At 33.7% G+C, this 72,089-nt stretch overlaps 4 protein-coding genes and 2 long non-coding RNA genes across 14 annotated transcripts; 2 read left to right on the top strand and 4 right to left on the bottom strand.

The window, feature by feature from the left end:
- Positions 1–16,122: 16,122 nt before the first annotated feature.
- LOC105636370 (pre-mRNA-splicing factor of RES complex protein) lies at positions 16,123–25,320 on the top strand. Of its 5 annotated transcripts, none has more exons than XM_089716489.1 (9): positions 16,123–16,517; positions 19,319–19,604; positions 19,702–20,530; positions 21,808–21,872; positions 22,312–22,373; positions 23,584–23,687; positions 24,451–24,523; positions 24,687–24,867; positions 25,102–25,320. In XM_089716489.1, exons 2-9 carry the CDS (start codon positions 19,409–19,411, stop codon positions 25,185–25,187), a joined length of 1,596 nt encoding a protein of 531 aa, XP_089572615.1. In that variant the 5' UTR covers positions 16,123–16,517; positions 19,319–19,408; the 3' UTR covers positions 25,188–25,320. The 5 variants fall into 5 exon arrangements, with proteins under 5 accessions (XP_089572615.1, XP_012075020.1, XP_020536016.1 ...); XM_012219630.3 differs by having other exon boundaries at positions 19,239–19,604; XM_012219635.4 differs by lacking the exon at positions 16,123–16,517 and adding an exon at positions 18,523–18,681 and having other exon boundaries at positions 19,239–19,604.
- Positions 25,321–36,366: 11,046 nt separating this feature from the next.
- Positions 36,367–46,456, top strand: LOC105636379 (pentatricopeptide repeat-containing protein At4g18840). Of its 5 annotated transcripts, XR_016318849.1 has the most exons (5): positions 40,043–40,168; positions 40,615–40,696; positions 41,634–41,819; positions 42,865–45,185; positions 46,319–46,456. XR_016318849.1 is itself a non-coding variant. In XM_089716413.1 (4 exons), exon 1 carries the CDS (start codon positions 36,629–36,631, stop codon positions 38,540–38,542), a length of 1,914 nt encoding a protein of 637 aa, XP_089572539.1. In that variant the 5' UTR covers positions 36,367–36,628; the 3' UTR covers positions 38,543–38,724; positions 40,615–40,696; positions 41,634–41,819; positions 42,906–43,562. The 5 variants fall into 5 exon arrangements, 3 of the variants coding, with proteins under 3 accessions (XP_089572539.1, XP_012075032.1, XP_037493236.1); XM_089716413.1 differs by lacking the exons at positions 40,043–40,168; positions 46,319–46,456 and adding an exon at positions 36,367–38,724 and having other exon boundaries at positions 42,906–43,562; XM_012219642.4 differs by lacking the exons at positions 40,043–40,168; positions 46,319–46,456 and adding an exon at positions 36,367–38,724 and having other exon boundaries at positions 42,865–43,562.
- On the bottom strand, positions 39,893–41,754 carry LOC105636385 (expansin-like B1). The gene is made up of 5 exons (XM_012219647.4): positions 41,613–41,754; positions 41,411–41,517; positions 41,126–41,307; positions 40,729–40,861; positions 39,893–40,146 (listed from the first exon to the last, which is right to left on the bottom strand). Exons 1-5 carry the CDS (start codon positions 41,752–41,754, stop codon positions 39,943–39,945), a joined length of 768 nt encoding a protein of 255 aa, XP_012075037.1. The 3' UTR covers positions 39,893–39,942.
- LOC105636393 (expansin-like B1) lies at positions 44,584–46,442 on the bottom strand. The gene is made up of 5 exons (XM_012219652.4): positions 46,298–46,442; positions 46,097–46,203; positions 45,807–45,988; positions 45,237–45,369; positions 44,584–44,946 (listed from the first exon to the last, which is right to left on the bottom strand). The coding sequence occupies exons 1-5, from the start codon at positions 46,440–46,442 to the stop codon at positions 44,740–44,742; spliced, it is 774 nt and encodes a 257-aa protein (XP_012075042.1). The 3' UTR covers positions 44,584–44,739.
- Positions 46,457–57,286: 10,830 nt separating the features above from the next.
- Positions 57,287–59,369, bottom strand: LOC149492569 (uncharacterized). Its single transcript, XR_016318692.1, has 3 exons — positions 59,188–59,369; positions 58,973–59,057; positions 57,287–57,566 (listed from the first exon to the last, which is right to left on the bottom strand). It is a non-coding gene; the product is annotated as an uncharacterized LOC149492569 (long non-coding RNA).
- A 5,762-nt stretch (positions 59,370–65,131) lies between these two features.
- LOC149492568 (uncharacterized) lies at positions 65,132–67,115 on the bottom strand. The gene is made up of 3 exons (XR_016318715.1): positions 66,918–67,115; positions 66,703–66,787; positions 65,132–65,296 (listed from the first exon to the last, which is right to left on the bottom strand). It is a non-coding gene; the product is annotated as an uncharacterized LOC149492568 (long non-coding RNA).
- Positions 67,116–72,089: the final 4,974 nt, after the last annotated feature.

Here is a 72,089-nt window from a genome sequence, read left to right as displayed (position 1 = left end):
AAATATTATGCATTTAATACATAAACTCTCCAAAAATATTCATTAAATATTTTCTACCCACCTAAATCATGCAAACATGCTCCAAAAATAGTAAATAAAATATTAACTAAGCATAGTAATTTTTCCGGACTAAAATAATACCAAGTCCCGGACCGATGGTACTATTCACATACCGGTAAATCACTATTACCGACACTAAAAGAAAAATCAGTCTGTTACAGTCAAGCAGTAAATTTCCAAAAATTCGGGATCATGTTTAGTCCAAATGTAAATGTCAATGACAGGAACATGGTAATGAATGGGTTGGGTGTTCATGGCTCTTTAAAAAGGGGGAAATATTTGGGTTTACCTTCTCTAATAAGAGATAGCAAGAAGCAAATTTTTAATTTCCTTCATGATCGTCTTTTGAGTCGGGTGAATCATTGGAACACAACTTATTTCTTGGGGAGGTAAAGAAATTCTTCTAAAATCTGTTGCTCAGGTCTTCCCCTTGTATAGCATGACTGTTTTTCTTCTCCCCTTATCTTCTTGTGATGAGCTTCAAAAATTAATGAATTCTTTTCGGTGGAAGTCTAGTTCGAATAGAGAGGGAAAGGGTATTCATTGGTTTTCTTAGGATAGGGTGTGCCAAAGCAAGAGTGATGGTGGGATTTGTTTTCTAGATTTACATTGTTTTAATGTTGCTATGATAGGCAGGCCGAGGTGGAGATTAATTTTCGAATCCAACACTCTTCTCTATAGAGTTTTCAAAGCTAAATACTTCCTTGAAGGAGACTTTTTATGTGCTATTTCAAGAAGCAATATTAGCTTTATCTAGAGGGGTGTTCTGCGAGCTAAGGATATATTAAAACAGGGATTTCGATGGTGAGTAGGAAATGGTGAAAAAACTATTGCTGGATCTTATCCTTGGATACCAAAGGAGGGGAATTTTTATGCGGAGGATGGTATGACTTTTATTGATCGTGAATTAAGAGTGTGTGATCTTGTTGATAGTGTTAATGGGGGTTGGAAGGCAACTAAGGTGATAGAGCTTTTCAGTACAAGGGATATTCGGGCTATTTTAAATATCCTCTTGGGAATTCAACAAAGGGAAGATTGTATCATCTGGCATTTTGAAAAGAAAGGTATTTACACTGTTTGGTCGAGGTATTATTTCTGCTTGCGGGCTTTAGGTCGAGGAGATGAGAGATTGAAGGGAGATATGTGGAAGAAGATTTGGCAAATGCAAGTGCCTCCAAAGATGAAAGAGTTCATGTAGAGGGTGTTGAGAGGGATTCTACCCACTAGAGTCGAGCTAGTAAAAAGGGGTATGAGTATTCCAAAGCATTGTCGTTTGTGTGTGGAAGATGAAGGCATCAATCATATTTTGTTTAGGTGTCATGGTGCAAGAGATATGGAGACCAAATGGCCTGAATTCTCCATATAATATAGCTTCGTTTAATCATTTTTTCATGCAAGTGATCAGAGAACTCGATGCCATTCAAGTGGCATATGTTGTGTCTATTAGTGGCATATGTTGTGTCTATTACATGGAAAATTTGGCAAGCCCGAAATGGAGTTATATGGCGCTAAGAGGACTAGAACCCACAGTTGATAATAACGCAAGCGAAGCATCTGGTGCAGGACTGAACTGACGCTCAACGAAATCCAACGCATGGAAACAGACCTATGCATGGTGCTTTGCAACAAACTAGAGGAAATCCAACGCATGGAAATAGACCTGTGCATGGTGCTTTGCAACGAACCAAAGGAACTGGACAAAACAGAACCATCCATATTGGCATGCAAAATGGACACGGTGCAGCTATGCACCACATGGGGAGCTCGCAAGCATTCATTGAAGATGCGATTTTTATGGACTTACACTGTGGTGGCTATAGGATCAGTTTTGATAATGGTGAAGGTGAATACTTGAAGCCGCTGTCTGGTTTTTTCGAGCAACACTTGGACCCTCTTATGGTGGAAGTCCTTACAATGAGGCAGTGTTTACTTTGGCTGCAAAATAATATTTTGACCCCTGGTTGCATTTTCATTAATTCACAGTGTTCAATTTCTCTTATTTCACTACAAAAAAAAACGCCATTTTGCGACCGACCAATCGGTCGCAAAATGGCAAAAATCGGTCGCTAATTTCACTTAGCGACCGATCTGAGACCGATAGATATCGATCGCAAAATCGCTCGTCGCAAAGATTTTTGCGACTGATGATTTCGTCGGTCGCAAATTAGCGACCGATAAAATCGGTCGCAAAATTGAATAATCGGTCGCAAATTTTGGTCCTGTTTCATTTGGAAACTTTGTCGCAAATTGGTCGCAGAAAAATCTGTCGTAATTTTAAAAGTCGGTCGCAAATTGTAAATTTAAAATTTTAATTTTTGGTAGCAAATCGGTCGCAAAATTAAAAAAAAATAAAAAAAATTAAATATTATTATGAAACCATAAATTTTTTCGCACCTGTGAAAATTGACATATATACATATATACCTGTTGGATGTGCTGTAGTGCCAGGAGGGGTGACCAAGGTATCGTCTGCAGCATCGGGATCAAGAGCCGGTAGTGGCTGCTGCTGAGACGTCGAAACATTTCGGTCTGTAGCAGGCGCAGGATCAGAGGAAGAAGTACCAGCATCGGGCTCACCGGACAGCCGCATCACATGCGCTCTAAGCTCTGCAATCTGTCTCTGCTGATTAGCAAGTTGAGCCCGTAATTCAATATAGTGCTCATCAGTGTGCTCGGGCTGTGGTCCTGCGCTGGCTGTAGAAGCATGAGCTGCTGAGCCGCAGTAAAACTGTGATGCCTGAGACCCGATGCCGTATACCTTCCTCTTCTTCTTGCCCCCTACAACCTCGAGATAAAGTGCTACCTCGTCAATTCTTGACTCAGCTTCAGATTCATCAGTCTAAGAAGAAACAAGATGCTCCCGAGCTATAGTACAGTTCTCCTGAAAACAAAAAATTAATTAATCAATGCAATTGCAAGCTTTATTATATTGAACTTTGTACATCTTCGCAATGAGTAGAGGGTAAATGTAAATATTATTCATTGTTACTTACATTGATGCTCAGCGCACGTATGTCGACAAACATATTACGATCATGGTCCTTCGTGTGAGTGTATGTAAACACCTCAATCGGGTTTGGCTCACAACCTAATTGTTTAGCCTGTAATGATTTTTATGCATGATATATTAATATATATAGTGTCCTTTCATTAAACATCAGTTTCATATAAAGGGACTAGTTCACTTACTAATAATCGAGTTGTCTCTATAGCAGATATTGATCCGCCTGTGTGTCGAGAAGGTCCTGCTCCATCACCGCCAGTCTCACTGCGCCAGTTCTGTGCAAATATCTCCCGCTTTCTCTTGAATGTGGGATCCTCCCAAGCCTTTTGCCAGCTCTCCCATATCTCTTGAGACACGCACTGCTGCTTCTTACCGCTCCTTCTCATCCTATAGGTGAAGTCAGCATATCGATCAGCGCATATCTTCTCCCAGGCCACTTTCAGCATAGCCGTAATGGCCTCGTCCCATATGAAATGTTTCTGCAAAAAATGAAATATAGCGTTTCAATACTAAGGAGGTTTCTTGATGAATTGTAAACATTGAATGATGATATAACTTAAACCAAAAAGTACCTGAAACTCCTCCCAATAAAAGTCTCTCGCCTCTTGTGGTACGGCATCCCATGTGTATCCTTCTTTATGCAGCTGTAGCTTGATTATCCTCAAAATTTGCCTCGCTGCTTGAGAAGATGGATATATGCTGAAAAAAAAACAGAAGTGAAATATAATTAGACGAAAGCATCACAATCTAAACAAAATATGCCTTTGGAAAAATTGAATGAGTACTTACTGTCCCGCTACCAAACTGAGGCTAATACGTGGATCTGATTAAGCTGCAAAACAAGTGACAAATGCTATAAATGCAGATAATTAATATATAATTCAAATGATAGTAATGACATTTATGATTACCTTGCACAGTAGGTGAATGTGCAGCTGGTGGAGTCTGTACTGGTCCAGAAATGGGGGTAGAAGAGGAAGGAGCAGAAGGATGTGATGGCGGCAGTACTGGTCGCTGAGCAGAGGATGAAGCCCCAGACGTACCTGAAGAAGGATGTGATGGCGGCAGTACTGATCGCTGAGCAGAGGATGAAGCCCCAGACGTACCTGAAGAAGGAGGGATCGACCCTCCTCGTCCACGGGCACTGCGTCCTGGGCCACGACCTCCACGCGAACCACTGCCGGACGCGTCTGAATCAAATGCTCTGCCTCTAGCCATCTGTACTACAGATATCAGAACCTAAATAAAATGAATTTATACAATTATATGAATTGTAGAACATGTGGTAAATATAAGTAAAGAAAGTTAATACCATTGAAATTCTTCATTAATAATATTAATTAGATATACATTTATGAATTTGTAACAGTAAAACTGCTCTAAGTTTTAAGTGTCTTCAATATCATCTGCTTCCTCCTCCTCTTCATCAGCTTCCTCTTCTTCATATTCATCTTCTGAGGTACCCATGATGATTTGATCTTCTTCCTCTTCATCATCCGATGCTCCTATTTCAACATAAGATCGACTTTCATCATCCAATCTATCTATTAAATCTTCAACAACTTGCATCGGTTGCGTATCAACCCTAACTTCTTGAAATGGCTCCGATACTGTGAGTGAAGCAAATTGTTTGGTTTCAAGTGCATGAACAACTGATCTAGCCTTGATTTTACACACTGCCATCCAATTGCAATGATCTCGTTTAAATGATGGATATGGGACATAGTACACCTGTGTAGCTTGCATTGCCAACACAAAAGGTTCATACTTTGTATATCTTCTTCTTTGATTAATATCTACCAGATTATACTTAGGATGAACCTTCGTGCCAATGTTTGGCATAGGATCAAACCATTCACATTTGAATAAGATTGTGCACTTCATTGGTAGGCCTAGATATTCTAACTCCAAAACCTCAACCAATTTCCCATAAAAATCGTTTGACATGTCACTGTAGTTTGATCCCTTTATGCAAACACCGTTGTTCATTGTCTTTCTGCTTCTCCCATAAACCTCAGTGTGAAACTTGTAACCATTTACAAAGTAGCCAGAGTAGGCATTAGCAACCGGTAGAGGTCCCTTTGCTAGATCCGTAATGAATATGTTATCAATATCGATTCCCGAGCTTCGAGCCTATGGGAAATAGTAATGACATGAGTGAGATTTAATAAATGTACATTCCATGTTATGTACATTGAAAGTAACTTACATAATATTTGAACCATTCTGCAAATTCGGAGTCCAGCTTTGCATCAACTGCAGTATCAGTCAAATTAGGATTTTGAAGCCGCAAAAGATTGATATATATCCTATTTATCAACGAACCAAATTAGCATAAATATGATTTAACAACGGCCCACGTCAAGTTTAGACTATCTACATTATGTATACTTACTGTACATATGGTGTAATCTCTTCGCAATTCAATAAAATATAGGTTTGAGCCGCTTGTATCTCTGCATCAGTTAATCGTCTTTTTTTTTTATTTACCAATCGTACGCCCAGGATAGGTGAAAATTTTTAGATTTCCTTCAAACTCAGATTGTACGCGATCTCCTCCGTCATCGTTACGTGGCACTCTCCGGTGCTTGGTGAAAACATGTTGGTCAAAGTAGTGTGAACAGAATATGGAAGCTTCTTCCACCAAATATGCATTGCAAATTGATCCCTCGACCTTTGCCTTATTGCGCATATTCTTTTTAATTTTATGCAGGTGTCTGTCATTGTACAATGCCAATATGTAAGTATGAGTTCAAATAAATGATGTAATCATTAGAATGAGATGTTAGTGAATCACCTCTCAAATAGATACATCCATCGATATTGTACCGGTCCTGCTAAATGACATTCATAGGGCAAATGAATCGGCAGATGTTCCATAGAATCAAAGAAGCCAGGTGGAAAAATTCGCTCCAATTTGCACATTACTACTGGGATTTCTCGCGCTAATTGGTCCATATCATCGCATCGGATAACAGTCATCGTCAATTCCTTGAAAAAGAGACTCAATTCTGTCATTGCTTCCCAATTTTTTTCCTGGTAATAATTCCCGGAATGCCACATGGATCAATCTTTGCATGAAAACATGGCAGTCATGGCTTTTCATGCCAAACAATCTGTACTTCCTCATGTCCACACATCTACCCATATTTGAACAGTAGCCATCTGGAAACCTTAATGATCGTAACCATTCGCACAATAATTGCCTTTGGGGTTTATCTAAACAATAACATGCCTTTGGAAACTTACCAGTAAGTACAAATTGATCGAGTTCTGGTCGACGAAAAATTTCCTTCATGTCTGCTCTCGCTTCTGCATTATCCTTGGTTTTCCCTTCAATGTTCATGACAGTGTTGAACAGATTTTCAAACACATTTTTTTCTATGTGCATCACATCAAGGTTATGACGGATAAGAAGTGAACTCCAGTATGGCAAATCCCAGAAGATGCTTCGCTTTTTCCACCCGCTATTCCTGCCAATTCTTGTATTTGCCTCATCTGCACCTAACTCTGTAACTTTCATAAGCCCCAGATCTTCAATTTCTTGTAATATTTCAGCTCCAGACTTCACAGGCGGAGGGGGTTGAACAATAGTCGTGTTCTTTCTAAAGCATCGTCGATTTCTCCTCCAAGGGTGAGATTCTGGTAAGAATTTGCGATGACAATCAAACCAACATTGTTTACCTCCATTCTTTAGTGTAAATGCATTAGTGTTTTCCATGCAATGAGGACAAGCCAATTTGCCTGCCGTACTCCTCCCAGATAACATTTCAAATGCTGGAAAATCACTGATGGTCCAAAGCAAAGCAGCTCGCATTATGAAATTCTGATTGGTCGAAATATCGAATGTTTCAACCCCATATTCCCATAAATAATTTAGTTCGGCAATCAAAGGCTGCAGAAACACATCAATTTTGTGTTTTGGATTAGTAGGGCCAGGAACAATAACACACAAAAACAAATATTCATCTTTCATACACATTGACGGTGGTAGATTATATGGTGTCACAATGACAAGCCATGATGAATATTGTTGTCCTGATTGGCCAAACGACTGAAACCCATCAGTACAAAGCCCCAATCTCACGTTTCTCATATCAGCAGCAAACACAGGTTGAATGTTATCAAAATGTTTCCATGCTTCAGAGTTTGACGGATGAGTCATTATACCATCCTCATATTCATGCAAAGCATGCCATGTCATGTGTTCAGCTGTTGCCTTAGATGCATATAACCTTTGAAGGCGAGGAACAAGAGGGAAATAATACATCTTCTTGAAAGCCTTCTCTCTTTGTACTCTACTAGTCCCTTGACCCCGCCGTTGATATCTTGGAAGATTACAAAACTTGCATTCTCTGAATTCCGAGTCAACACCCCAGAATATCATATAATTATTACGACAACAATCAATCTTTTCTATCGATAGTCCCAATCCCCGAACTAATTTTTTTGTCCGACAAAAATTATCAACCATTGAATGGCCTTTAGGCAACATTTCCCTTGCTAACTGCACAAAATCATCGTAACACCTTTCTGAAAAATGGTGCTCCGCTTTCATGTGTAGTAATCGTGCCACAACAGATAGAACTAAATGATTCTTGCATCCAGGCCACAGTTCACTGTTAGCTGCACTTAGCATGTCAAACAATTGTTGTGCTGCTACGTTTAGCGATTCCTCCATATTATCCCAATCACATTGTACTCTACTCGCATTGATTACCATATCATTGCATTGATTACCATACAGAAATTGATAAGGCTGAACTTCTAAACTTATCGGAATGGAGTGGCCTGACCCACTGACAACTCGAGGTTCACCATGATGTATCCATTCGTAATAATTTTCCACGAACCCATTTTTGCACAAATGAAGTTTCACTGTATCGATGTCTAAGAAGGCTCGATTTCGACACTTCTTGTGATTACATGGACACCTCAACTTATTACCATCCATAAAACTAGGATTACCAACCGCAAACTGTATAAACGCCTCCAATCCTTGCAGGAACTCTTATCTTAATATCCCATTGACCTCGAACCTCCAGTACATCCAATCTCGATTATTTCGCATTTTTTTTTTACCTAATTAACAATGTGTTTATAAAGGGTAAATTATATGTAATTGCATTAGTCTAAACCATCCTTAAAACATGCCACTAATGTAATGTTCAATTTACACTTATAAATAACTAAGGTTATTTCTATAATAAGGGTAACTATATATAAATGTAAAATCACTAAGTTCATTAATTCAATACAAAGGTTATATATATATATGCCTACTATAATAAAGGTAAGTGTACTATTCCACATATTGAATTTTTTGAAAAAAATTCTGCAGCATTTGGCACAACACAATCAAATCTCAAATACAAAGACACTTCAATAAACACTTCTATATCATACCAACATTCTCCAAAGGCAAAATGGCCACTACTAGGCCTCCAATCCAAACTCATCATTCATTTAATAAAAACATATTTAAGAATAATAACGACAATAATATAAAATAAAGAAAAACACGGCCAAAACTTCTTAAGAAAGAGTTGCCAATAATTAAGAACATGTAATAACCTAATATTGCATTAAGTCTTTAATTATGTTTAAATTGCTCAACCGCCAATACCGACCCTGTACATTATCTTTTGGTACAAAATAAACGAATAAATTGTTCCAACTTTACTCTTTTTTTTTCCTAGTAAATAGTCAGAAAGAACTCATTTCTGAAAAAAAATATATATTATTCATTAATTTGGTTCATAGATAGACTCATAAATTAGGTCTAAATAAGTTGTTATCACGCAGAAATTGAACAATTATTGAAGAAATTCAGTTCTACAAATTGAATTTTTCAGCTTCGTTATTATCCTTCATAGTTTTCATGAAGCTCAAGTTTGTGATTATTATATCTATATATATTTCGAATTATTTATAAGTTGTTAATTTTCAAATAGGTTTAGGTTAATTTAAAATTCCATCAACTCATAAATTCAATTTAAACTTATTTGAAACTGAAAGTTGCCTCCTGTACATCCATCTTTATAAGTTGCATAATGGGGAGCGGTAGCGGTAATCTATTTTCTGCTTCATCAATTCTTTAGTCTCCTACTTAAATGTTTCTTTGCATTGTTTACTTTTTTTTAATGTTTGTTTAATATTTTCTATTAGTTTTTTATTTATAGAATTCGGTTTATTTCTTTTACTGTAGTGTTGAAAGGAAATGATTGTGAATATTATTCAGATTCTGTTGCTTTTTGTAATTATCATTTTTAGATTTTGAGCATGTGTTATCTATTGTTTGTCTTTTCTCTTTTAATTTAATTATATTGGAACTATTTTATAAACTTTGTTTGCACATATTACTCGCTGATTACGCATGTTGTTATCATAATACAGCTCAAATTTTAGATATATTCCACCAACTGTACATAGTTTAAAGATACTTCTGCAGAAATTCTAAATGAAATTAGGTAACAGGTAACTTATTAAATTTATTATTATATTCCTTACCTTATTTGTGCAGGCAGCAATTGTTTATCCTTTGATATGAAACTAAATATCAACATACGTGTTTTTGTTTATAATGATTTTTCTTTTAGCAATTATAATATTTGGCGTTATTATCAATATATTTTTAATTAGTGACAAATCAAGTAATTTGGATATAATTGAAATTTAAAAATTAAAATAATTTATTATTAATTGATAGAATTATTATAGAAATTAAAATGAATTATGAGTATTATGGAAGATTTAGCATAATTATAACATTAACAACAACAACAATAATAATAAAAATAATAATAATAATAATAATAATAACAGAAACAATTTAATAGAATAATAATAATAATAATAATAACAGTAACAATTTTAATAACAATAATAATAATAATAATAATAATACTAATAACAACAACAACAATAACAATATTATTTTTCAAATAATAACAATAACAATATTAATAATAATAATAATAATAATATTATAACAGTAACAATTTACACCAAAAATAATAATAATAATAATAATAACAACAACATTAACAACAACAACAATAATAATAATAATAATAATAATAATAACAGTAACAATAATAATAAATTGCAAAAAACACATAAATCACAAAAAGAAAAAAAATTCGAAAAAAAATAAATTGCAAAACTAATTACCTCAAAACGGTGGCGAACGGCGTTTAGGAGTGACCGGATCTGCAATGGAGCGGCGGTGGCGGCGTCAGGCGGGCTGGAGCGGTGTCAGGAGGGGCTGGAGCGGCGCTGCGAACGGAGGAGAGGAGAGGAGAGGAGAAGGAGAAGAAAGAAAGAAGAAGGAAAAGAAGAAAGAGGGCGTCTGGCGTTTAAAGCCCTAAATTTTGCGACCGACGCATCGGTTGCAAATTTCATTAGTATCGGTCGCAAATTTTAATTCTGCGACGTCGTTTTACTTGATGACAAAATTGCAACCGATTTGCGACTCAAACTGTCGGTCGCAAATAATCGATCGCAATTCTGTCGCCAATTGATCTCAGAACCTATTCCTAATTTTAAAGCGAGCAATTTTACGACGGAAATATATTTAGTCGCAAAATCGGTCGCAAATTTTAATTCTGCGACGTCGTTTTACTTGGTGACAAAATTGCAACCGATTTGCGACTCAAACTGTCGGTCGCAAATAATCGGTCGCAATTCTATCGCCAATTGATCTCAGAACCTATTCCTAATTTTAAAGCGAGCAATTTTACGACGGAAATATATTTAGTCGCAAAGCGGTCGCAAATCCGTAGTGTCAGGGTCACAAATTGAAAATCAAACTCGCGGGAATTTTCAGCGCTAAAATCTACGACTGTTTGTCTATTGGTTGTAAAGAGGTTGTAAAATTGCAACCGATTTTAGTCGGTCACAATTTAGCGTTTTTTTTGGTAGTGTTTAGTCTCAAAATTTAGACTTATCAGAGTTGGAAACTGTAATAAGTGATTGCAGGTTGCTATTAAAGCAAAAGATCTAATATTTCTATTAGTTGGATTAGGCGACAAGCAAATATAGGAGCTCACAGTCTAGCCAGAGCTTCCTATACTTACACTAGGAACCACGTTTGGGATAGTGTATCCATATGCTTAGTCTCTTTTTATCACTCAATTTAATAATAGTATGAGTTTTCTCTCTTCAAAAATAGGGTTATGCTTTATGATTTTTTTTTTATTTATATGAATGCAATGTATCATCTAAATATTTATCTGCTTTATATTTTTGATTTTTATTTAGATATTTATTTATTTAATAAATTATAATTAATATAAAACTACATTACTATGTTATGTTTTTTTTTTTTTTTCTAATTTACTAATTTTGTAGTAGACAACAATATAGAAAACCAACAACTAATGTTGAACATAATGATACCTCTTGCTACACCGCAAAAATAATGGAGTATTAGAGTGTTAGTCTCTAAGGATCTAACTATAAAAAATACTTCAAATTTTGAGTCATATAATAATTACATCTTAAATTCAGCTTAACTCCTCAAGCATCCCAATTGCAATTTTGTTTAGGGGGAGGGAGATGAAGGATGGTGTTGGTATGGTGTTGATTAGGTGAAATACATAGTTTCACTTAACTCATCTCATGTTTAAATGAACTCAAGTCTTTTGTGTAGATCTCACATATATTATATTTTACCATTGATTTTGACTGATTCAAAATTAGAGTGCAATATTGACAAAAAATTACAAAAGGATGTTTGACGGGTTAGGTTTAATTTATGGTGTAATTGTTACAAGACGCAAAGTTGGGGGTATTTTTTATTGTTAGACCGTTTTTAAGTTTAATTTCATTGAACCTTACAAAAGGAAATATACTGGATTTTTAGAAAAATAATATTAGATGATTTTAGGTAAATATATCCAAAAAAAATTGCAAAAATAATTTTCAATATATTCAAAATATTAATCAATAGTATTATAAAAATTAAAAACTAACAATAGCCATTTAAATGTTACAATGAACTTATCTTCTAAATTTCATAAGAAACTTCGAGAGGGACAACGAGACAAATAATGTGTTTATGCATAATAAAATTGTACAATTTATATAAGTTAATATTTATAAATTGAATGAAGAAAATAAAACTATTTATCTTTATGTCAATAACTTATTATTTACTTTGCTGGTTTATGCAAATATAAGCAACACAGATAGATCAAAATAAATAAAATAAATTAAAAAAAGATTAAAAAAAATAATTAAGAACAACAAGTAACATGTGACGAGAAACATGCATATGTAACACATGTAAAAATTTTTAAGACAATCAAATAATATATCAAATGCATTTACTAAAAAATAGAAATATAATAATAAATCATGACAATTAAAATTAGATTTTAAATTTTAATAATAAATAATGATAACTAAAATTAGATTAAAAAATTAATAATTATATTATATAAAAATTATAAATAAAAAATTAATTAACGTGTAAAAACAACGAGTACAAAAATGTTTAATGCATGTTAAAAAAAGACTAGTATAGTAGAACATAATAAATCAAGATCAAATTTCCTTTATCTTTTAGAATAAAATTAAATCCTTTATCTTATTTAGTATATAATATAATTTCTTAGTTTATACAATAGAATTTAGGTTTAAATAGGAAATTAATATGATAAATTACAGTTAAATTATCTTTATTTTTTCAACCAATAAAATTAAAATTCTTAAAAATATTATATTCTTATCATATTGAATATACGTTATATAGTATATAATATAATTTTTTATTTTATATAATAAAATTTAGATGTAAATAGGAAATTAATATGATCAATTAAAATTAAATTATCTTTATTTTTTCAACCAATCAAATTAAAATCTTTAATGATATTTTTATCGATCCATAAATTTAGTAGGGGCATTTTTGAAAATGCTAATATTTCTCCCACCGATTTCCGTTTAGATAGACAGATTATATATATATATATATATATATATATATATATATATATATATATATATATATATATATATATATATATAATATTATAGATTATAAGATATTACAATCAAATATTAAATATTTTTTAAAATTAAAGTTTTTAAATGGCAAGTGGGGGTATTCGACAAGAAGATTCTATTTCTCCATACTTAATTATTTTGTGGATTAAATATTTGGCGCATGTTATTCAGCAAGGTGTGTCTAATGTAGTTTGACAATCCATTCCTTTATCTTGTAGGCCCCTAATTTGTCTCATTTATTTTTTACCGAGGACATGATTCTCTTTGCGGAAGCTTCAAAATCCTAGATGGGTATCATCATGGATATTTTAACCAGATTTTCTATAGCTTCAGATCAGAAAATTTTTCAGAAATCTCGTTTTTATTGTCTTCTTCAGTTGAAAGTCAAATAACTGATGGATTATGTAAGAGTTTTGGTATCCCGTTAACCTAAGATATGGGCAAATATTTAGGTGTCTTGATTCGTCAAAAGAGGGTAAGTAGGATAATTTTTCTTATATTTTAGATCAAATGAAGCAGAAGTTGACAAGGTGGAAAGCTAATTTTTTGTTTATGGCTGACCGGATCATTATGTTACAATCAGTTCTCTCCTCCATCCATGCGTCTACTATGCAAATGTGTTTACTTCCTATTTCTCTTTGTAATGAAATGGAGAGAATTGTAGGAATTTTATTTGGAAAGGTTTAGATAGGTCCAATCGAGTTCACCTTGTGAATTGGCAAACAATTCAGCATCCCCGCGTCAATAGGGGCTTAGGGGTCCATAATATGAGGATTATGAATATGGCTTTACTGGGTAAGCTGGGGTTATTGGGTAAGCTGGGGCGGTGGATTAGTGGGGATGCTAATTCGCTCTAGGTTAAAGTTTTTAGTAACAAATATTTTCATGGTCGTTTCTCTTGGGATTGTCAATCGGTTCGGTTTGGCTCTCATATTTGGTGAGGTATCAGAAGTGGTTTAAAGGGCATTGTTAAGGATGTTAGAAGTGGAATTGCTCCTAATTTTTGGACTGCTTCTTGTTTGCCTTATGGACCTTTGGTCGGTCATGCTACTACTCCTTTTAACGATTTTACCAAGTCTCTAAATGTTCGCCACCATTAGGATGTTTCTAGGGAATGAAGATGGGATCTTTTGGAAGGTAAATTGATATAGTAAGGAACTAAAAGTACAAATATCCAGTAGAGAACAATAGAAAAAATCAATCCAAAGAGAAATTTAGGGAAGAAGAACTTGAACTGTTGTATTTGATTAATGTAAAAAAAATTCCAGAATAGAGTGGAAGAAATTGAAGATCAACTCGGCTGGTTACAGGTACTCTCTCAAGAAAAAGAAATAACATAAGATAGAAAATTCTTGATCCAAAGAGAATCAAGCTAGGAGACATGAAGGTTTCCCTAGCAGAAAATCCTGCTCAGTAATCACAACTTTTCTGAAGATGCTCTCCTATAATCACATCCCTCCTTTTATCAATTAGAGTTGAGTTGGTTGTTACTAGATGGGATATCTGTCTCTATCACAGAGGCTGGTTTTGATTCTAACCATAATTCTAAGGCAGCTTTTCCTATATTGATGCCAGCTCCTCCTTCCTTATGTCTCCTTGAGTAAACCTTGAGGGGCTTTGGGCTGGGTCTATCATAAATTGCCTGATTCTTTGATAATTTAAAATGACAAGTCCTTTGTACTAATGAAGACTAGTAGGATAATATAATTTAGGTTGTGCAACTTCTGGTTCTTTATGGTGAAATCTGCATATAGTTTGCTGGTCAATCATGGTTTATCTCCTATTTCCAATTTATGGAAGCTCATATTGAAAGTCCATATGCCACATAGGATTTGTTTATTTTTATATCAGGTAGCTCGTGAGAAGATTTTACGTAATTTTGAGAGATGTAGAAGAGGAATTACTGCTGATGCTTCTTATAACTGCCATTCTCAAGCGAAATCGTACTATATGTATTGCATGATTATTATCTCACCCAATAAGTATGGATTTTTTTTTCCCTGTTCATGATTTCTGTACTGATTTTGCTACTAGTTCACTTTGACAATGGTTATTATCAAATCTTTCTTCATTAGGGATCACCTCTGTTGGTGTTTCTTGGGGTGTTACTTTAGTCATGTGCTTGTGGTGGATTTGGAAGTCAAGAAATGCTAGAACCTTTGATCCTTTGAATGCAGTTGAGCTTTCTTATAATTTCTTATAGTCGAAAGTGTTGAAGTGTGTCAAGCTTAGGATAAGGACACTGATGTAATGAGATCTCCTCATGGTTCTTCGTTTATGCTGATTTCTTGGAACCCTACTAATAGGGGCATATGGGAGTGCCTCTGGTCACCTGGGTTTAGCTGCTTATGTTGGACTTTTCGTTCTTCGAATGGGAAATGGCAGTTTGGCTTCTCATCGGCATTGGGCATTTATTATGCTATTGATGCTGAACTTTGGGTGATTTATAAAGCCTTGACTATTGTGTGGGAGAAGGGATAGAGGCAAATTCAAGTACAATGTGATTGTCAAGTTGCGGTGTATTTACTGTCATCTTAAGTTGTGACGGTTATTGCAAAAAAATTTAATGGAAACTTATGAGAAATCTCAGCATTGTCCAGTAACAGCTTTTAACTTACCTTTATAAGTTATTAAAACATCTAACAACTACTAAAATAGATAATTTTACCGAAGAATCTATTTATCTACAAAAACGTTTTACTACCATAAATGCAATATGAAAACAAAAACTATATAAATATATTTAATATTAACTAATGACATCACGCATTGTAGCAAATTTGATTTTTTATAGAGGGTTGAAATATCAAATTTATTATGGTTCTTAGAAAAAAAATCTCAAATTTATTATTGAAAAAGTTAATTACCATAAAACTTAAATTATGTAAAAAAAAAAAAAAACCTTAGAAAAAACTAGCCACTAAAAAAATGAAATCTGAATTTTCTTTTTCCTTTAATTTTTAAACTAAGTGGCACGCTTCATGATCTGAATTCAAGTAACTTGATTCAAATCTGCTTCATAGAAGTGACACTAGAAATAATTTGAATCCGACCCGACCGATTATAATATCAGTCATTCACCGATTCCACCGGTTTTCAACACCCACATCGCTGCACCGCCTCCCTCTTCTTCAATTCAAACTTTTCTTATTCCTATTCTTATTTAAAATTAGTACTTCAAATTTCTAATACAATCATGTTGTGTTGAGAGGATTCGTCATATCAGTCTACCCAAACGGACTCACCATGAGAGTTAGAGAGTGAGTTTGAATTTCATTCACAAATCAACTATTTTGTTCAACTGCTCAGTATTTGTGTTTGGCTTGTGTGAAATTTGCCTGGCAATAGTGAGAATTTGAAGGAAAATAAACCTCCTTCGACAATTCTCTTTTTCTCGACTTTCCAGCGAGCTCAAGCATATCCGGCAATTCTCTTTACTAAGGTTGGTCGAAAATCGAACCTATGCTTTCGATTAACTTATTCTTGATTGATTTGGTAATTGAATGAAGATTGAAGGGGGTTTAGAATTTAGGTTTCAACTTGAATAAAATTTTGGGATTTTGGTAAATTAGGCATGGGATGGTGAAATTGATTTGGGAGTTGAGTTCTACATGAACCACGACTAAAATTTGAATCTTGAAGAATTCGGTAACCACCGCCCCTCCGACCACTGTAGACGGCGGCGTCTTTAGTGACCGAAAATTGTTATAGTAGGCAGAATGATCCGTCTGATGTGTAGGTGATGCATAAGTAATTAGTTTTGCAATTAGATGCCATTAGATACTTGAAATATTAATTGATACAATTAGACAAATATGCCTCAAAGTCAAAAATCATAGAAATTGAGAAAACGAGAGTTAAGATAATCCTAGAAAAATGTTGTTAGTTAATTAACTGAAGTAATCATCTTTAATAATAGCTAGAAGTGATCAATGGTTTGAAATAAGCATAAGAGTAAGGTTCTAGCCATTTAATGGAAATTCAAATTGCAAGGTTCTAGTTTGTTGTGTAATAATCGATTTTATTTGATAAAAAGAAAATGTAAAGATGATGTTTTAGATTGACGGAAACTCAAAGGAATTGAATCAATGGAACTGATTTGGTTATCAAATTAGATATCAATAATAATGAATTATGAATTTATTAAACTGTAAGCATTGTAAATGCCTATGAACTTGATTGGACATTGTAAATTGCATAGATCAAGTTCAGATTATTATTACCATTGCTGATAAGAACTTGCTTTTTTTTTTTTTTTTTTTTTTTTCATGTAGTATATAATAGATGTAGATATATACGCATGATGATGTCGAAACTAGGAAGATATAATATTTTGGGTTTTTTATGAACTATTTGTTGGTTTCTTATGAACTATTTGTTTGGTTTCTTATGAGAAGGTATGGTTGGTTTCTTATGAACTATTTGTTTTACTTTTCATATGACCATTGTTTTCGCGTAATTTTGATCTGGATCTGGTTGATAGGTTTCTTTTATACTTTTGTTTGGGTTTTTGTTATTTTATTTAAAGCTTTGGGAATGGTTGGTAAACTGCATTGATTTCACAATATTGCCATTTTGCTTCCTGTGTGGTGAGAATGGTTGTGTGGTGACCTCCATTGATGGAGGATGGAAAATGGAGGTTTATTAGGACTGAAACGGAGAAAAAAAGCCTAACCCTAACCATTGATGTTAATTAGGGGTGGGTTAATTTTAACTCCACCTGCTTAGATGGGATGGGACTGAGTTTGGGGTTCAGTTATACGGACAGAATGAAATTGAAGTATAGGAGGTCAGTTACCCCCGCTATCCCAATCCATTAAGCAAATATATTTCATAGATGTTAGAATAGAACCCATGACCTCCCTACAACAATTAAGCTATGTTGCCACCAAACTACTTAATATCTTTTTTTTTTTTTTTATTTTTTTTTATTTTTTTATTTATATATATATATATATATATATATATATATATATATATATATATATATATGAATATTTGGATAGTAATATAATTTTATTCATAAGAAAAATTTAATAAAATTATATACATTGAATTATAGTATCTTAATAATTTAAATTTAGTTTTTTTACATAAAATATATTACACAAAATTATATATATAGTATTTGTGTGTTAGTAATTTATTTGAACTTTTGTAGTTTGATACTTATTTATTAAAAATTAAAAAAGGTTATAAACCTACTAGACATATTCTCTAATTAAAAGGTATTAAACTTAATACTTTACCTAATATTATTATTATTACAATTACTATAATATTAATTATAGCCTTTTAATTAATAGTTAGTGTAATAATAACAATAACAATAACCTATTTTATTGTCAAACGACGTAGTTTGATGCAGGAGGTTTAAATGAATCCACACACAAAACTACGTCGTTTGAGCTTAAGATTGCATTTTAACGATACAAATAAAACAAAATTCTTCCCAACTAAACATCAGCGCCGCTCCTTCTCTTCTTCTATGGTTCTACCCATTCAGTCTTATTGCTTTTTCTACCCCTCCCCGTTGCTTCTTTGCGTGGCCGTCGCCGTCGCCTGCGCAGCAGTCCTCTGCTCTTCAACCCTAGTACCAGTGCCAGGTCCTCCATTTGTATTCTTGAGTTTTATTTCGTTCTCGATTTATTTATTTTTTCCAGTTCTCCTTCGTCCCTTTTCCTTTTTTTTTTTTTTTTTTTTTTTTTTTTTTTTTATAAATACATATAAACAGACAAAGAGGAGGAATTATTAAATGTCTTGTTGAAGTAATTTGTGGCTTTATCCAGGAGATATATGTTTATTGTTTTATTATTTTCATTTGTGGGTTTTGTGCATGTTTTATTTGTTATTCTCCATCTAAAATGGTTTACTTTTTAGATGAAATTATTATATTTCTATCCTAGATGAAAGAGGAGTTTTGTTTGTTGAATTTATCTTCACTTTCTTTCTCCCAATACTGTAAAAACTTGCTGTAGCTAATTATAATTTTCTCTTTAGTCTTTTATTGTATGTATTATTTATTTCTGTTGAATTTTAATTCTTTTGTTCTATTCTAAGATTACTGGTACTGTTGTTCTAGAACATTTCAGGTTAAATTGTTTTATTATTTCAGGTTGAATTTTAATGTATTATATATGTATATATTTTTTTGCATTTTCAGTTTCTGTTTTTCAGCGGATTCGGTAGTATGCCGTTAATTCTAAACGGATTCGGGGTACTTAAATTGATTGTTGGGTTCAGATTCGGGTAGTTGATTTCTAGCGGGTACCTGCCCTGCTGCCATCCCTAAACATTTATACCAGGAAGCGGTGAGGGCATACATTCTGAACTATGGCAGCTCAAACTTCTGGAACCAAGTCCCTAAAAGAATATTTGAGAAGGTATGAAAGCATCAATGAGGAAGAGAAGAAAAAGAAAAAGAAGAAGAAGAAAGTGAAATCTGATGGGCCTGGTGTTTTGGTTGTGGATGAAGATCCTGTCTGGCATAAGCCTATAAAACTTGAAGAAGAGGAAAATGATTCAGCTGGTAAAAGGATTCGATGCTCAAACATTTGGTGTATAATTCATCCAATATTAAATTAAGTTTTGTTTATTTAATGGGTTTATGCTTTAATGTTCTGCAGATGAAGAAAAACCTCAAGTGGATGAAGATATAGAAGTTAAAAGAATGAAGAGGTTGGAGCAACTTAGAGCCAAATGGGCTAATAATGCCATAGCTGAAGATGGAAGTGGATGGGTTTCACTCTCTCCTAAACGAGCGAATTTTGTTAATCAAGATTCTGATATGTCTCCACCCTGTAGGCAGAGTACACGGAACGATACACCCTCACCTGAGCCTAGTGAGAGGCCTTCGGCTGGGGGTAAAGATGCAGACTTGTCACCACCATGGCAGCAACAGAAACGCCACTACATTCCACCACCCGAATCTGATTTGTCACCTCCTCGTAAGCGAAGGATTCAAAATGATACACCTTCACCAGACCCACCATCAAAGCCTTCAAGAGAAGTTGCCGACTTTTCACCTCCTCGGCAGCCGCGAAAACACCATTATTCCCCATCACCTGAACCTGATACAAAACTCAGGTATTCCAACAGTCCACTTCCTGATTTGTCACCACCCCGTAAGCAAAGGATAGGGAAAGATGCTGATTTGTCACCTCCAAGACAGCAGCGGAGAAGGCATCATACTCCGTCCCCTGAACCCCAAAATTCCCCAGGGCCAGATCTCTCACCGCCAAGGAAAAGCAGAAAAGGTGTTGATAAATTGGCATCACTAGATCTTTCTCCACAACGGTTGCCTAAGAATTCAAGTTCAATTATGAATGGTAGCTCCCATGACAAGAAGGGTTCATCTGACCTGGTTTCCTCAAAGGATCGGCCAAAAACTGGTTTGATTTCTGGCCGTGATATCCAGGAAGAGATATCTAAACTTAAGAAGGATGATTTATTGAGGTAACAACTCTCTAAGTACATAAAACTACTTCTTTGTGCTAATTTATTCCATTGATATAGTCACATTCCTGGTCAGTGAAGTATCTGTTGTTCTTTATAAATCGAATTCTGGTTAAATTTTTATGGTTTCTTCAAAATGAACACCATATTTAACGTCTGATTAGCCAGATTTAGGTATCAACCAGCTAGCTCTGAAAGCTAATTGTCTTATAGTTGTAGCTGATTTGTATCTTCCTTCTCCCTTTGATTTGTTTGTCCCTCACAAAATGTGAGATTGTAAATTCTATTCCTGGGTTCTTAAGCTGTTTAAGTTGATTGCTTTACAACCGAAAAAGTTCCTATACAATTCAATAGCTTGAACTATTCTTTGACAAGATGAACTAGGTTGTTATACAATGTTTGAACACATATGGTATTTTACAATAAAATGGTTTCTTTGTATTGTTTAGTATAGTAAAACTCTCGTAAATAATGCTAGCATGAGTTTGGTAACAGGACCAAAGTTTGGCCCTGTACTTTTCTGCAACACTGTTCTAAGGCTCAAAACAATGAAAATATATTAAACAAACAGGCTGTTTGAGATCATTTTTCACCTTTGATTTTAAGTCTACTAACATTTTCCATATTTTTCTCTTCATCCATATACATGTAAAACCATATTTATAAATTTGTTTTCTACCATCCTGTTAATGATGAAATATGCTTGTAGCATTGGAGAAAACTAGGATAGCCTTGTGGCCTAGGCTGCCACTGCATTGTCAATGTTAGGATTGTAGACTTGGTGATATTTGATGATGGGATTGCACTTGTCTTTTCAATTGACCTTGTGAGATGGACAATATTTCCAGCTTTGAGCTTGCAAACGCTTGCATTAGTGATCAACGTTATTGCTTGAATATTAGAATGCCAGTGCCTTTTGTTTTGGGAAAGAAACGATATTCATTTTGATACTCTTTTTCTTTTCTTGTTTTTTTCTTTCTTCTTAAAGAGCTTTCTCTTTTCCATTACTAAATTATAAGTTGGTTTGCTTTAAAAATATTCATAGGACTTAAGGTTTTGGTGATTCCATTTTATTTTGTTATCACTTGATCCGAACTACGAGTCATTTATGTTACTTTCAGTTAATATTGGGTGAATGATCAGGCTGATTTTTAAATCCCATGCTTTATTTTTTTCCTCAAGGATCTATTTCTTTCAATATTATAAAATGGACATTTGCTTATATTTTAGCAGATTGAATTTCATTTTTGTAATTTAGCATATATGCATTTTGGCAGGTTTCAACAGATGGATCCTAAAATGACTGGACAGGGTGCTGAACCAATATATCGTGATAAGAAAGGTTAGTTAAAAAAAACAAAAAAATTTTGTAACTGATGCTGCACCTGCATGTTCATATAGGAGGGAAAAAAGAACAACTTTTAAATGGAAATGAATAAAAGAAAGAGAATACTTTATAGAATAACCTAATAACTTCAATTCCAATTCTTAAAAACCTAATTCCAAAAATGTAGGTAAAAGAGCTTTTTCATCTTATATTGTCTCAAAGGCTTTGACGAACTACAAAAATTAAGGATGATTACCCAAAAAATTACAATTATGAATTTGATGTCCAAATGTCCAAGGTCCAAACTAACTTTCTATAATCCTCAACTTGTCTTCCATTTTCTGTACTGCATAGTCAAATGAGAATATCAACTTTGGAACTAGCATGTCCAAGCTAGATAAGGTATGTAAATTATTTATCTGTGCTTATGCATATACTTCATAAAACACTGCAGGGCAACGAATATCGAAGGAGGAATTTTTGAAATCAAAGCAAAAAGTAGAAGAAAAGCCTAAGGTACTTAAAATTTTATACTTAATCGTTGTTCTTTAGTTGTCTTGGTCTCAAATGTTTAAATTGTTGTCCCAGTTGTGCTAGTTATCATGGTGGCTTTCAATGATTATTATTCTTTTCTTGTGATTTCTATGATGCTTTGTGATAAAAGCATGTTTTTGGTTGTTTGTTGGAGTTAGTTTGAGGGCTTTTACAGACTGTTGTTCAGCTATTGGAGTTTTTGCGGTTTCTGCAGATTTATGCCTTTTATGTTAAATCATAAAACTGGAAAGAAACAAAAGGATACTAATGATATGATCTTATATTATGTATAAAGCAGAACTTGTATATTCATTAAGGTTCTCCTGAATACTTCTAATTGTATTTCTAGTTGATAGGTGTAAAGAAAGTATCCACACTAATTAGCCTAGTCTTTGTTGCTGTGAGGACAGGCAAGACTTGAGATCAAGTCCCATCAAGCTTTGGTCAAAATAGAGTCTAGGGGAGATGAGCTTCCCCTTTTTGTATGCTAGGCTCATTGCACTCCTAAAAAATAAAAAAATAAAAAAATAATTAAAGAATTTATGCACGGAACTTAACTAACTCAATTGCGAGTGAAAAGTGCTGGACAGGCACCCCTGATTACGGCAATCAATAAAATCAGATATCTTTTCCTTTGAACCTTTTATCTACTTCAGAAAGTGGTGAGAATTGACAGCTATTTAGCCAGGACTAACCACCCACACTCGTGCGCTTGACTTCAGTTTTGTTTGTTGCCATATGAGAGTTTAGTGTTCTGAAAAAAAGAAGTGCTTGATATGGAGTTGAAATTTGTGTTATCTTTTGGCAGTTAGTGTGTGAATATGTCTAAATTTGCTAAAGAGGTTTGATGTTTGAATTGGAGTTCCATTACCAAGCTTGTTAGAATGAAATGTTGAATCATTAAAGTTCTTAACAAATAGTGAAACATGAGAACCTGTGGCAATCAGGGGAGATACGAGCCTTCTTCGAATTAGAAATACATCTGTTGAGACTAGGAGTTTTCAATGCAATTAATTTGCATCATAATTATTAGAGTTATATCTACATGAATATGATATGGTTTGGCAATTGCTTTTTCTTTTTTCTCATTGAATTTAAATTTTTGCTGTGTATTTCATCCTTCAAGTATGTGGGCATTTGTTATCATTGGTTTTTTGGTTGTTCTTTAAGCATGGGAATTTTGTCCTGTCAGGAAAAGAAGTTAGAGTGGGGCAAGGGCTTGGCTCAAAAGCGAGAAGCTGAAGTTCGGCTGCAGGAATTAGAACTTGAGAAGGAGAAGCCATTTGCACGGACCAGGTAAGATTGAAATTGCCATTTAACAATTCAGAATCTTACTTTTTCTTTTCAACTTTATTTATCACTCTTATTAAAATGCTTTCCTTGTGACACCAGCCCATGGAAATTGGTCTGGAGAATAGAACCTTAGTTTCATACTAAATTAGCCATGAACGTAATAGTGAACATTCAATCATGATGGCATTGATGGAATTTCCATGTCGTGAATGGAAATACATATATATAGGGAAGAGAAAGGGCGGGTGGGAGCAATGAGTTTGTTTGTTAGATCAGTCATCTAGTGCAACAAAAGAGAGGTTTAAATTCACCTTTGTTGCAGACATATAGCAGGCATACATCTTGGAATTGATATAATGACATTAGTCATTCAATTAGTTCTGGATTAGCCAATTCAAGGAATAGTGCATGTGATGTAAATCTACGAGTTATTACTTCGTCCATTTAACTATTTTTTGGGGTTACTTTCCTTTTTCTTCGTTTCCTTGAATAACATATCATCCTTTATGTATACATGCATATGCACGTATATACAATATTATCGTTGTATCATGAAAACGAAGAAATTGGTTATAAAAAAAGAAATAAGCACAAAGAGATGTTGTTCGATCTATTATGTTGCCATAAATATATTCTTTTAATTACCACAAAATATGGGGAAAGAGGGCAGTCAGCAGAGCACATTTATAGAAAAACCACGAAATACTTTTCTTCCCTTCTGTGTTCATGCATATGGCAGTTCATTGGTTTATCTTCTGTTTCGCAGAGATGATCCAGAACTTGACAAAATGCTGAAGGAGAGACTAAGATGGGGTGATCCTATGGCACATTTGGTCAAGGTAGTTGATTGAATTGCTTGTTTACTTGCTTGAGATTATAGATAATTTGATAGACTTTATTGGCTGAAATTTCAACTACTTCGGCCTTAGTTTGACATCTTGAATTGAAATCACTTTTGTACAGGTTACATTCTTTACACTCTTTGATTTTAACATGTTGTAGAGAAAGCATTCTGAACCAGTTCTTCAAGATCTAGGGGACAGTGAGAAGATGAAGGAATCAGGGTTTATAGTTCCCCAGGGGATTCCTAATCACAGCTGGATAAAAAGAGGATTAGATGCTGCACCCAATCGATATGGCATAAAGCCCGGAAGACATTGGGATGGAGTTGATCGGAGTAATGGTAGGTTCATATCTATTTTACCTGAATTAATTGTTTACTTTTGTTGACTGGTAAGAAAGATCAATCTTTGCTATAAGGTATAATTTTAGGTATGATATTATCTCAGTCCTGTCCATTTCAGATTTCTCATGAGAGAAATCAGTGGTCAAATGAGGTTTCTTCTATTTTGGTGATTGGGAACAAAATAGAATATATATTGATTAGAACTGATCTTTTCTGCTGTCTATTTTGTAGGATTTGAGAAGAAAATGTTCCAGAGAGTGAATGAGAAACGAGCTACAGAAAGGGAAGCTTATCTTTGGTCTGTGTCTGACATGTAGATGTTTGTAAATATAAACTGTGGAAGTTTTGCAATTTGAATCCAGGCAACTTCAGCTTCATTAACGAGTTTCTGTTCATTGTCAGTGACAAAATGATTTTTAGCATATAAGAACTCCATTTATTCAGTTATTATCACAGTTTAGCAACTTGAAAATAAATATGAACAATCAAATGTAATTAAATAATGGTTAGAAAAAATTTCGAAGGACCTTACAAATTTTAAAAAAAAGAAATACAAAATATTAAATTAGAAAGGTATTGTATAATTGTTAAGTTAAAAAGACATTATACAAACTAATAGGTTTAAAATCCTTTATAAATTTTGGATTTTTTAATTTAGGGATTAGAATGATAAAATCTTTGGATCCTATTCTTTATGAGTTCATGCTTTCTCAAGCACTCTTTTCTTTCGATTTCAGTTTTTGCAAACCGGCTTCTTTTCCACCTTTTAAGCACTGCACCACCACTTTCTTGTATGTAAATTATCAGGAATTTGCCATAGCTCTTCAATCACCAAACTCTGGGAACCATCCTTAGCCCATTTTTGCTCAGACTGAAATGTTTTTTTCCCCTTCATCTTGCTTTTCCTGTATTAGCTATCTAAGATAATTTGATTGGACTACGGTCCGAGCCTTGTCAATGAGGTGTTTTACTGTATAACTAGCTATATGCTTGTGCTATGTATAAATAATTTAAAAAATATTAATTTTTTAATATTTAATTTAAATCTTTACATCACACTTTTTAATTTTTATTAAAATATTTTTAGTATTTATATAATTGATTTGTAAATAAATAATTTTAAAATTTATTCAAATTTAATTTAACAAATATAGTTAAAATTTTATAAATTGCTATTATGATATTAAATAATTTTTTTTAAAAAAATATGATAATAATGTTATAAAATAATAGTTAAATAAAAAATTTATGATTTTGAGATCGCAATGTTATTTAGTGGAGAAATTTTTATTCTGCTAATTTATTTTTTAATCATTTATTTAGTCAAGTGATTACTATTCATTACCATAAATTTTTTTTTTTTTTTTTAGTTTGGGGGAGAGGATTCGAACCTAGATTTATTATCAGATCGTATATGTACTTACCACTAAACTATGCTTTGGTGTGTTAACATTTATTATTATGTCTTGCAAGTTATATTTTTGCTTATTCACACATTAATTCCAATCAATATGAAATTAAAATAAAACAATTAATATACCATGATTATAAATTTTGAAAGCATTTTCGAATTAAAAATCCTATCTGACCTAAACTAACTATTTTAATCCTACATGGCACTACCAAATTTTAGCAATCCTACTTGTCACTCTCTACAAAAAAATATGTACTTTGCACATCTCTTTAGCAAATAACTTTATTTTTATAAGAAACACAGTTGGAAACTTCAAATTATAATAACTTCATTATACATTGAATTGCATTAGGGTTCCCAGGCCCTAGTTGCTAGCATTTCTCTTTTCTCAAACCAACACAAATCTACCCAACTATTCCATTGCTATTGTAATCCCTTGTTAGAAAAGACACAACTCGACTGCATGCAGCATGGGAACAGTGAAGGTAAAATCTAGTTGCTTCGTTGGCTGTGTCACAAATCGTGAATCTTGCAAAGATATGGTTTCTGAAACACTAGAATGAATACAAGAAAGTGTTGTATTTTTTTTAAGGTCTTTTGGTGAGGTTTTCTTATTTATTTTCTCTCACTTTTTCAGACTCTCACAGTCTCTTAAAGGATTGAATGCTCTGACACTAATTAAAGAAGGAAATGGCAAAGCAAGCGAGAAGAAAGAAAGTTGTAATTTGACAGATGAGAGGAAAAAATTTCTCTACATATATATTTCATTGATAAATCAACTTCACATAGTTGCTGAATAAAATAAAACTACATGATTAAGTTTTATCAACATCCATTAAGTCCATATTCTTATGAGAGTAAGCTTACAAATTATAGATTACCATCTAAAACAAGTTAACATCTGATTAAACTAATATTTAAGTAACCAAAGCAACAAGCAACATATCAAAAAAATAATTATTAGATTTCTGTAAACTCAGCTGGGTTCCAAGATAAATCTCAGCTGGATTAGCAAAACCAATCTCCTCCTCATCTACTATATATTTTGATCTTTTTGGGATTATTATTTTTATTATTATAAATTAGAGATCTAGCTTCTATCCCGCCTATTTTTCCAAACTTTTATTTTCTCGAGTCTAATTATTCTTTTCTTTTTCCTATACACCTGATTTATTACTAGCCTTTTTCAGGATGAGTGCTAAATTGTATTATGGATTTTGACTTTTTGGGTTTGGTATGTTTGGATTGTATTGTGGTAATTATCAGATAGAAAGATTGAGTTTTTCTTTTTCTTTTTTTTTTCTATAGGAATCAAGGTTTGATTTTTGGAGGAAGAAAAGTTTAAGTTTTTGCTTTCTGAGGCACTCGAGAACATAAAGTTTGAATTTGCATGACTTTCGTAGCTATTTTTAAAAGAGGAACGATATCTTCAGTTTTAAGTTTATTGATTTCCATCTTTCTCAATTGGGTAAGAACTTTCTGGATTTGAATATTGAAATTATCATCCTCATTTCTTGATTTTCTCCATCCATAATACTTGTATCATATGGACTTGATTCCTTATTAAACTAGGATTTGGAAACAATTGTTTCAAGTTTGAAGACAATTTTTTTGGCAATACTCACATTTTTCTCATTATGTTTGCTTTCTGTTAATATTTTCAATAAAGAGTACAAAAAGAATATAGAATTTAGAATAGATTTTCCTTGCTTCATTAATCTTACATCTGCAGCAAAACTTACATACACAAAAGATACATTATAAAAGTTAAAGGAACGTTACACCTAATACAAACTAACCAGCCATAACTCTGATAAAAAAAAAAAAAAAAAAAAAAAAAAAAAAAACTTTCTTAATTTTCTGGACAACCATCCTTTTCCCCTAAATTTTGGCACAGTTAAAAATATCCCTTAACTTAGGAGTGTCTAGAAAAATCTTACACTTAACACTCCTCCTTAAGATTTTTCTTGAAAACTCTCAACTTGAATCTAATTTCTTCAAACCTTCCAGCAGCCACAACCTTTGTCATTATATCTGCTAACTGATCATTTGTGCCACAATGAATCAGCAACACCTCTCCATCCTTTTCAGCTTGCTTATAGCATGAAACTTTACATTAATATGCTTTGTGTTTCCATGTTGTACTGGACTTTTAGCCATTGCAATAGCAAATTTATTATCCACTTTGATGACAGTAACTTCATGTTGAAGCTGCTGCAGATCAAATGACTTTCCTTCACTAAATAACTAGGTTGGCAGCAGCAGTAATGGCCATGTACTCTGCTTCGGCTGTTGATTGAGCTACAACATCTTGCTTTCTTGATACCCATGAAAAAATACTTGAGCCAAATGAAAAAAAGATATCTAGTGGTGCTCTTCATATCGTCAAGGCAACCAGCCTAATTACTATTTGAAAAACCTTGCAACTTCCCATTTTTAGCAGATGTATACCATATGCCATACTCTGAGGTGCCCTTCATATATCGCAATACTCTTTTAGTTGTGATCAAATGATTTTGGCTGGAGATTGCATATACCTGGACAACACGCTAGCAGCAAACATTAAATCCGGTCTAGAGGCTGTCAAATACAAAAGACTCATATTATGCTTCTGTAATAACTTGAATCAACTTCATTGCCCTTATCTGTCTTAGATAACTTAATATTTTAAGTCAATGGAGTAGCAACTGCCTTGCTTTTCTCCATCTTAAATTTTTTCAGCTAATCAAGCGAATATTTCCTCTGTGAAATAAAGATGCCTAAAGATGATTGGCTAATCTCCATTCCGAGGAAATAAGCCATTTGGCCCAAATCAAACATGTCAAACACAACTTCCATCTCCTTTTTAAACTGATCAACCAACTTCAAATCACTTCCAATCACCAACATATCATCCACATAAATTGATTCAATGATTAATTTCCCATTTTCTGCTAATTAACATACTAAATTGCTTCATTTTCACTTCTTACAAAACCACACTTCAACAAATGAGAATCAACTTTGTTATAACAGGCCTTAGGGGCTTGTTTTAAACCATACAATTGTTTGTGCAACTTCTACACCTTCGCTTCCATTCCAGAAATTTGAAACCCTTCAGGTTGTTCAATAAATAACTCCTCCTTGAGCTCACCATTTAGAAAAGCTAATTTTACATCTAAGTGAAACACTTTCCACTTCATTTGAGCTGCTAAGGCTAATAAAAGCCTTATTGTTTCATGCCTTACGACCGATGCAAATGCATCACCATAATCAACTCCTGGTTGTTGCGAGTATCCTTTAACAACGAGTCTAGCTTTATGCTTATAGATTAAACCATTCGGTGTGATATCCCGACCCGGCAAAGCGATCCTAAGAGGGTGGGTAAAGCAAAACTCCTGGCTAGCTTTTAGGATAGCAGGCTAGTTATGGGTAAAGGAATGTGGGGCGAATGAATCGAATCATATATCAAAAGGGGGAAACTAATTATCAGTGGCGCATTTTGGTGGAATGGTTTGAAGAGTTGGAAAAACTCCAGGGTTAAGTGTGCTTGCTTAATGGAAATCCTAAGATGGGTGACCTTCTAGGAAGTTTTCCATTTCACCTGCGGGACAAAATTATGCAGGTCTTGCCAATCTAATATGGGATGGAATTGACTTGATCCAAAGCGGACAATTCCTCTTGTGGTTGGAATTCGGCGTGACAATTGGTATCAGAGCTGGACCCCCTCCAATAGATGTGTGGTTCAAGGACGAACCACGCGGAAGCTGGTGGGCCTGTGACATCCCGTCGCAGCAAAGGGATCCTAAGAGGGCGGGTAGAGCAAACCTCCTAGCTAGCTTCTAGGATGGCAGGCTAGCTATGGGTAGAGGAATGTAAGACACATGAATGAATTGAATCATATATCAAAAATGGAAAAACTAATCATCAGAGGCGCCTTTTGGTGGAATGGTTAGAAAGTTGGAAGAACTTCAAGATTAAGCATGCTTGCTTAACGGAAATCCTAAAATAGGTGACTTCCTGGAAGTTCCCCATTTCACCTGCGAGACAAAACTGTGTAGGTCTTGCCAATCCAGTATAGAATGAAATTGACTTGATCCAAAGCGAACAATTTCTCTAGTGGTTGAAGTCGAGCGTGACATTCGAGTTGAATTTGGTTCTGAAAATCCATTTAACCCCAATTACATTTTTAGATTTTGGCCAACCTCCACTCTTCATACAACTACTTCTTCAAAAGAATTCGGCTCTAAAACTGCATAATTGCACCTTTCGTATATTTCAAATAAGGATCTTATCTTGAGAACAAGTGAATCCAGAGAAGAATCATTTGACTCTGCATCTTCAATTTTTGAAGTAGAAGCTGATTCTGCATGTGGGGCTTGATAAACACCAAACTTCTACAAATTCATATTATCATCTCCTTTAATTTGGTTCTTTGGTTTTCATCCACTACTACATTCCTACTGTTTTGAACCTTTTGGTTTTGTAAATTATAAATTCTGAACCCTTTTGACATAGAAGAATAACCCAAGAAAATTCCCATTTCAGATTTCATGTCCAACTTACTCCTTTTGGCAGTCGGAACATGAACATAATAGCATGAGCCAAATACTTTCATGTGTTTGACGGACGACTTCCTCTCACTCCAAGCTTCTATTGGGGTTAATCCTTGCACAACTGTTGTTGGCAACCTGTTTAATAAATACACTGTCATATAAGCCACTTCAACCCAGAATTGATCCAGTAATTTTTTCTTAGTTAACATACATCTCACTATTTCCACCGCGGTACTATTTTTTCATTCAACGACTCCATTTTGCTCTCGATTATAGGCCATGGTCAATTCATGATTAATTCCAGACTCTTCATAAAACTTAATAAACTCAGCTGAATTATACTCCATACCATTGTTCGATCGTAGTGCCTTCAGCTTATAACCTAAATGAACTTCTGCCATCCTTTTAAACTTTTTGAATACTGCAAGGACTTGTGATTTCTGATTGATAAAGTATATCCAAGTCATTCTTGTCAAATCATCATCAATAAAGGGTATAAAATACATATTCTTGTTTACAGATTCTATTTTCATAGGCCCATAAATATCAGTATGGACTAATTCAAGCTTCTCTTTGGCTCTCCATGAGGCTGCATCAGGGAATGCTTGCCTATGTTGTTTGCCCATTTGACAAGGCCAACAAAAAGTAGCAGGATGTGAAATTTCAGGCAAATCTCTCACCAGATTTTGCTTGTGCAATAAAGAGAGAGCATGATAATTGCAACGACCATACCTTCTATGCCATAATATAAACTCATTAACTATTAAAAGATTTGCACATTCATCAATAGAATTCCAATTAATAGGAAAGCATTTATCAATCATAGGCAATCTGGCAATTAGCACGTCATTAGGGTCATAGATAGAGCAACTTCTATTTTTAACAGATAAAGAGTAATTATTTTGCAACATTTGAGCAACACTCAGTAAATTCTGAGTTAAGGATGACACAAATAGAACTTCATGAATTAATTTGGTACCTTTATCTGTTGTAACAGCCACAGACCTTTTCCCTTGAGCTTCAACAACATAACCATTGCCCAACTTCACCTTGGTTTTGATGGTTATACCAAGTTGACTAAAAGTCTCCTTTTCCTTGGCCATATGACTTGTACAACTGATGTCTATGAACCATGTATACTTGTCTTGTTTCATTCAAAATTTATGAAGCCATGAAAATACTAGCCTTATTTGAATCTTCTCCTTCTTCTGTGAAATTTGCTTGCTGTTGTGGTCTTTTTTGGTCTTGATTATGCTTTTGATTTGCAACTTTTTTCAATGTGGCCATACTTTTTATAAGATCTACATTGGATGGGAGGTTTATCTTTAAACCAGTAGTCCTTCTCTAGATGGATTGTCCTTTGACAAATACCATAAGGTAGGAACTTTCCCTTTTTCCCATATTCTTTGAACCAACTTCATTCTTCCCTTTGTCATCTTTCTCACCATAATATTTCTTCCCCTCCTTTGTTGACTTTTCCTTTTGCTTGGCTTGAAAAGCCCCTTCAGGTACTCTTTCATTTTTTATAATTAATCTCTGCTCATGAGCTTGAAGCTTGCTGATTAATTCAGCAATGGTTAAAGTTTTAAGATCACAAGATTCCTCTATTGCAGAAATCTTGGACTCAAACTTTGATGGTAGACTTATTAGCATCTTTTCTACAACTTTAACATAAGGAAATTCCTCACTAAGTAGCCTGATTTTGTTAACTAAATCATGCAGCTTTGATGAGTATTCTTTCATAGTTTCTTCATCTTTCATCCTTCAAATCTCAAATTCCCTCTTTAAAGTCAAAAGTTTAACTGACTTGAGCCTGTCACTCCCTTCAAACTCATCCTATAATTTTTTTCCAAGTGTCCTTTGGTGACTCACAAGCCATTATTCTTATGAAGATCACTTCAATAAGAGCTCAGTGAATACAAGTCAAAGCCCTGGGTTTCTTGGCTTTCTGCTCCTCATAATTTTTTATTTGTGCCATTATTGGATCAGGTCCTAAAGGTGCTGGATCTGTCCCATCTTTTACTGCTTCCCATAATTCAATGCCTTCAAATAAAATTTCATTTTAATTGCCTAAATGTGATAATTATCCCCTGTAAACAGAGGAGGACCAGTGCCCAAGAAATTGCTAGAAGCCATGTTCACTCCCTCACATGTTTACACACTCTACCACTCAAATAGATCCCTCAAGAATTTTGCTCGGATACCACTATTAATATTTTCAGTAAAGAGAATAGAAAGAAGATAGAATTTAGAATAGATTTTCCTTTCCTTGCTTCATTGATTTTACATCTGCAGCAAAGCTTATATACACAAAAGATATATTATAAAAGTTAAAGGAAAGTCATACCTAATACAACTTAACCAGCCGTAACTCCGAAAAATAAAACTTTCTTAACTTTTGGGACAACCATTCCTTTTTGCCTAAATTTTGGCACAATTACAAACTATCCCTTAACTTAGGAGTGTCTAGAAAAATCTTACACCTAACACTCTCTTTACCAAACCTTCTCATTTTTCATAATGGTGAAGGCTTCAACCACCCTCCACAGTTCATTAAACCTCATCTTACTACTATCAAAATTCTTAAAAGGAATGCCACATTTACCATAAAAAAAATAGAAAGTTGGTAATCTTACATATTTAAAGGAATTCAAATTGAATTTCCACTTATAAATCTAATCATAATTCCATGAAAGAATATTTTCAAATAAATGAATTTACCCCAATTTATATTCTCATCTTTTCACCATTGAAGGAAAATGCCCATTTTAGCATTTAATATTCTTGACGTTTTCTATTCAGACATTGTTCAAGTAGGTCATAAGCTCAAAGAGAGGCTTTATTATTCTCCAACAGAACTTCTTCCGCTTCCTCCTTCACTAAGATCTAATTCTTTTTTTTTTTTTTTTTTGTATCATTATATCCCTATTTCTTTGTTGAACTACTCATGATTGAATCATAATAGATTGATCATTTTAGTACACAGAAAAAGGGTAGCCTAAAGAATGCCTAAGGTTAAAAGAAAGAACAAAAAAATACAAATAATGGTGAAAACAGGATGCAGGAAGACTCCCTAACAAGAGAGAAAAATGATGTTCATAAGGAACACAACTCTAGCCGCCATACGAGCAATAATCCTAATTCTCATAGAAGAGAGAACTAACATATTGTGTTTTTAAAATTATCTAAAGCATATTATCATGTAAAATTAAACTTTAATAATGTTGGTCATATGCATAAATTAATTCTTTTACTTTTTGTGAAAAATCTTGTTGCAACCCAAATTTTGCAAGAGCCCTATTATATTCCTTAAGTTATAATTCTATATATATGATATACCACCCCTTGTCATGCTAGCATCACAGAGTATATTTGTATACTCGAAAAAGAGAGTGAACAATATAGAAAATGTACAATGTGGCATTGTTGAAGCTGAATTCCAACGGATCTTTCTCTTTCACAATTTTGTTATTTCTTTCATAAAGTTTAAGTTCGTTTCCATCTGGATCTCCCTTAAAGTCTCATTCCAAATAGAGTATTGAACAAAAATCTAAGGCACAAAAAAAAAAAAAAAAATACTAAATAACATGAAAGTAATCAAAACAAAGAAAAAAAAAATCGACTTTCAACTATAAGGAAAGAAAATAAAAATTTGACTCAAAAAGTATACAAAACCCTAAAAATTTCCAATACTAGTAAGTAGTAAGATAGATAGCAAGATTTATAGCATAAACTCTTTAGATTTTATTAATAATAACATTTGCTATAGTTGAGGGGTAATGAATAAAACAATGCAAGTTTATAAACTAATTCTTAAAATAATGTGGTTTAAAAATAAATGACGAGAATCTTTATAAAAAAAAAACGAACCACCAAAATAATGCAATTTTTTCTTGAAATGTTTCCGTAAAATAATTTATAAGAAAATATTTTTTTATAATTTTCCATTGTTTGGGGCATTTATAAAAATAAGTTAATGAAAAATATTTTATTGGTCAAAGAAAAATTAAGTCATTTTTTAAGGAAAATGATTTCTCATTTGCAAGAGAGGAAAATATTTTTCGGACATTGATAAACATTTATAACCTTATAAATTCATTTTTTATTTATTCATTACTAGTAGCGACTACCACCAGTTATCGTTCACCACTAGTCTCCAACATCGACTATTGAGCACCATTGGTCACCACCACTGGTCACTAGTGACTTCCATAATTTGCTAGTTTTTGCATTTTTCTCATATTTAATAATAAAATTTTTAAAATACGAAATTTCTATTATTATTTATGTTTTATTGTCTTATGAGTTAAAGATTTTAATATTTTTTTAACTAATTTTCAATATTGCAAACAAATGATGCAATTTTAATAAAATCATAGCCTTATGTGGGGGATGTGGAAATTTAATAGTAGTATCGAGTATTGATACAATTTTTAATTTATCTTTTTGAAATTTAATATCATGATATATTTGATAATATTTTAGGAAATAATTTCAAATTTCACAAATTAGCATTTAATTTTCAAAAGTGAAGAAAAAGTTATTTTGTATTTTAAATGAGTTGATAATTTCTTTTATAAATTTTATTCTTACATGAAACTAATCATATTCACTGAAATGTTAGGTTTAGTAGTAAAATGTAAAAAAATTTAGGGCAGAGAAGTTATATATATATATACAGATCAAGGTTAAAGAAGTTTTAATGGTGTTAGTTATTCTTGTAAAATGACTTGTTCCACTTGAACTATAGTTCTCATATGAAAAAACAGTTTTTATTTTTTTGAGTATGGGGGTAGGAGATTCGAATTTAGATATAATTTCAGGTTGTATATGCATTTACCATTAGATTATACCTTGGTGTGTATATGTAAAAACATTTTGAATGTGCTCATAATAGTAAAATTATTATTTTTAAATAATTATAAATAAAATGACTACAAAAAATATTAATTTTAATTATTTTTATGAAATTAATAAAGTTCAAATAAAATATAAATGCAACTCAGTTATCAACTCATAAAAAAAAACTTCAAAATGTAGTTGATGAAATCAACAACCAATTCAAACTTCTACCAACAACTATGCTAATTAAAAAGAAACACCTACAATGTAGCTATTGAACACAAATGAGTATTAGCAGGATGAATCGGTTGAATCAAATAGAGTGAGCAATTTTCGATTTCTAATCGAGAATCGAAACGAACCAAATCAAATCATTTCAATTATATCCGGATAGTTGTTTTAAAAATTCAGTTATTCATCAGTTTGGATATATAAAACTGTTTGCTTTTTGATTTTTGATTCGGTTAGCATATGTAATTTACCAAATTTATTTTTAAGCCTAAAATAACTAATTTGATTTGGAATAATCAAAATCTAAATGAAACCAAATCAATTTAATTCAATTTAGATAAATTATTATATCATTTAGTTCTAAATTAGATTATCATAAAAATATATTGGAATAGATCGAAACCGAGCTAATTCGGTCCAGTTAAAATCGAATGATGACCCCTGGAATAGAAACCAAATGCTTTCTAAGCTGTTAATGAGCTACCCCATGCTCAATCTTAAAGCAATTCGTTTGAATACCTTCAGTGAAGAAGTAAACATTAATAGGAGCTAAAACTTGATCCAAAACATATGGACTTCCAAGTTGTTCTTTAATGGAGCCTGCAACTGCAAGCAAAAATCCCATAAATCGATAAATAGGAGAAATACTCACTCAAAGGAAGCCCACTACTACTACACAACTTAAGAATACAGAGTCCAAAATCCTTCCTTTCTTTTCTTTCCCGCCATAACACAAATGACTGTAAACCGCAGCTTCTTCAGATCATCACTTTCTCTTGACAAGTTCCTAAAATCCCAGAAAAACCTCTCGAAACCTCCACCAAAACTGTTTCCTAGTAATCCCAAACTCCAAATTACATGCACAGATAACCATGATGTACCTGCATTAGATCTTAGTCATCCAGCTTTGCAAAAATTAGAACATTCATGCTCTAATGTCAAGCAATTTAATCAGATCCACACCCAATTTGTAGTTTTAGGCATCTTTAATCATCCCCTGGCTGCTGGTCGTTACATAAAGAAGCTTTGCGCTGCTTTAAATTTAGTTTCTCATTGCGTTTGTCTGTATGATCGTATTGAAGAACCTGATGCTTTCATGTGCAATACTATAATAAGAGGTTTTTTAAGTGTCGATGATCCATTTGCTGCCTTGAGATTTTACTATGAGAAAATGATTGCTAGGTGGGTTTTGCCTAATCATTACACATTTCCTGTTGTGGTTAAGATTTGTGCTGATATTGGATCTTTGAAAGAAGGTAAAAAGGCTCACGCTCATATTGTGAAATTTGGGTTTGAGTTTGATCTTTTTGTTAGGAATTCTCTTATGCATATGTACTCTGTTTGTGGGAGGGTATGGGATGCGCGTGTTGTGTTTGATAATGGTTTTGTGTTGGATTTGGTGAGTTGGAATTCCATGATTGATGGGTATGTGAAGAATGGAGATGTAAATCTCGCACGCGAGCTTTTTGATGATATGCCTGAAAGAGATGCTTTTAGTTGGAACTCAATGGTTTCTGGATATGTATGGTTAGGAAACATGGTGGAAGCTAAACAATTGTTTGAGAAAATGCCATTTAGAGATGTTGTATCCTGGAACTGTATGATTGACGGATATGCAAAAATAAAGAATGTTGAAATGGCTCGCTGGTTTTTTGACAAAATGTCCATTAGGAATGTGATTTCTTGGAATATCATGTTGGCTATGTATCTGAAATGCAAGGATTATGATGAATGTTTGAAACTCTTCAACAGGATGCTAGAAGAAAAAGAGGCCAGGCCAAATAAAGCATCTCTTGTGAGCGTATTGACTGTATGTGCGAATTTAAGAAAGCTTGATTTAGGAAAATGGATTCATTCTTATATTAAAGAAAATGGAGTTGAACCTGATGAATTACTCTCAACTGCTCTCTTGACAATGTATGCAAAATGTGGGGTCACAGACTTAGCTAGATGTGTCTTTAATGATATGCCTCAAAGAAGTGTCGTGTCATGGAATGCTATGATCATGGGATATGGTATTAATAGATATGGAGAGAAAGCCTTAGAGGTGTTCTTGGAGATGGAGAAGAATAGAATTATGCCAAATGAAGCTACTTTTGTTTGTCTTTTATCTGCTTGTTCACGTTCAGGATTGCTTTTAGAGGGTTGGTGGTACTTTGGTCTTATGCAAAGAAAATACAAGATTGGGCCCAAGGTAGAGCATTATGGTTGCGTGGTTGATCTCCTTAGCCAGGCAGGTTTAATGGAACCGTTAGAAGAACTTCTAAGGCAAATGCATTTGGAGGAAAAGCCAACTTTATTTGAGGTTTTTATGACTGCTTGTAGAACTTACCCATATTCAGAACTAGGAGAGTTAGTGGCGAAGAAACTAATCGAGTTGTATCCAAGGGATATTGCACCATATGTGCTGTTATTAAACATATATGCTGGTGCAGGGAAATGGGATGAAGTAGAAGAGATGAGAAATATAATGGAGCAAAAAGGGTTAGAAAAAGCAATATATTGTACCTTGGTTTCCATTGAAGAGTTGGGATCAGAATCTTATCTAAAACATGGTTCACTCCATCAGAGAAGCATGGTGCAAGCAATGCTGAGTGAGATTGCTGCTCAGATGAAATTGTCTTCTACATGTTCTAACAATGGTTTCTGAAAACCATGCGGGAATAAAACATCTTTGAAGGCAGACCATTAAAAAAAGAAATGTTTAACTGAGGATTTGCAAGGGGAGAGAGTACATTTTGGAAGGGTTTGGCCACAAGGCAGTGGGCAAAGATTTTTCAGACATTTTAAACAGCACATAGAGCCGAAGTGTAGAACATTGGAACAGATAAAGTAAGTATATCTAACTGCAATAATTCAGGATATGGCTGTACTGATCTCCGAATACCTGTGTTTAGCAAGTGAAATGAACAGTGGCATTGGCATATTGTTACAGCTTGTTGTACTTTCATGTGTCAATTTTGAAAATGGTAGTGTATTATACCAAAATTTTCCAAATAGGTTTAGAAAAGCAAAATTTTCCTCAACATATAGAGCATTCATGTCTTTTGGTTTTGATGAGAACAGATGAAACGACCAATTGCTGTAACTACAATTTTAATGACTTGATACAGTTTTATTATCTACTGTAAATTCTTTATGTTTGGCCAGTCATAACTTGCTATTAAATGTGATAATAAGACTGTAGTTTTTTCTCTAAAATTTAATAGTAACAGCAAGTTGGCGCTACCAAGTGAGCATAGTGTGATTGGTGCACCTACGGGAATCTAAGAGTTTGATACCTGGATCTTGCATCCCAAAAATAACTAAAGGTGGCATTATCAGAGATGCCTTCATTTATCCATCTCACTATCAAAGTTCTTTAACTTTTGGATAGTAACTTTTTAGGCTGAGATAGAATTTTGAACAGTGTCTCTTTTAATGGCAATAAAATTCTTGCAAACCACAGATCGGTTCACCTGACTTTCTGAATAGCCGTAATACTTTGTGCTTGAACCGATGTGATACTATTATAATATTGGCCTAAGACTAGGATACTGTTCTCTCTGATTATGGTTGCCTGGTTAGATTAAGAAGAAGAAAATCAGCTGAGTTTTGGAGTGTTTTACATTATTTTCAATTTATTTTGTGAAGCTGGGTGCCTATTTATAGGAAACATTCAATGTTATTTTTTAATTATTATTTACCCCCTTTATTGCTCCCTGTGAATGCCAACTGCAATCATCATCTGTTGAAAACTTATTGGTACATATCTTGGTTATGCACTAAAGAATGTCCAATTTGACAATATATCTAAAGAAACTAATCGGCTCTTTTCTTCATTGTAGTTAGCGATGTTGACATGTAAGCAGACATCTGTTAGGATACTTATAATTTTTTATTGGACTATGACATTATTACATTCATGAATTTCTGTTATTAAACTCCACCTCCTTTCTCGAATTAAAAAATGAAAAATACTCAAGTAATGTTTAAAATAAACATGTTAAAGAGCTACACATAAGAATTTATATGGGCTTATTTTCATGATAAAAAATCTATCTCATATAACTATATATTCACTTGTACTCCTATATCATATGTTTCTCCAGCTTTCCAGTCCTGGGGTATGTTGTTGACAGGAACAAGCCATTCCTCATCTCCATCCTCACTACTGAATAACATCCTTAGTGACAAAGGACCACTGGGGGGGGATGTAGTTGTCCACACTGCTCCATAACTCCGATCCAAAAGCTTACAGGCAAAGTTTTGAGTCTGCATATGACAAATTGATTTTGTTAGTAACAGTTTCTGTAATTTAGTAAAATCTGTCAGGAGTTTCCACATGATCTTGATGCAGTTTTTTTGTATGATGACCTAGGGACTACATACTGATGTATTTTGTATTCCTCCCATAGACATAACCCGAGTCTGAATCATGATCTAGAGAGAAGGCATCTTCAAATTTATCATGCTTCTTTCAGTAGTTGGAAAATTCATAATAATTTATGCTGCAATTTTTATTTTATTTTTCTATATATAAGTTTGTAGCCTCTGTAGGCGTATTTGATTTTAATGAAATTGAAAACTTGACATTCTACATCACATAGTTTTCTACTTGATTTCTATTATCTTTGTTTCACTCTATCATGGCATATCTGCTAATATTTTCTTCATCGCATTTCTGCTAATATTTTCTTCATCATGTGATCTATGACTAACCAGATTTAACTTGCATTTTAGCGGCACCTGTGACATAGTCCACGTGATTGTTGAATGAAAAATTGTGGTTGCAAAGAGCAGTCAAATTTTTAAGACCAAGAAGGTACTTTTAATATTACAGATATTGCATCACACCTCACATAGCTGCACAGCAGTAATATCACTCTTCCCTTGTTGATACCATATGACAAAAGCTAGATAGTGAGGATAATTGCTGTTCTCATCAATTTTGATTGTTATATTTTTGTTTGGATAGCTGCATGAAACGCTGCACGGAGACAGAGAGTTTTACATCAGTGACATTAAATAACATTAGGTTCTCACAAAATAAAATTAAGATTTTTCTTTCGTAGTAAAATAAAGAATACAGTTGTTATGTGGAAATGCTATCAAATGACAGTTCTTTATTTAAGTTGGTATATATTTAAGTCCACGGCCACATGAATGAATTATGGTATATTTCATTTCTTTCCTTTAGTTAGACCTTTTCCATGGTGAGTAAGAAATAAAAAAGCTTTTATGGATATCTCACCGTCTATATTCAATATCAACTATTCCAAGAGATAATAGTGATGCAGCTGCATCTGTGGTTTGAGCCATCCGACTAAAGGCTCGTCTGCTAAGAATAAAGTCAGTATTATCACTTGAACCTTGGTCAGTTATAACAATAGTTACTCCTTTGTCTGCACAATAGTTACTGTTGGTGCACCTCACCTGGGAAAGAAAACAAAATCATTATGTTCCTGTATATTGAGAAAACCTGAACAGTCAGGGCATTTTGTACTTCAACAAAAAACTTTGATGCTTTAATTGATACCTGATAGCAAGCACCACATCCAACACCATCACGATAGAGGTTAGAAGCAGCTGACACATCCCCACCATTTATTGTTGCTCCGAATGAACCAAATCCACATGCACCTCCTAGAATTCATATAAAAAACTGTAAGAACAACATGCTTAGCATTAAGTATATCAGACTTGTCTTTTGTAATTTTCATTTTGATGAAACTTCTTACTCTCTGTTCCTTGTTCATCAGAATTTGGATAGTAAGCTGCTCGAGAATGAACAAAACAGTCATTACATGTTGCAGCCTCTGCCAGATTCTGCATAAAGAATAAAATTGCAAGGAGCAAAAAGGACCGAAGAGAGGAAGCCATTATATGGTTTAAAGCAAAAAAGCAATGAAAGAAAAGATGTGTTGGTAATGCATGGAATGGATGAGGTATGTAGTACTTATAGCAAAACAACCATCAAGCATTTTTGGTTTGGTAAACCTTGCAGGGTTTGACATCTTAATAAAATATTATTCTAAATAAGTGGAATCTGTTAGGACTGTTTTCAAGCTCCCTTCTTAGACTTGGAATTACTTGTTTTATAAAATTTTAAAGAATTAGTTCATACCTTTTAAATTCTATCGGACTTCTCTTGCCTTAATGAAGTCTTTGGTATTAACAAAAAGTCTTTAGTTAATCTGGATTTCAATATGAAATATTCAATAGATCAATTTCAAATTCAATGGTCATCATTTTCAACTAATACTCTATTAATCTCTATCAGGTATTTCTAATTATGCTTTTTCCTTAATTACTTCAGTTTCTGTGGATGTCCTTATCCAAAGAACCTTGGTATGCATAGAATGTGGAAAAACATGGTAGCTATTGGACCACGATGTATGATTGATTTCAGGATTGAGAGAGAGAGAGAGAGAGGAAGGTATTAGATGCGGCTATGTTGTTGTATGTTGAAAGCAAAATTGCAAAGATTGGATACTTTTAATCAACTTGGCTTGATAGAAAAGTTAAATAGAGAGTTAGGTGCATCTGCACTGAAAAACTCTTAGGTTAGGCATCTTTTTTTGATGTTCCCACTAATTATATGATCACATGAGATTTAATTTCCTGGGTTCAGCACCTATAAGGAAAACACCAATATATATATATATATATATATATATATATATTAGTATCAGCATTTTAAAAATTAAAAAAGGTGTGCTGGAAGCAATGGAGGCAAAGTTTTTAGAATAAAGAAATTCTATCAAAAACAGCTAGCATCATAAAAGACTATTTAAGATATGACAGAATTTCTAGGAAGGATAGGTGTATATAATGCTATATTGTAGAAGTCAGATTCAAACTGTTTCCATTGAATTTAATACAATGCCATAGAAGTTGTTCAACCTTTCAAAGTTCACTGTAATATATCTTCAGTTTTACTTGTTGGACTTGCCATCTTCTGATAAATTTTTTATTGTTCCTTACGCTCAGGAATTTATCCAAAGGTACATGACTGGACATTTTGTTGACAGGCTGAAGCAGACACGAAAACAGTATGCCAATATAGACTGGCATAAAGAGTCTATTTAACAACATCAGGCATGACATGGAAACCATTATAGTGTCTTTCTGGATCCCACTTGCGTCAGCATCCTTATTGAAATGAAGGGAATAAACTTGCATTTTCAGAATTTTGAAAAGGATAATAATGCAGTGCCTTTTATGAATATGCAGAATTCTTCTGTAGAACCTACTCATTCAGGGCTTGAAAAGACTGTGGCCGACCAACTAATTTAGCTATAGATGTCAAAGATAGATGCTACTGGTACCAAACATATATAGATGCTACTTCAGGGAAGCAGAATGATGTAGAAAACTTGAAATTGACAGAAATCCAAAAAAAATTTTCAGAACTAGGGAAAATGGATCATTTTTTGAACTTCTAAAATTCCAAATTGTTAAGAAGGTAGAGATCGAAGATTTCCAAGTGAAGGGAATAACTTCTGGAAAGGTTTGGACTCAAGGTTCTCAGCAGAGATGTTGTGAATATGCTTAAATGGCACGTATAGCCAAAATAGAACGTTGTTAGTATTAAAGAAAAAGGTGTGCAACTGCAACTTGTTGGAATAAGCCTACCCTGATCTTTGAAAATTGAACAGGTCTTTTTGGGTTCTTTTCTTTTTTTTGAACTTCTCAGTCCATGATGCTTCAACTCATTTTATTTTACATCTCAATCTGAAAAACAGCTACGTTTTATTCCTTTCTCCACTATGATCCAACTTTAACCTTGAATTTTGTGAAAGATGAAACTTTACCCCCACCAGAGATTCTTGTCTTTGAGATATATAGAAATGAACAAGTCCTACTTTAAACCATGGTTTGCTCTTTCATTATCTTCAGGACCCTTTTCATTTTGCTAGTCTTATTCATGTGTAATGTGTAGAAAATCAATATTTTCTGCTGTTCAATTTGAAAGTTAAAGCAAGATGGAATTACCTCAGATGTTTTCAGTTTGTTCAACTTACCAACAGCCCTTTTTTTAATCTTTTGAACAGTAACTTTGACAGGCCAAGATAAAGTATTGAAACTATGGATACAAATCTTCATCGATGGGAAACAAAATACTATCGAAATCCAAGGCCAAGTACTCGATCAACCTTTTGAACTTCTGCAAGTCCTTGTGTTTCCACCATTCTGCTTGCATCCTCTTTTTTGACTTCGTAGCCAAAGATGGCAACAAAATTAATTGATTTTTAGAATTATGCTTAGACCAATCAGGTTAAGTAGGTGACATCACTCATCAGCTGATTATCTGTTTACATTTTACTTGTTCTTAGGTTCAATATGTGGAACTAGATACTAATTTATTCTAAAATAGGTAGATTCAGGTGGTTTTAAGTGTTGGCTATTGATATCATTTTTGTGAAGGGACTTTGTCATTTCTTTAACTCTTTATGCATAAATCCCAACAGTAACAAAGTTTTTTATACATGTTAAATGTCTAAAACTTTATATCTATAAACGCACTAACAGATGTTCAACTTGAAATATATCTCAAGGAACAAGTCGGCTAGCTCTTTTTCTTTACTCTATTTTGGGATGTTGACATTTAGGCGGACTTTCTATTTAAAATATAAAGGGAAATAAAAAGATCTGAAACTTCGGAATTTTTTAGAATACAGTGGGTTTTAGGGGTCGGCACTGAAATGATTACATTCATGAACTTCTCTTATTAAACTCTATCCCCATCTTGAGATGAAGAAAAGAAATACAATAAAATAAAATATATTTAACAGCTACACAATAAGATTTATATTTTCTAGGGACTTGTTTGGCGAGAAAAATAGTCAGACTAAGATCATCTGATTATATGTTCACTTGCACTCCTGTATCATATGTTTCTCCGGCCTTCCAGTCTTGGGGAATGTTATTGACAGGAACAACCCATTCCTCATCATCTCCATCTTCACTACTGAATAACATCCTCAGCGACAAAGGTCCGCTTGGGGGTGATGTAGTTGTCCATACGGCTCCATAACTCCTATCCAAAAGCTTGCAGACAAAATTTTGAGCCTGCAAATTAGTTTTGTCAATAAACTTTAATTAGTATCACAGTTATCATAATCATGATTTGATAAGGCTTTTCCTTTTTTAATATTAATGGGACCTAGATGCTACTTTTACTTGATTTAAGTCTTCTTCACTTTATATATTAGAATTAACTAATGCTTTTGGCTGATACACTGTTCACATGGTAGTTGAGAGAAAAATGAAGTTGGCGAAAAGAGCAACCACAGTTGAAGATTAAGAAGGTAAATTTTTTTTTTTTTGCTTTTTCTCTTCACATTTGAGATAGTGCATACCTCACATAGTTGCACAGCAGTAATGTCCCTCTTTCCTTGTTGAAACCTTATGACAAAAGCCAAATAATGAGGATAGTTGCTGTTCTCATCAATCTTGATTGTTATATTTTTGTCTGGATAGCTGCATGAAACACTGCATGGACAGAAAAGTTCCATTATAGCATAATACTTAATTAGCATTAAGTTTCTCAGAACATAAATCGCAGACGAAATTTCTCTTTCTTAGTAAAAATCATGGTAATAACAAATTTCTAAACATATTTTTAAACTGTTTAAATCTCAATCCATGTCAAAGAACGATAGCATTTTGATTTCCATCTCTTTTTTCGGGTTCTGCTGTGTTTAATAATTGCCCTAATGGAATTTAATGTATTTTTAATCCAACGCTTGGACTAAAAATGCATTTGCTCTCACTATTCACATTTCATTACGACATTTATCAAATACTGCCACAAATGCAGTTTCAAGTAGCTTTTTGCAACAGAATCTAAAATAGTACTTTTTTAGAAAAAACAGTTCCAAGCTTTGTACTGAGAAGACACTTAATACGTGTAGTATGTGTAATCTCACCGTCTATATTCAATACCAACTATTCCAAATGATAGCAGAAAAGCAGCTGCATCTACATTTTGAGCCATCCGACCAAAGGCTTGTCTGCTGAGAATAAAATCTGTGTTATGACTTGAGCCTTGGTCAGTTATAACAACATTAACTCCTTTGTCGGTGCAGTAGTTGCTGTCAGTGCATCTCACCTAGTCAATTAATTAAATAGTCATGTTAAACAAATATTTAGATGTTTAAATCAAACAAATAATGCACTAAATAACACCGGTATGAAATTGTGATGACTTTATTCATACCTGATAGCAAGCACCGCATCCAACACCACCACGATAGAGATCAGATGCAGCTGATACATCTCCTCCATTTATTGTTGCCCCAAAAGAACCAAATCCACAAGCACCAGCTGAAAAAGAAAATAAAAATGAGATTGTCAAGCAGATGCAGGCTTTTGTTTCTCTCTTTGTTTATGTTAGTTCATTTCATTAAAATTTTCTTACATTCTGTTCCTTGTTCATCAGAATTTGGATAATGCGCTGCTCGAGATTGAATGAAACAGTCACTACATGTTGCAGCCTCTGCCAAAGTCTGCATATAAAGCAGACTAATAAAAGGAAGCAGAACAGACCGAAGAGAGGGAGCCATTATACAATACAATAAGCGAAGGTGAGAAAAGGAAAGAAGATGAGTTTTTATTGCATGAAGTTGATGAGGTGTGTACTATTTATAGCAAAAGAAAGCATTCAGCTTCTTTAGTTTGGTGACATTGCCAAGTTTGACTTTTTCTGGTATATGTTAGACCAAGTGGAATTCTGTCAGGTTGTTTTCAAGCTACCTTCTTAGACTTGGAATTACTCTTTTTACGGCTATATGACTTGTTTCTTGCCTTGTTGAAATCCTTGGCATTAAAATAAGTCTTTTTTTGATATGGATATCCAGTGTGATATATTCTATTCACTTGATCAAATTCAAAGTTTCATCATTTTCAACTAATACCCTGCTTTTCTCTATTAGATGTTCCTAATGATGGTTCATTCTGCTTTCATTTTACCTCTTCTTGGCATTAATAGAAAATATTTGCCTACAATAGGTATTATATTCATTCCTCCTATACTTAGCTAATAGTTGATTGTCAGTTTTTTTTAAATTCATTGAAGGCTTTTATAGGCCGAAATAACACTGCATGCTACACAATAAAGGGTAGTCCTCCCCTTGGCTCACCAAATTGGTGAAAACACCTGTGGTCGAGAGGACTAAAACTTGAGACCTTTAACTCCTCACTGAAGTGAGAAGACCAAATAGTTGATTGTCATTCAAAAAAGTATCGGTCATTTAACAATATATTGTCCCCTTTTATCCCCAGGGAAAATATATTTACACTCTTAGGGTTTATTCTAAAAGCTATTATAAAAGCTATATTAATGAACATTACAATTAATAGAGAAGACAAAACGCCGAAAACTAGTTCAAAGTGGTTACCAAACAGGCCTTATTTGAACAACTTTTATCATTTTTAGATTTGCCGCAGTGGTGCACCCGTATAGGTTAGTATTTCTAGGGATTAAGAATGTCTGCAAATATGAACTATCATATTTAGTTAATCTCAGCCTTTGAGATTTTATTCTTCAATAAATAACTACTAATTCCATGGAAATTAAAAATTAATCTCTATTAAAAAAATCTCAATGCTCATTGTCAATTCAAGGGTTGAGATTACACAAATATTATAGGTCAAGTTTGTCTGTTTGTGCAAAGATGAGAGAATCCAAACTTTTTTTTTTCCTTTTTATCATCAAAAAGCATCTTAAGGATCTTATCTAAAAAAAAAAAAAAAAAAAAGCATCTTAGAGATATTCATAGAATGTGGAAAATACATGCTAACTATTGAACTACTGGTCCACGACCATGATGTTTGATTGTTTTAGGGGGTGAGAGAGAGAGAGAGAGAGAGAGAGAGAGAGATGAATTGCAATAGGCTGAATGTTGAATCCAAATAGTGGATAGTTTAGGACAACTTGACTTGAAAGGGGTATAATTGGAAGGACAAATAATTAGGTACGTTTGCACCAAACTGCCCTTGGATTAGGCATTAGGCATTAGGCATATCTCTTGATTTTTTTTTCCACCACTATTGAATATCACATGAGCTTAATTTGATTTCTTGGGTAGGAAGTTTCAATGGAAACTGGGAGTGGGCTGATGGACAGAGGCAAAGAGATCTTGTAATGCTTGGTACATATGTTGTCTATAGGTGAGCAATACTCGGTTTCTAGTTGAACAAAACCAAATCATTTTTTATCGGATTTAGATAGTTATTTTAAAAATTCAATTATCTATTAGTTTGGATAAAAAAAAACCATTTAATTTTCGGTTTTGGTTCAATTACTGTATATAACTAATCAAATTTATTTTTAAGGTCAAAATAGTTAATTTGATTTGAAATAATCTAATTCAAACTGAATTAAAATTAATTTGATTTGATTAAATCTGTTTTTAAAGTATTTGGTTCCAGATTCAATTTATATAAAAATGCATTCGATTAAAATTGAGCTAATTCGATTTGGTCAGACTCAATTAATGGAATGTTGATCTCTAAATTGATGTATATATCAACAACAGTATATAAATGTTTTAATTATGATCTGAAATATTCTTAAACCATTCGTGTACCGAGTATTAAAGATATAATTTTTTATATGAATTTGATTTGATATACCCAAAATTATTTGTTGAATAGCTTCAAAATACTTTCCAACAGACATACCTTTTATAATACTCATTACATTATACATACTGTTAATTAAACTATATTACATTCTATCATGGTTTATCAAATCTAGACTTAACCGTATTTAATCCATATATTAGATTTGTCTGACACTCTTAATTAATATTCTCTCTGTCCCATTTTTTTTTATTATTCTTTTCTTTTAGATGTCCTTTATGAATATAAATAATTATTTCCTTAATTAATATTCTCTCTGTACCATTTTATTTGGTTGTTATTCTTTGTTTTAGATGTCCTTTATGAATATAAATAATTATTTCCTTAATTAATATTCTCTCTGTCCCATTTTATTTGGTTGTTATTCTTTATTTTAGATGTCCTTTATGAATATAAATAATTATTTTTTTTATGATAAATAATTATTTTCTCATGATAACATTTATAATTGTTCATTAAATGAATGACTTTTATTAATATCTTAATGCTTTAAGGGTAAAAAATAATAAAATAATTTTTATTGACTAAATTCTTATTATACGTTTTTGTCAAACCATGCAAACAAAATCAGACGGATGGAGTACTGAAAGTTAAAAAATCAAACACTAATTTCTAATGACCCATTGTCAAATTATATCATCTATTCTTGCTTGTTTCTTAAGCTCAGGAATTTTCGCAAAAAACTAACTGGACGGCTTGTTGGAGGAGCAGACGCGTAAACAGCATGCTGACGTAGATCGGCAAGTAGGGAGTCCAAGGAACCACATCAGCAGTGACATGGAAACCATTTTAGGACGAGGGACCACTTCTTGATCAAGTTTGTTTGTTTTATGGGTTTAAAACAAACCTTGCCTTTAGCTACCTATCTATATGATAAATAAATGTGAGAATAGGAGTGGCAAAATGGAATTCTCTATAATATCCTTAGATTAATTTTGAATTTCTAATATATTCATTTAGTTAGATTTTTATGCATTTTAACCGGAGAAACTATTTAAGTTTATCCTTTTAAAGATTATTTTAGTTGTATTTTTTTATTGTCTTTTAATTGGAGAAAATAGATTACATTTTTCTTTTGAATATCCTTTTAATTAGATTTTTTTATGCAATTTAATTGGAGAAAATATGTATATGTATTTTGATCTACTTGATCTTGCATTATTATTGTCCAATTATTTTTATAATTAATAGATTTTGATATTTTCTTATTGTCTTTTAATTGGAGAAAATAAATTCCATTTTTCCTTTTGAATATTCTTTTAGTTACATTTTTTATGCATTTTAATTGGAGAAAATATGTATATGTATTTTCTCTATTTGATCTTGCATTATTATTGTCCAATAATTTTTATAATTAATAGATTTTGATGTTCTTAATTATAAGTTCTCATGTGATATTACTTTTTAGAAGATAAATCAAAAATCTTAATTCATATCTTGAAAATGAAATTTAAAATTTTTTTTAATTAATTATGTTCTGAATTTTTTAAAATATGGGTAAACACTTTATTATTAGACTCTATTAGTTAAATATAATGAACTAAAATAATTTTTTTTAAATATATTCTTTCTCTTTGATTTTTTTGGAGATGATGGTGTACTCTTATTTGGATTATTTACATATTATTGTATTTGACTAATATAATGTAAAAAAAAAATTTCATTTTTTAATCTAATGAAATCTTACTAAAAAATACACTATAAAGTTTGAATTAATAAAAAAAAAAGGTTATTTGGGCATATTTGCTATCATTTTCATTTTCAGTTTTTCTATATTAAAGATGAAATAATGGAAAAAAATTCAAGAGCTCTTTTTTTATTCAATATTTTATTCTTTTTTTTTAATTTATACAATTTTATTTAATTTTTATGATTTAATTGGATGTATTTTTTAAAAAATAATTTTTAAAATAAATATAGAGATAATTAGACATTTGAAATTTAAAATTGTAAAAATAAGTAAATCCAATTGTCAAATCAAATTATTACTCCTTCTGTTCTCTTCATTTAGAGAAAACAGAAAATGCACAGAGATTAAGTTAAACTAAATTTTTTTCTTTTCATTTTTTGGCTAATGTACTCTAATTTATATTAATTGCTCCATTAATTATGAGAGAGCCGGCTCACAAAAAGAGAGTCCCGAGGACACATTTATTTAGCAATTAATGCTTGAAAATGAAGGGAAAGTTTAAAGAAATGATATAATGATTTTAAGAATTTAAAATTTCCAAATTTGATTTTTACGGTTTGGAAATTTGATTTTCACTCATTTTACATCAACATTGAGTGTTTTCAATAATATGTGTGCAAATTAACGAAAATATGGAACTAAAATTTTTGGCTATTACAACTATCTTCAACTTTTATAATATGGCCACATGTAAATTTTGACCAAACCTAGAACATGTAATTGCATTCACACCATTTTCGAAAATAAGGGTAAAAGGCAACTACATTTGCGACGTCATGAATCCAATATTTTTATTTGATCTTAATGACATTCTAACTGAATCATGCACATATTTTGAAAATATGCCCACTACTTTTCAACTACCAGGCTTGAACTACTTACTTGATGATGAAGAATGTGTTATCGTTGTTACCGACACTAATCCATCCCTAAATGTTGTTCCAGGTAATAGGAAAAAAAGGAAACAAAAACAAAAGCATTCTTGATAATGTTATTAACCACCATGCGTTTGATTGAGATGCAACAAAGTAATCTAAATGTGCGCGGTTATGAAAAAGTTACGGCCATATTCAATATTTCTATGAAGATAGTTTATAAAATTTAGCAAAATGCAAAGTAACATCCAAAGAATAACTCTATTGCCATGAAATGTTCATGAAATAGGGGTAAAAAAGAGTTCAATTCTCAGGTGAAATGATAAAAGAAATTCCTCTTAGACATCGCATGACAATTCGCTTTTTAGCCACGAATTGGGTGCATTTCTCTTATGTGTGCACATAAAGATTAAAGATGGAGAAATCAAACCTTATTCTGATGCTATACAACAAAAATATAATGTTTGTAGACAAATATAACAAAATGAACATATATTTATAAATAGACCACACTTCAACAATTTATACACCTGTAGGTAATAAAGACTTGTGTTCAATATTTTCTAATATTAGCACATTTTAACTCTTCAATAATTAACAATTTTGTGACTTAAAATTTTCAACCTTTGTTTTACTTCGGAAACATAATTATATTAAATTTCCAACCTTTTTTTTTATTGCCTCTCTCTCTCACTAACTGTGCATAATTAATGCGCAAACTAAGATCAAATGAGGGCATTATAGACTTTCTTCAATTGCATCCTTCTCAAATTTTCCATTTCAAATAAAATTCTCTATATAAAAAGAACATCCTAAATTGAAATTTTCTCTAAATAAAAATAAAGACAATAGAGGGAATACATATTTAATTAGATATTTTATTTTAAATCAATTAGGAATCCTATAATTTTTATTATTTTGGTGAGTGCTCCTTTGAGTGGCAGAAATCATCTATTTTGAAGTCTATCGATGTTGATAGTGTTGAAAGCTAAAGACAAGTTGAGCTTTATCAATTGTAAATGCTTAAAACCAAACATTAATTCACCTTTACATAATAAATGGGTCAAAGTAGATTGTATGATGACTTCTTGGCTTTTGAATTCAATATCAAAAGAACTAGCCGATGCTTCTCTTTATGCAAATTGTGCAAAGGATATGTAGGATGAGTTAGCTCAAAGGTTCAGGGAATGTAATGGCCTACTGTTGTACCAAATCAAAAGGAAAATCAGTAGCTAATCCAGGGAAATTCATCTATATTGAAGTTAATACATAGTCTAATTAAGCTTATATGGCTTTTAGTTTGCATCATTTCTCTTCTTCTTGTTTTAGTATTAAGAGTACGATCAGTTTTTTTTTTTTTTTTTTTTTTTTTTTTCACATTAAGAGTATTTGAATAATAATGATATTTTGGCCAGAATATTTGATCTATTAAGTAAATTTTCAATACTTACAACTATTAAGTATGAACAAAAGTTAACTAAATTGTTGTTGGGTTGCAACGATAATTCGATGACTAATAAAAAAACTAGATAATATTATTGATTAGACACAATATGGATTTTCTGTAATGAGTATATTTATCAATATTTTTTATTTTATAATATAATGCGAAAAGTTTATATATATATCTTAATGTAAAATAAGATAGTATTTAGTTGGTACTTCTCTTACAGATATATTTTTGATACTTTTTACGACTAAATACTTTGATCGGTAATCCATTGATGACTTTTTTTTTACAAAGAGAAATTTAGCATCCATTGCCCACTTGTGAGAATAATATAATGTATATATCATAATGAAGATTTATGTAAACGTTGATCGAGCTTAATATTTGGATATTAAAAAACGCTATTACATTACATGTAAGAGAGTTGTCATTGATCCCTCACAAAAGTTTTACATTGGAGGCAAATAATTGATGTATTTTGAAATAGAATCTTTTTGGTTTGATCTCTCATTAGCATTTCAAGGGCACTAATATTAAGTAGTATAATCAAAATTTATTTTAATTATTACTAAAATCATGTAGAGTTTAAACTTTTTAATTACAAGCCAAATTTAGGTAATGTTCAATGGAATAATTTCCATGAAAGAATCACTTTTGGAATAATCTTTGAAGTACTAAACATTTTTTGTGTATTATCAAATATATCATATATGAGTAAAACATCTCACGTAGTCCTCTTGACCACATCTGCACCAATTTAGTACTATTAGCGAAGAACTACCTCTTGTCATTGGGCCTCTTAGTGAATTAAAAAAATGCTAATAATTTTTTTTTTTTTTTTTTTTTTTTTGTCTTCCTCGTATTCAGAATTAGAATAATTTTAATCATTTTATATCACTTAATCAAAGTATTAAAAATTATAAATAATTATTTTGGGTGTACGAAAATTTTAAATAATTTTAAAAGCTTAGTAATATTCAACTTGTATTTTTTTTTTGTATTTAAAAGAAAAAAAAAAGAAATTGGTGATGTTTCTTAGTTTTTGATAATTTTATTGGAGTGAGTTGAGTAAGAACTTATGCAAAATTCTTATTTTATATGCATATTGAGTTACTCATTTTTTTTGCATTTTCAACTACTAACAAAATATTTCTTTTATTTAATATGACAATTGATCATCATACTTATTATGCATATTGTGTATTTAAATATATATTATATTAATTAATTGAAATAAACTCAAATGTCCATTAAGATTTTTAAACAAAAAGAAAAAATATACTCCTCATCGTTCTCTAACACGTAAGATGTAAATGTATTTTATGTTCAATTTAGCTCGATTGAATGGATAAATGATTTCATTCAAACTGCTATTGATTATTATAAAGATTATCAAATAAGATATAGAATCCCATAGACTTATAACTGAAGAATATAGAGACGTGCCAAAACAAATTTTCATTGAAAATATTAGATGAATAAGATTTGACTTTATTGTAAGATCCCATAACAACTGTGAATAACTTCCAATTTTTCCAATTACATCCATTGTAGAATTTAATAATATAATATAAGAAAGGGGTACAAACTTTTGTATTGCCATACCCAACCATGTTGGAGTGCAAGGAAGACACAATATTATCATTCAATGAAGGCCTAGTAACATTGAAGTTGATACATAATCTAATTAAGCTTATTTGACTTTCAGTTTGTATCATTTTTCTTCTTGTTTTAGTATTAAAAGTATCATTGGCTTTTAGTTTTTTTCCATATTAAGAGTATTTGAATAATAATGATGTTTTAACTAGAGTATTTGAACTATTAACTTATTTTGTAATACTTAAAACTACTAAGTACGAATAAAAGTTAATTAAATTACTATTAGATTGCAACTATAATTCTATGACTAATAAAAACCTAGATGATATTAGTGAATTAGATGTGATATGTATTTCCTGTAAAGAGTATATTTATTATTATTTTTAATTTATTATTTAATGTGAAAAGTTTATATTATATATTTTTGCAAAACAAAATAATACCTAGTTGTGAAAAGTTTATGTATATATCATGCGACATGTGTGATGAACATTTTGAATTTTTTCCTTTGTTGGGAAATAATAGTTTGTTCGATGAGTTAAATAAGCTTGATCTCTGTGTGTGTGTGTTTTCTTTACATTTATAATTTTTCTTCAATTTTCTTTTTTTTTTCTTTAATTGATATATTTTGGTATTTATTATCATAATTTTGTTATTTTTGTATATAAATTACCCTCGCACTTCAATTTTACATATCATATAAACTAATAATTATGTGTTATTTCTGTTTATATATGAAAATTTTGAATGGTAAAATGAAGAGGAGATAGAAGAAAGTTGTGAGAGCAAAAATAAAGGAAAAGTACAATAAAGTTGCAAGTGCATTCATAAAAATCTCAAACAAATAGACAACTCTTTTTTAGAGAAAAGAGGCGACGCTACATTTCTCTAAGAGGAACTTCAAGAGTCGCTTCATTAAATGAGAGTGACTTTTTAGTATCCCAGTCTTCTATATGTAGTTTCTTCCCCTTCTCATTTTATTTACTTGCTTATTTCCAGTCTTCAGAGCGTCTCTCTTCAAAACTATTTTCTTTCTCTCTCTAGCTTTCTTCATTTCAGTAAGTTCTGTAACTTTGCTCATTTCTTATATACTTCTTTCTAGATCATGGGCTCGTCTAGTGATGAGGATGTTCGGGTTTTGGATGATCAGTCTGAGGTTTCTTCCTCTAGTCGTGTGGATGAGAATGTTGAAGTTACTGAGTCTAGGGTTGGCGAAGTGAAGTGCAGGAAAGAGAATATCATGATTGCTTATGCCCCTTCTGATATTGATGAAGGCGAACTCCTAGATATATGTTCTATGTACAATGTTACCCCAGAATATAAATTAGTTCGCCCTTTGGAGTTGAAATGCCCCGAATTTTTATTTTCAAAATTTTTGAATTTTTATTAAATCAAAAATCAGAAATTTTGACTATTTGGGCTGCAAATACCTTTTAGTTCTGATTCGAGCCCAAGTTTACGGAGTTGGCCTCAAGCCCAAAACATATTATCGAAGTTACGAGTTGAGAATCTTTCGAAAGTTCGAGAGTAAATATGGAGCTCTAGCTATTAATTTATTATAAATATGTATACATGTGTGTATGTAAGTGATTACTACGTAAATTAATAAAATAAAAAAAATACAAAAAATATAACCTAACTAAAATAACAAAATTAAACCAAATCGGATCTGTAAACCATGCGAAAACCTCGTAAACCAAGCAAAATAGAGCCAAATCATTGAATTAGACCAAATCGGTTTGAATCGAATCGGAATGGTCTAGAAGCCCTAAGATTTTTCCTTTCTTTTCCTTTTCCTTTTCTTCTCCTTCTTCGTTCCAGGGAGCAGCAGCCCCTTCTCCCCTCTCCCTCCACGCTCTCCGACCAACGCGCAACCAGGGTGGGTGGCGATCGCCTCCTAAAGCCTCAACGACCACGATTCCGGCCTCCCTTCATGCGGAAAGAGTCCCAAACGGCGCGAAACAGGAGGGTCACCCCCGACAACTCCCAATCTTGGATTTTCATTGATTAAGCTCGATTCAAGCAGTTGATGGCCTCAAGGTGAGCTTCGATTGATTCCTCCATCTTGTGTGAACAATTTCCATCTAAGAAACGACGGTTTTGGTGGAAGGAATTGAAAACACCATGGTCTGCGGCGAGGAGAGGACTATCGGGTTCGATCCGGCCAATTAGGGGGACTAATCTCGCCCAACTGACGCCAAAATCGGACTCCTGACGAAAAATTGAGTCGAACGGTATAATCGTGATAAATTTCTGGGAAAGGCCGATTTTCCGGCCATCGTGCATGGTGGCAACGGCGGCGGTCCGGTGACCGGCCGGCGACACTCCGACGAGGTTCCAAAAAGTCAGAATGATCTCCTCTTCATTGGGATTGTGGAATTGTAGTCCGATTTTCAACCGGTACGCCCTAAGATCTATTCTCCCATTTTCAGTAAAAGTTCCAAATTTAAAATTTATAGTTGAATAAATTGAATTCTAACAAATAATTAGTTAGATATAATTCTTGTTAAGAATTAGTTAGGTCATATTATTAGAAGCAGTTAATTTTGAATAATGCTAATTACATTTCATGAATATTAGCTATAATTAGAAGATTTGTTATTGAAATAGGAATTCTTAGCTAATGTTTATGTTGGTTAAATTGACTGCCCGATGAATGGTCTGTGTGAATTGAGTAATCGAATTGATTGATGAACAAGGTTATGGCGGGTGGGATGAGTTGTTGTGAGTTGCTCGACGGATGGGCTGTGTGTATTGATTGATAAATAAATAATATTATTGTGATATTCAAACAGGTAAATAGTCATATTTCTAAGGGAGGTTCTGTAACACCCGCCGCCCGATCCCGAAAGACCCGACGGTGGATGCCCCGTTCGGTGCCGGAGGCACCGTCCTAACCTACATATAAATCAAACAATCATATTATGAATTAGAAGTGACTTAGTATTCACAAGTTTAGCAAGTAATAGTATTCTGTTTTGAAAATGATTTGGGAGAATCCTACAAAAAAACTGCAAGAGTTTCCCCTAAAAATAGAAGTTGCCAAACATATGAATACAAAGCACTCCCAAATTCAAACTCCAAACCCCATCAAACTCCAATAACAACACAATAGCACTTCTATAATTTCATAACTCCATAGTTCCTCAATAACATTATAATATTCATCACTTCAATACATTCATTTAAATATATCAACTTCTAATGTTCTAACCATTAAATAAATCCAAGTTTATCTCCCAATATATATACACCAAAATAATTTACAATAACATGCTTAAGTTATAAATGAAATAATACAGTCTCCAAAAATGTAATACTTATACATGCCATAATTTTTAGTTACATAAAATACTAATCAACTACCAAACGATCTCTTCAACTCTGATGCTACTCTTCAGGTCTTTAAGCAGCAAGCACAATCTCCAACCTGCGCGTGATAAAATCAACGCGCTAAGTATAAAACTCAGTGGTGCTCATAAAACACAACAAACCAATGTTGTGATGACAACATACTTAAAAACAATCATTTATATACATAAATGATTAAATTTGAACATGCAGTACATATGCACACCAACACATCATGCTTTAGAAATTCATTTGATATCATAAATAAGTTGTGGTAAATTAAGAGTTATTAACATAATGTGATCTCATTTATTTCACTTCCTTAAAAATATTGTATAAGGGCTCATATACACTTAGGAGAAAAAGAAGCAGATAAGTTTTCATAGCTTATTCATAATGGCCTTAGGTCGCCAACCTTTTCATAACATATAGAGCGCGTCCGCCCTAACATAAGACACCCACGTGCCTAGCATATGATCATAGCTTCTTATCATAATGGCATCAAATGACGAGCATTCTCATCATACATAATAAAATCAAATCATGCATCAAATCCACACCAAGTATATTAGAGCCCAAAAACATTTCTCATAAAATTCATTTTCTTTAGTCTTCTCATAATAAAAACTTAATTTAAACTTAAGTAATTCATAAAAATTCTCATACTTAAACAAAATGACTTAACATAGAAAAATTTTCAGCATAAAAATAACATGGACCTTTGCTGTGTTTTTAAAACATAACCGGAGATATGGGTCTCCAAATTAAATGAAATTAGAGTCATTAGAAAGATAAGACAAAATTCTACAAATGTTATGAAGGGATCACAGCCCAGATCAATATGGAAGATAACAAAAGAAAGCTAGGAACACAAACTGACAGACCAGACCTGATTCAGCAAAACCAAGTCCATTGTTTCTTGAATTCCTACTAAACCCCACACTCAAATTAAACCAATCCAGAACGAGAGAATTCTCAAGACACAGGGAAACAACTTTTATGAAGAACTCAGAACCGAATCTTGTCATTATAGTGGTCAAAATGGGCACTCAATTCAGTGATGCATGTGGCCCGACACAAACAGAGTCAGTTTGGGTGTTTTAGCCATACGTTGAGTTATATATCTCCAAATTGGACACAAGAGGATGGGTTGGAAAGCTAAGAGATAGACCTACAACTTTTATGAAGGACTCAGACACAAAAGGAAACTAGAAAGGACTGAAAAATGGTCCTAAATCTCACTCAAAATCACGTTTTTCCCAAATTCAGTTTACTTTAGCCATGAAAGGAACATGAACCACAAAGATACAAGGTAGAAATGTCTACCACAACATAAATACTCATCAAACATCATCCAAGAGCATGTAATGGCAACCAAAATTCAACAAACCAATCATTTCATACAAAATCTCAAAATATACACATAATAGCATAAAGGCACAAAATCAAAATTTGAGTAAGGTAAGTGTGTTTATGAACACTAACCTTCAAAACAAGCTTTAACAAGCTTTAATCAAAGCTTCTCAAGCTTTGGTCTTGCCTTTATCCTTATTAGAAGGCTCTCCACCCTCTACATGGAAGAAACTCAAAATCAAACAAAGAAAACAAAGAAAAGAAGTAATTGGAGCATGATTAAGCATGTATATGCTAAAAGACAACTCTAAATCCAAAAATAATTCACTTCTCATAAAATTACTTACTTGACCCAAGTAGGAAAATCACCAAATTGCTTGAAATTAGTCACCAAATATTACTTCTCTAGCTTCACTCTCTAAGATTTATGCCTTAAATCAAGTTGGATGGGTGTTTACTAAGTAGGAATTGAAGAAAATGAAGAAGAAGAAGAAGAAGAAGAAGAAGAAGGAGAAGAAGGAAACGTGTATGGAGAAGAAGAAGGCAAAAGTTGGTGCTCAATAATTGATAGTTGCTTTATTAAAGCAACTAAGGGGGTATTTTGGTCTTTTCTCCAAATTGGAGGGTATTTTGGTCTTCTCTCCAAATATTCTCCAATTAAATTCCTTCAAAATATTATTTATCTCCACAAAAGTCTCTAATTTATTCCATAAAAATAATTCCTCAATTTTCCTCCATAAAAAAAAATAATTGCTCAAATTTCCTTACTTAATATAACACCATAATTCACTATTCACTAAGTATCTAAATTCTCCAAAAATATTCCTTACTTACTTTCTACCCATAAAAACCGTGCATACATGCTCCAAAAATGTTAAATAAAATATAAACATAAATAGAAATTTTTCGAACAAAAAATAATACCAACTTCCGGACTGGTGGTACTATTCATAGACCGGTAAAATACTATTAAAACACAGAAAAAAATGGGGCGTTACAGTTCTCCCCCCCTTAAAGAATTTCGTCCTCGAAATTCACCTGAATTAAACAACTGAGGATGTTGTTGTCTCATAATCTCTTCACTTTCCCAGGTAGCTTCTTCGGTCTTATGGTTTCTCCAAAGAACCTTTACCAATGGAATTCTCTTATTCCTTAGTTCCTTAATTTCCCTAGCAAGTATCCTCACTGACTCTTCCTCATAAGTTAAATCTGGCTCTATAGTCACAGATTCCACTGATATTACATGTGATGGGTCGGACCGATACCTCCTCAACATAGATACGTGGAAAACATTATGTATCCTATCCAGGTCTGGTGGTAAAGCTAGTCTATAGGCTAATGGACCCACACGCTCAATGATCTCATATGGACCAATGAACCTAGGACTAAGCTTACCCTTTCTTCCAAATCGCAATATCTTTTTCCACGGAGATACCTTAAGGAAAACCTTATCTCCCACTGCATACTCTATATCCTTCCTCTTCAAATCCGCATAAGATTTCTGACGATCTGAAGCTGCTTTCAATCTATCTCTGATAATTCTAACCTTTTCCTCTGTATCCCGAATCAAATCTGGACCTACCATCTTGCCCTCACTCAATTCTGACCAACACAGTGGAGTCCTACATCTCCTACCATATAGTGCTTCAAAAGGGGCCATCTGAATACTCGACTGATAACTGTTATTGTAGGCAAATTCTACAAGTCGAATGTACTTCTCCTAACTGCCCTCAAACTCAATAGCACAAGCTCTCAACATATCCTCCAAAATCTGAATAACCCGCTCTGACTGACCATCTGTCTAAGGATGAAAAGCTGTGCTGAAATTCAGCTTAGTACCCAGGGCCTCTTGTAGCTTCTTCCAAAATCTAGAAGTAAATCTCGGATCTCTATCTGAAATGATGGAAGAAGGAACCCCATGTAATCTCACTATCTCATCTATATACAGCTCTGCATATTGCTCCATGGTGAAGTCGGTCCTAACAGGAAGAAAGTGTGCTGACTTAGTTAATCTGTCAACTATTACCCATACAGCATCTTTCTTTTTAGGAGTTAAAGGCAATCCAGTCACAAAATCCATAGTAATCTTATCCCATTTCCACTCTGGAATAAAAGTAGGGTGTAACAAACCAGAAGGAAACTGATGCTCTGCTTTCACTTGCTGGCACGTCAAACACCTCGACACATAATCTGTGATATCCCTCTTCATCGCCGGCCACCAATACTGTGATTTCAAATCCTGATACATCTTATTACTGCCAGGATGCATAGCATAGGGACTACTATGAGCTTCCTTTAAGATACTCTTCCTCAGCTCTGAAATTTTAGGCACACAAATCCGATCCCCAAAGTACAAGCAGTCATCATCTTTAATCATAAATCTCTTTTTCCTTCCATCTCTGACTAGGTCTTTCCATAAGGCAATTGTCTCATCATCCTTCTGTGCATCTCGAATCTGCTGAAGTAGACTAGGTCTAATCATAAGCTCTGCCACGAGTGCACCATTACTAGCTACAGATAATCGAGTATTCATAGCACGTAAAGAAACCAAGGACTTCCTACTAAGTGCATCTGCTACCACATTAGCTTTACCCGGATGGTAATCAATGGTGAAGTCATAGTCTTTAAGTAGCTCTAACCATCTGCGCTGTCTCAGATTAAGCTCCTTTTGAGTAAGCAGATACTTGAGACTCTTATGATCCGTATACAGATGACATTTCTCACCATACAAGTAATGCCTCCAAATCTTCAAAGTGAAGACTGTAGCTGCTAACTCCAAATCATGAGTAGGGTAGTCCTTCTCGTGTGGTTTAAGCTGTCTAGAAGCATAAGCAACTACCTTACCCTCCTGCATAAGCACACAACCCAATCCATTATGTGAAGCATCACTATACACATCATACGGTCTACCCGAAACTGGCTGTGTCAACACTGGAGCCTCAGTAAGCATCGTCTTTAGCTTCTCAAAACTATTCTGACATTTATCATTCCACTCGAATCTGACATCTTTTTGAAGAAGCCTAGTCAAAGGAGCCGCAATGAGAGAAAATCCCTTGACAAATCTTCTATAATAACCAGCCAATCCTAAGAAACTCCGAATCTCTGTCACATTCTTAGGTGGTTTCCATTCAAGCACTGCCTCTATCTTCTTCGGGTCAACTCTAATACCCTCAGCAGAAATAATATGACCCAAGAAAGCAATCTCAGACAACCAGAATTCACACTTACTCAACTTAGCATACAACTGTCTCTTTCTCAATATCTGAAGTACAATTCTCAAATGGTGATCATGATCCTCTCTAGTCCGAGAATATACCAAGATGTCATCAATGAACACAACCACAAACTGATCTAAGTAAGGATGAAAGATCCGGTTCATCAAATCCATGAACACTGCAGGAGCATTAGTCAAACCAAACGGCATTACCAAGAACTCATAGTGACCGTAGCGTGTCCTGAAAGCAGTCTTAGGTACATCTGATGCCTTCACCCTTAGCTGATGATAACCTGATCTCAGATCTATCTTCGAGAATACACTAGCTCCTCTCAACTGATCAAACAAATCATCTATCCGAGGCAATGGATACCGATTCTTCACAGTAACTTTGTTAAGTTGTCTGTAATCAATACACAATCTAAGTGATCCATCCTTCTTCTTTACAAACAATACTGGAGCACCCCACGGAGATACACTAGGACGAATAAACCCCTTATCAAGCAATTCCTGAATCTGTATCTTCAACTCTTTCAACTCAGCAGGCGCCATCCGATATGGAGCAATGGATATCGGTGCAGTACCAGGCATAACCTCAATACCAAATTCAACCTCTCTCTCAGGAGGTAAACCAGGCAACTCCTCTGGAAACACATCCGGAAAATCATATACTGTGGGTATATCATGGACACTAGGAGATTCTGACTCTGGAGCAAGTACACAGGTTAAATAGGCCTCACAACCATGCTGGATCAATCTTCTAGCAGTAGAAGCAGAAATAACATTAGAGAGGTAATCCGACCTCTCACCCACAACTACAATCTCCTCACCAGATGAAGTCTGGAGTGTAATCCTCTTAAGTCTACAATCAACCATAACTCCATGTCTAGATAACCAATCCATACCCAAGATCACATCAAACTCCCGGAAAGGCAACTCTATTAGATCTCCCAGAAACACATGGCCATAGATTACCAATGGACAATCTGTATACATCCGATTAACTATGACACTATGACCTAAGGGATTAGTAACCTCAATACTATGCTCTAACATATCAGCATGCATATTACCCAATCTACCCACATGTATGCCTAAATATGAATGAGTAGAGCTAGGATCAATCAAAGCATATACAGAAATATCAAAGAGAGAGAATGTACCAATGATAACGTCTGGGGCATCTTGCTCCTCCCTAGTCCGGATAGCATACGCTCTGGCAGGTGCTCTGGACTCAAGTTTTTCCACTGTCTCTGAAACTGGCCTCTGACTCCCAGTACCTCCTGTATCACCACGGCCTCTGCCCCTGCCTCTCGAAACATAAGGAGCTGACCTCCCTACCTGAGGAGCTGCACTAGCCAAAGTCATAGGGCAGTCTCGAAGCAAATGCTCTGTAGACCCACATCGAAAGCATGCCCCAGAAAATCTCCTACAAACCCCGAGATGCTTCTTTCCACACTGAGGACATGGCGGAATATCAATCCATGTAGCACCTCCACCACTAGCAACAGATGTGGTCTGTGGAGCTACTCTGCCATGAGTACCCTGTCCATGTCTCTGAATAGGTCTAGACTAGGTCTGTGATGGACCCCTGTGCCTCTTACTACTAGACTGAGCCCCAGAAGTCTATCCAGATACCATACCCTGAACCCTCTTTTGTTGACCCTGCTGACTCCGTTGCCTCCTAACCTGCTGCTCATTCCTCACTTCCTCAAGCTCTAAAGCTGGCTTCACTAGGGAAGACAATGATGTATGAGGATGAGCAACCAAATGCATGCGATATTCACGTGCAAGCCTTTCCTGAAGTGCTTGCATCTATCAGACTCAGTAGGAATCATCTCCGTAGCATACCTGCTCAATCGGATGAACTCTCTCTCATATTCAGCCACAGACATTCTGCCCTGTTTTAATGCTAAAAACTCTGCTTTACGTTGGTCAATGTAAAGCTCCCCAATATATTTCTGTCTGAACTCAAAAAGAAAGAAGTCACAAGTCCTTTGCTCAGCACTAACTGTCCGTGATACAATATCCCACCACTGGTAAGCTTCCTCTCTCAATAAGGAAGTCGCACAAACCAAACTGTCTACAGGTGAGCACTGCATCTGCTCCAATATCCTCTCCACAGACTGGAGCCAATACTCTGCTGCAGAAGCCACATCATCCCTTCTACCCATAAACTCAACAGCTCCATATTTCCTCAGTTTCTCAATAGGGGGACGAACTGGAACAGGGGCTGGAGCAACTGGAGCCTGGGGAACAGCTCCTGCTGCCTGCCTCAAAGCAGCAACTAACTGCTGAACAAATGTATCCTGATTAGGCCCAGCAGGACCTGCAGCAGCTTGCCCCACCCTCGAGGCGTGCTCTGCATCAGAACCCACAGCACCACTAGCGACATCTCCAACAGGAATACCACCACTAGGAGGGACATAACTATCCACCTCTTCATCTGACAGATGTTGAGACATCACTCAACTCCTACAAAGACCAAAAGGTTCGCATCAGAGAGAAGTTCCAAACCAAATCAATATGGCATGTATTTAACTTAAATTACTCATACTCTCACTTCAAAATAGATAAATGCCTATATATGCATATAGTCCTAGAACCACCTAAACCTATGCTCTGATATCACTAAATGTAACACCCGCCGCCCGATCCCGAAAGACCCGACTGTGGATGCCCCATTCGGTGCCGGAGGCACCGTCCTAACCTACATATAAATCAAACAATCATATTATGAATTAGAAGTGACTTAGTATTCACAAGTTTAGCAATTAATAGTATTCTGTTTTGAAAATGATTTGGGAGAATCCAACAAAAAAACTGCAAGAGTTTCCCCTAAAAATAGAAGTTGCCAAACATATGAATACAAAGCACTCCCAAATTCAAACTCCAAACCCCATCAAACTCCAATAACAACACAATAGCACTTCTATAATTTCATAACTCCATAGTTCCTCAATAACATTATAATATTCATCACTTCAATACATTCATTTAAATATATCAACTTCTAATGTTCTAACCATTAAATAAATCCAAGTTTATCTCCCAATATATATACACCAAAATAATTTACAATAACATGCTTAAGTTATAAATGAAATAATACAGTCTCCAAAAATGTAATACTTATACATGCCATAATTTTTAGTTACATAAAATATTAATCAACTACCAAAAGATCTCTTCAACTCTGATGCTACTCTTCAGGTCTTTAAGCAGCAAGCACAATCTCCAACCTGCGCTTGATAAAATCAACGCGCTGAGTATAAAACTCAGTGGTGCTCATAAAACACAACAAACCAATGTTGTGATGACAACATACTTAAAAACAATCATTTATATACATAAATGATTAAATTTGAACATGCAGTACATATGCACACCAACACATCATGCTTTAGAAATTCATTTGATATCATAAATAAGTTGTGGTAAATTAAGAGTTATTAACATAATGTGATCTCATTTATTTCACTTCCTTAAAAATATTGTATAAGGGCTCACATACACTTAGGAGAAAAAGAAGCAGATAAGTTTTCATAGCTTATTCATAATGGCCTTAGGTCGCCAACCTTTTCATAACATATAGAGCGCGTCCGCCCTAACATAAGACACCCACGTGCCTAGCATATGATCATAGCTTCTTATCATAATGGCATCAAATGCCGAGCATGCTCATCATACATAATAAAATCAAATCATGCATCAAATCCACACCAAGTATATTAGAGCCCAAAAACATTTCTCATAAAATTCATTTTCTTTAGTCTTCTCATAATAAAAACTTAATTTAAACTTAAGTAATTCATAAAAATTCTCATACTTAAACAAAATGACTTAACATAGAAAAATTTTCAGCATAAAAATAACATGGACCTTTGCTGTGTTTTTAAAACATAACCGGAGCTATGGGTCTCCAAATTAAATGAAATTAGAGTCATTAGAAAGATAAGACAAAATTCTACAAATGTTATGAAGGGATCACAGCCCAGATCAATATGGAAGATAACAAAACAAAGCTAGGAACACAGACTGACAGACCAGACCTGATTCAGCAGAACCAAGTCCATTGTTTCTTGAATTCCTACTAAACCCCACACTCAAATTAAACCAATCTAGAACGCGAGAATTCTCAAGACATAGGGAAACAACTTTTATGAAGAACTCAGAACCGAATCTTGTCATTATAGTGGTCAAAATGGGCACTCAATTCAGTGATGCATGTGGCCCGACGCAAACAGAGTCAGTTTGGGTGTTTTAGCCATAAGTTGAGTTATATATCTCCAAATTGGACACAAGAGGATGGGTTGGAAAGCTAAGAGATAGACCTACAACTTTTATGAAGGACTCAGACACAAATGGAAACTAGAAAGGACCACAAAATGGTCCTAAATCTCACTCAAAATCACGTTTTTCCCAAATTCAGTTTACTTTAGCCATGAAAGGAACATGAACCACAAAGATACAAGGTAGAAATGTCTACCACAACATAAATACTCATCATACATCATCCAAGAGCATGTAATGGCAACCAAAATTCAACAAACCAATCATTTCATATAAAATATCAAAATATACACATAATAGCATAAAGGCACAAAATCAAAATTTGAGTAAGGTAAGTGTGTTTATGAACACTAACCTTCAAAACAAGCTTTAACAAGCTTTAATCAAAGCTTCTCAAGCTTTGGTCTTGCCTTTATCCTTATTAGAAGGCTCTCCACCCTCTACATGGAAGAAACTCAAAATCAAACAAAGAAAACAAAGAAAAGAAGTAATTGGAGCATGATTAAGCATGTATATGCTAAAAGACAACTCTAAATCCAAAAATAATTCACTTATCATAAAATCACTTACTTGACCCAAGTAGGAAAATCACCAAATTCCTTGAAATTAGTCACCAAATATTACTTCTCTAGCTTCACTCTCTAAGATTTATGCCTTAAATCAAGTTGGATGGGTGTTTACTAAGTAGGAATTGAAGAAAATGAAGAAGAAGAAGAAGAAGAAGAAGAAGAAGAAGAAGAAGAAGGAGAAGAAGGAAACGTGTATGGAGAAGAAGAAGGCAAAAGTTGGTGCTCAATAATTGATAGTTGCTTTATTAAAGCAACTAAGGGGGTATTTTGGTCTTTTCTCCAAATTGGAGGGTATTTTGGTCTTCTCTCCAAATATTCTCCAATTAAATTCCTTCAAAATATTATTTATCTCCACAAAAGTCTCTAATTTATTCCATAAAAATAATTCCTCAATTTTCCTCCATAAAAAAAAAACAATTGCTCAAATTTCCTTACTTAATATAACACCATAATTCACTATTCACTAAGTATCTAAATTCTCCAAAAATATTCCTTACTTACTTTCTACCCATAAAAACCATGCATACATGCTCCAAAAATGTTAAATAAAATATAAAACATAAACAGAAATTTTTCGGACCAAAAATAATACCAACTTCCGGACCGGTGGTACTATTCACAGACCGGTAAACTACTATTAAAACACAGGAAAAAAAATGGGGCGTTACAGGTTCTGCCAAAATTTCGATAAAACCTAGACTAATTTTAATTAATAACATAATAAATAAGCTTATTTAGATAAATTCTATAATTTGATACATAACAAATAAAGTGCTCTAATTATTTATTTATTATCATTATTATTCATTTAATTATTCCATTATTTATTTATTTTCATTATTATTGTTTATTATTATTATTTATTATTATTACTGTTGTTTATTGTTAATACTATTTATTTATTTATTTGCATTACGATGTTTAATTGATTAATATGCTTGCATTTAATTGCAATACTTGATTAATTGTGTTGTGATAATGCTATGCCTTATATGTGTGGAGTTGGAATGAAGTGGGTCACCATGGGTTTGTGAGGACGGTCAATAAAGCATGGATCCTGATTGTGATGAAATTATGAAATTGGACCGTCGACTGGGAAAATGGGAGATCGGCGCCCCCATGTGCACCTGATACTATGGAATATATAGAAACCACAGGGTGGCCTCCTGTCGTGTGCACTTGATAATCTAGATGTCATGGAAGCCCACAAGGTGGTCTCCTGTTGTGTGCGCCTGATGATCTAGATTTGATGGAGACCACCGGGTTGCCTCCTGTTGGTATGGAAAAGAAAAGAGAGAATGTAAAAATAATGAGAGGACTGGTCATGTGAGGATTAGACCGGTCGACGAGGTATGGGGGATTGGCTCCCCGGGTGCACACGTTTGAGAGGATGGGCCATGTGAGAGTATGGCTCGTCGGGAGTTTAGGTGACGCCACTGACTAATTTTCACGTGATGTGATTATGTGAAGATGTTAATAATTGCGAGTGCGGTTGTTGTGCCATTTGTGTGAATGCCCGCGTGATCATATAACTAGTCGGATGACTAGATTTAATTATTTACACATTCGTGTGAATGCATGTTTTGCGCAATAATTATTATTCATTAATAAACTCACATTTCTTTTGTTTAATCTTTCAGGAAGTAGCTTTTCCTAAATCCCACTAAAGCTCTGCTTCTTTCACTGTTAGAAAAGAATTCTCTAATTTTAGTATTAATTCATTAAATAGATAAATGTACGAAAACTTATCTGTATATATTTGTTAGTGAACTCAGCAGTTGTAGGATTTGTATACCTTTAGTCATGTATTAACATAGACGAAATAATTCTGTGGGCCCATATTAGCAATGTGATGTATTGTAAATTGGGCCCGAACTATGTAATGTTATAGATGATAAATTTGGGTCGAGATATAATAAAATCTTGAAGTTTATTTTTCCTAGTAATATGGGCTGAATGTTTGAAATTTATATTGAGATAGTAGATTTTAGTGTTTCAGGCTTACTACGGGCCTCGGGGCCTTAAGCTTACCTGGGCCCTAGTGCCGGTCTGGCCCATGAAAACGGGTCATGATAGGAGTATATGAGGGTAAACGAGCCTCTGGATAGTGACTCGATTATGTTATATAAAGAGGAATTTTTTTCTTGAGTTCGGTTACCTTTGTCCAAGCCTTTAAAATCTTTCTTTAATGAGTATCAGATCACTATCAATCAACTTCATCCCAACGGCTTTTATGCGCTATAGTAGAACTAGCTCGCTGAGACAGGATCATCCTTACAGCTCAAGGGGAACGGGGGTACAGGATTTTTATCACTTGTATGATTGCATTAATGAGGACCACTAGTTTCTCCAGGCGAAGAATAATTGCAATATTTTCAAAAAACAATCTAAAATCTCTTCTTTGAAGAATTGGAAGTAGAAGTACTTTATCATGCAGTATCCTGGGGGGTTCAAAGTGCCAAACCAGTGGTCAAATGATCCTACTAGTCACCTCCCTACTGCGCCTACTCCCAAAGATTGGAAACGTGTAGAGCTTATTAAGGCTAGGGGACTAAGATCAATGGATCTCAAATGAGTAATAGCTGAAGGATATCTAGTAAACTCACATAGCAAACCCATGAGACCGAACTCATCTCCGTCTAGTAGGTCTGTGCATATTGGGTAATCATCGTTCAATTTTACTGACACTTTTATTTTTTTCTCTCTTTTTTTCTTTTGTTTAAGGATGGCCCCTAAAAATTTTAAGATGTTTAAGATAGCTAAGGCAATGAAGAAATAAGTCGAAGGAGAGAGTTTGTCTAAGAAGACACCCTTAGTGATTCTTGAACCCCCCCCCCCAATATCTACTGCTACTCCTTACTCAAAGCTTATCCAGGCTAATCATTTCAACACAACTCCCCTTAGTCCAACCATTGGGCAAAATCGAAATAGACCTCATGAGGTTCCAGTTCCTGTACCTCCTCCTCCTCCTCCTAGCGTCGGAGAGGTTCCCGATGTTCATGCTTATTTTTAGATGAAGTATGGACCAAGTGTAAGTCTTCAAAATGATCAACCTATTTGTGAGATATCTAGGTACCGCCTTTTCCTACAAATTAGAATTATTACAAGTGTTTGGATGATTTAGGAGTAAAGGATGTTACCAATCAGTGCTCTTCCAGGTATTGCCCCCTTCTTTTTTTTTTACTTCGCCCTTTGCCCTGTTTTCTTTGTGTATCAACTTTTTTTTTTTTTTGTTTATAGGCCATAAATGCTAATTCCATTAATTATACTTGTATAAAGAAGTTGAAGGGCAAAATTATCAAGCTTGAAGTGAAGAAGGTGGAATTGGAGGATGCATTAAAGATTTTGGATGCAGCTATCACTGAGCAAGCATCTCAACATAAGGCAGAGATCGATGCTCTGAATATAAAGCACTTAAAACTTAAGAGGAGGTGAAAATCCAAGCTGAAAAGATCGAGTCTTTGGAGACTAAAAATCAGGAACTAGAAAATGAGCTGCAAAGGTTCTAAGATCAAGAGACTTTGGTAGATGCAAATTTAGCTCGAGTTTATCTTAGTCTTACGACTAAAATCTTGGCCGAACTAAAGGCTCGGAACCCTAAGGGAGACTGGAGCTGCATCAATGAAGTGCACCTAGATGGTGAAGAGGATGAAGATGCTGAACCTGTTTGTGATGTTCCCGCTCTTTAAGATTCTTCTTTTATTTTGCTAGCGCATTAAGATCCCCAAGTAACATACCTTGTGTTCAAGACCCTTCAGTTAATCTTGAGTGTTGTGGTAGATCCTTCTGTGAGTCAGGATTCAAGTATTGAGCCTCCACTGGAAGAGGCCGCTAAGTAGTTTTTCAGTCGAACATTTTGTAATAGTGTGGGGATGTTTTGTAATGCTTTTTGGAATATTTAATGAAAAACTCATATTTATATTTCTCCCCTACTTTTGCTTTAACTTTTCTTGGTTTGGCTAATCTTTGCCATTTAGTTTGATGTATGAGTGTTTACATGAATTTTCTTTTTAGTTTAAGTAATTGATGGATACTTAGATGTACTTATCGATAAAAATTCAAGCTAATGGACAGCCTAAATTTGAGCTAATGGAATGCTTAAATTTGAGCTAAGAGACTACTAAAATTTGCAAGGGTGAATATGTAAGTCGAGGAAGGGACTATTTCAAACCGAGGTAATGGACTGCTTAAGTTTGAGCTAGTTAATTTCTTAAGTTTGTACAAATGGACTGCTGAAATCCTAACTAATGACTGCTTAAGTCCGAACTGATAGGCTGCTTAAGTCTATACTGATGGACAAAAATCCGAGCTAACGGACAACCTAAATCCAAGCTAGTCGAATGCTTAAATTTGAGCTAAGAGACTGCTAAAATTTGCAAGGGTGGATACGTAAGTCAAGGAAGCAGACTATTTCAAACTGTGGTAATGGATTGCTTAAGTCCGAGCTAATTAATTTCTTAAGTTTGTACTAATGGACTGCTTAAGGCCAAAATGATGGACTGCTTAAGTTCGAACTATCATGTATGGCGAGGGAAAAAGAAAGGGAGAAAATTGAAAAGTTTAACATAGAATCAAAATTTTTAAGTAAATCTTAGGAAAAACTTAACATGTCATGCCTTCTTAACCTTTTTCCAATCTCAACTACAATATATCATGATCCTGGAGCATGATATGTTAAGTGGAAATTTTGAAATTTCCTTTTATTATTTCTTCTTAGAACTTTTACAATTTATTTTGTAGATATACAACATGCTTTCCTTAAATTGTTTGAGTTCTATGTTCGAGGTAGCTCAGTCCTCTAGATTTTTTTGATTTTGTATGTGCTTGGTCCTAGCTGTTTTGTTATCTCATATGGACATTCCCAGTTTTGTCCGAGTTTACCTATGCCTACTGAGCCTTTGGTTATTGTAGCCTTTCTCCATACCTTGTCCCCTTCTTTGAATTGTCTGCTTTGGACTTAACGGTTGAAATATCTTCGCATCATTTACTTATATGCTTCAACTCGAATTGTCGACTCTTCGCTAAGCTTTTCAGCTAGGTCTAAGTTGATTTTTAGGTTTTCGCTAGCACCAAGCTCTTCATTTTTAGTCCTTTTAATATAGTCCTATTTATTATTTCAGTGAGACCATTGGTTTGAGGATGAACCATTGAGGTGAAGTGAAGTTTGATGTGC

Source organism: Jatropha curcas, chromosome 11 (assembly GCF_041381405.1).
Source record: "Jatropha curcas cultivar XTBG-Jc1 chromosome 11, XTBG_Jcur_1.0, whole genome shotgun sequence".
NCBI lineage: Eukaryota > Viridiplantae > Streptophyta > Magnoliopsida > Malpighiales > Euphorbiaceae > Jatropha > Jatropha curcas.
The sequence above is the reverse complement of the archived record's forward strand: the minus strand, read 5'-3'. Positions and strand labels throughout refer to the sequence as shown.

Bases quoted from the DNA above. Each gene is read 5' to 3' on its own strand.
- LOC105636370 (XM_089716489.1), top strand. From the start codon at position 19,409: ATGGCAGCTCAAACTTCTGGAACCAAGTCCCTAAAAGAATATTTGAGA. The intron at 19,605-19,701 runs GTAAAAGGATTC...AATGTTCTGCAG, and splicing joins AGAGGAAAATGATTCAGCTG to ATGAAGAAAAACCTCAAGTG. The intron at 24,868-25,101 runs GTAGGTTCATAT...TCTATTTTGTAG, and splicing joins TGGAGTTGATCGGAGTAATG to GATTTGAGAAGAAAATGTTC.
- LOC105636379 (XM_037637308.2), top strand. From the start codon at position 36,629: ATGACTGTAAACCGCAGCTTCTTCAGATCATCACTTTCTCTTGACAAG.
- LOC105636393 (XM_012219652.4), bottom strand. From the start codon at position 46,442: ATGGCTCCCTCTCTTCGGTCTGTTCTGCTTCCTTTTATTAGTCTGCTT. The intron at 45,370-45,806 runs GTGAGATTACAC...CTGTCCATGCAG, and splicing joins GTTGGTATTGAATATAGACG to TGTTTCATGCAGCTATCCAG. The intron at 44,947-45,236 runs GTATGCACTATC...ACTAATTTGCAG, and splicing joins CTGCTGTGCAACTATGTGAG to GCTCAAAATTTTGTCTGCAA.
- LOC105636385 (XM_012219647.4), bottom strand. From the start codon at position 41,754: ATGGCTTCCTCTCTTCGGTCCTTTTTGCTCCTTGCAATTTTATTCTTT. The intron at 40,862-41,125 runs GTGAGATATCCA...GTCTCCGTGCAG, and splicing joins GTTGATATTGAATATAGACG to CGTTTCATGCAGCTATCCAA. The intron at 40,147-40,728 runs GTGTGATGCAAT...TGTCATATGCAG, and splicing joins CTGCTGTGCAGCTATGTGAG to ACTCAAAACTTTGCCTGTAA.